Source organism: Silene latifolia, chromosome 9, assembly GCF_048544455.1.
Source record: "Silene latifolia isolate original U9 population chromosome 9, ASM4854445v1, whole genome shotgun sequence".
In the NCBI taxonomy this organism is placed as follows: Eukaryota; Viridiplantae; Streptophyta; class Magnoliopsida; order Caryophyllales; family Caryophyllaceae; genus Silene; species Silene latifolia.
The window spans coordinates 143,142,696-143,214,784 of record NC_133534.1 but is presented as its reverse complement, the minus strand read 5'-3'; the positions used below and the strand labels follow the sequence as shown (position 1 = coordinate 143,214,784).

Genomic DNA, 72,089 nt, shown 5'->3' with positions numbered 1-72,089 from the left:
TTTTCGAATTAATTTTGAGAAAATATAGTTGCATTTTATCGTTTTTATCTCATAAAATACATAAAGTATCCAAAAATTAATCCAATAATTTTTACAACTTTAGATCTGATTAGTGGGACATTAATGCAACTTAAAATAATTTTCTCAAGCCATGCAATACATTTTAGCTAATTTTGCCAAAATAGTCACTATTTATGCCATTTTTACTCTAAAAATCCATAAATCATGCAAAGTAAGATCATTAAATCTAGAAATTTACATACTCTTTGTAAATGATGCATGTGACATCATATTAAAAGATCATGGCTTAATTCGAGATTTAACTAATTTTAACCATTTTACCTCTTTTAATCCATTTTTATCTCATAAAAATCATAAATCATGCAAAATTAATCAAATTAACACGACCTTTTACACACAACTTTTAAAATATGCATGTGAGGTCATATAAAATTTCCAAGGTCATAAACGTAGTTTAACTAGTTTTAGCATTTTAATTCCCATTTTAGTCATAAAAATGTAATAAAATCACTGAAAATCATTAAAATAAGCAATAAATTTCCATAAATCATAAAAATGACCTAAAAACATTTTAGGACTAGAATATATAACATGCATGGTGATTTTGTGGCTTATACTTATAAATCACAAATTTTTAGTTTTATATGCTAACCGTTTAACTCGGAAAAACAATAACCGATTATTTATGCAACATCCTTATTCTCTGATATCACTTGTTAGGTTCATATGCCTATTATTAGACTCCTCTAATAGTGAACTAATTAACTTATTAATTATTTGTTCTTTAGATCTAGTGCATGCATAACAAAATGAAAGATTTATAAGGAAAAACAATGTTCCTTACATTGTTGAATGGTTCGAAATATGTGGGCACAAGTAAGGTCACCTTCCTTCACTTGTTCTTGAGCTAAATATGATGGATGATCCTCCTAAGACTCCAAGTATAGAAGCCACTCCAATAAATTGCACCCAAGATTAATCCCAAAAGTTCCTACTAATATTAACTAGATATATAGTACTAGAAACATAACCTTAATTATACTAATGTTCTTATATTACTACCTCTAGTAATAGATGATGAGTATTAGTATTTTTAGAGAGGTTTTTATGAAATTGCATGTGAGGAAAGTTAGAGAGTAAAAACAAGCAAGGAACCAACAACAAAATTGAGCAACTAATGCTCTCTTTTGTAAGCCAAAAACCGGTGGCCTTTAGGTAGGTAGGAATCTTTGCTTTTTGTTTTTTACTCTTTGTAAAGTCTAGGTACAGAGTAGGGAGCAATGGTGTAAGAAGTAGTATGAAAAGCCTTGTGTGATATGTCACAATCACACAATAACCAACACCAACAAAAGACAAAAGAGCATCTCTTGTGCTCTTAATATGACCGAAATAATGGACTTGTTTTGGTCCATTTTTGCCTCTTGTCATTTGTCCCACAAATGCTTATAAGTCATATGTTTGACTATCTTACATAATTAATTATTAATGTAATCATTTAACACTTAAATATTACAATTAATAATATAATGTACACTCCACTTTTTGAGTAGTATACTACCATTATATCAACATATAATGGGTCTCATAATTACTAGTTAGTTAAAATTACAACTTCTTGTAACTATAAATAACTAATTACCTCTACCTCAAAACTTATATTAAAACCTCAACTAATTTAGTAATTTAACACTTAATTACTAAATTAAATCTTATTTAATCACATTATAATAAGACGCAAAATTTGCACTCTCATAATTAAGGAATTAATTAATCTGTATCTCATACAATAAATTAATTATCTATTTGGGCCTCATCCTATAGGTGTGACCTAAAGGGATCAACTGAACACCACCGTCACACGACAGTAATGTCAAACTCTAGTTAGCCAATCATTACCGATTAATGACGGTCAGTCGATTGTATAAAGAATCATCCCTCACGTATTGTTAGTATGAGATTTAATAATGATATTTAAATCATGTGATCGCACTATTGTTGAGGACACATTTCCCAACAGGGTGATCTTCCCGATGATGTCGATTCCCCAAGCAGAAAATGGCCAAGGAGATTGATGCCTGTCGTTGTGTGCACCAAAAATAATATTTATAATACCTATTAAAACTAACAGAAGTTAGTGGTAACAGGGTCGAACCACAGAGAGGCTGGGGAGTTTCTATTGTTTTAACTTTAGTCTTTGGATAACAATGAGAGGGTTTTGATTGGATTAAATCTAAGATCTAAATGCGCAAATAAATGAGTAAATAATAAAATTAAATGTAAACTAATGATAGGAAAAAGCGCTAGGATGATCGGGTCACTACAGCTTCGATGGCAAATAAGTCTAGGTAGGCCTCGGAATACAGTCGTGGGTGATGGGTATGATAAGTCCTCTCGGTCCAAGTCAACTAACAGCCCCTCTCGGTCTATGCTATTAGTCCCTAGGTATCAGTATTACTAACTTTCGTCAGTAATCCTAATGCCTAAATCACTTACCTTTCAGTCTAGTCATTTAGCCGTCTTAAATCGTTAATTTAAGTCCTTCCCTATCTTTCGATCTACGGGTTGGTCAAAACTAAGCATCTAACAAGTCTCCGCTAGGTCTCATTGATAGACATTGCACTTAACGAATTTAACGAAGCAAATCAGTCACGAAGTTAGTCGATCGACCGGCTACTCCAGTTGATCGACCAACCGACTCAGTCGATCGACCAGCTACCCCAGTCGATCGACCAAGCCCTAATCCGAGGGTCACCTATTCGTATGCCATCTATGCTAAGTTCGCCTACATCCTAGCAAGGGTGATTTAGCTAGACATACTTGAAATAATAACAGCAATAAACTTAACAATTAAAACATTCGAATTCATACTTAAAAAAATTAAACGATCAATTAACATAAAACGATGATTCGGCTTTGGGAGATCTAACCTAGCAACCCTATAAACGAAATAATGCGATTAAACTGAAATAAGAGCAGAGAAATACCGTGAAAGGAAATTGCAGAGAAGGATCAAAAACCGAATGCAAAGTAACTTTATTAATCAAAGAACGAACTAAAATTAATGACTATTGAATCGTATCTCAGAAACTTGATGAAAAACTGCCTGAAAAACTGAAACCTAAGCTACGTTATATATGAATACCCCGTAGTTCTTATTCCTAAAACCTAATATACCATGGGCTTCTATTTTCTCGATCTTTTTATTTGCGTCAAAATCACGGTCTGGTCGATCGACCACTGGGACCAGTCGATCGACCAACCTACGCTGTACAGTGGCTTCTGCATGTCGTGCTCTGGTCGATCGACCAGAGGAGGCAGTCGATCGACCACCATAACTGATAGTCCGCTTCTAAATTCTCCATAAAGTTGTCTTTCGGGCCTCGTAATGCGTACCAGGCTCGTTTCTTGAGTAAATACTTCATGTCAAATGCAATGCAAGATACTCGGGGACGGATTTAGCTCGATTTCTACTCATTTCCGCATAAATCTGCAATATTACATAAAAATACGAAAGTAGACGAAATGGGGCAAATAGTAGCATAAAACTACACAATTGAGCTCTGAAATGCGTGTAAAATGAGGTGTAAAACATCATATAAATGACACGCATCAAACTTCCCCAAACCAAACCCTTGCTTGTCCCCAAGCAAGAACTAGACTCGATCCTAAAACCTAATGGAACGAGTTCAGTCTCAGAGCGAAATGCAATTGAATAGCCTAAACCAATTTAATGCAATAACCAACAATCAATTAGCATATGAATCATGCAAACGAGTTATGTAGTCGTTAAAAACTGCTGAACCGTCAACTGTAGAGACTTATCAAATTGGACTCTCACGGGTCGCTCAAATCACTCAATTAAGCACAGGTGAATATATGTAAAGATAGAAAGAATTAATTTTGTAATGACTCTCACCTAACTATGACCTATAAGAACATGCCTGCAATCTAATATGAAAATAATCTCTATAACCGCACATATGCATTCCAACCAAACAGATGACCATGACACATGCCGAGGTAGATATGGAAATGTGAGGTAATGGGTAAGAAGAGGCAAAACATTTATGGGAGTGTGGAGGTATAGATGATCAAGCTAGTACCTGAACAAAACCATGTGGCAACATCCAACTTCTTGCTCATATTCAACAATAAAACCCGGTGCTAATTACCAAGCACAAATCTCGCAACTTCCATAAAAGTCAACTTCCCAAAGAATATAGATGATAACATGGGAGTGAAAATCACCAAATCATAATAATTGAAACATGTGATTTTTCGTACTTTCTTTTTCTCGGGCTGCAGTCGATCTACCATAGGGAGCAGTCGATCGACCGGATTCTACAGCTCTCGTGTTTTTGTTTTGTTTTTCGAATCGTTTTTCTTCTCTCTTTCTTTTCATTCCAACTTTCCAACATTCCACCAACCTTCTCATGAAGAGCAATATAACCAAACCGCAATGAACACATTCCCAAAAACTAAAACTACTAAGCTTGACAAAGGCAGGCTAAATATAGGATGTAGTTAAGGGACAAAAGGCTAAATTTGGCTTTGTGAGGTTTATGGGCAAAATAAGAAAAGGGAAACCTCTACCACATGTGGCAACAAACCACAAACCGAATGCATACGGGTATTTAGCAGATTAAGTTCATATTTATGCATATTTATGTAACATGTCTTATAAGGAGTACTACTCACATCCTAAATAAACTGGTCATGAATGTCACCAGTTATAAGCTCTAAATCTCATATTATAATGTAGTTTGCCAAAAATCTAAGTCAAGTCTCAAGTTCAGCAAGAAATTTAACGAAAACTCGTAGATATGCATATACGATTCTACTAATAACATGTCAATTAAGCACGGCTTAGGCAAAAACGGGTGCAAATGCAATATCATCATTGAAATACTACCGTTCCGACTCGATCTATATGCTAAAATAAACATGATATTTTTTGAAATTTTGAAATTTTTTCAAATTTTTTGGAATTTATATATAGGAAATGAAATAAACAAATGCAAACTGAAATAATAAACGTGAAACAGAAATGCAATAAAACATATGCAAATGCGACGCAAAACCCTTCCCCAAACAAAATCACACAATGTCCCCATTGTGCAAAATCATATAATGAAATAAAAGGGAAATGGGAATTTGTGATAAATAACTAAAATTGACATAAAGAAGGAACTCGAAAACTCACAAGACTTTAAGCGCAGCAAAAGGAAACCTCCCCAAACCAGCGCGAGCTAGGAGGTTTCAGTAGCCAGCAGTGCTACCATAGGTACCTGAAAACACAAACAAAAGATACCGCGCGTAATTCGAGAAAACAATTATGAAACGGTAAAATTATGTGCAAAATAAGAAAAACAGAACAAATCAGAAATCAAGCGGAGAAAAAAGTGAAGGGAATACTCCCTTATCTCCGCAAATCGATCAAACACAGCAGGGGAATGATCGAAAACAGGTACAGCAGCTCTGGGCGGTCGATCGACCACATCACCCAGTCGACCGACTAAGGTGAACAGCAACAGGAGCTTCTGAAATTCGCAACCCAGTCGATCGACCATAGGAGGCAGTCGATCGACTGGAAAACCTGCTGTAACTTCTGATTTCGTCTAATTAGCTCAATAACTTGAGCTATCAAGGTCTATAAACCTGCAAATGCACATAATAACGCGCCCAAAATTGCGCGAAAAACAAAGCAATAGTCTATAGCATATAAAATCCTAAGCAAACTTAAAAGAGCGAAGTCTCGCACACACAAAAGCGGTAAACAGTCTTAAATGCGATAAATTGTCTTAAAACTCAAGCAATAAAGTGTTTATCCGCGAAAAATGCGGAAAATCTCCGACCATGGCTTTTGGTTATACGAAGTGGCCTCCACGGTGGTTATCTTCTCAGCAGTCCAATCCACAACATCGTCTGACGGGTCCACATCTGACGCATCCTCCCACTTGTCATCTGCCTTCTCAAGCTCCAAGTCAGAAGTTGTAACTTTGGCCGGCTCATCCTCTTCAGGTTCCTCGTCAATGCCATAACTCGAGCATCCAACGCCACCTCTCTGCACAATAGGCTCAACTAGAGTAATTGGCAGCTCATCCTTCCCCAAACCAGCTTCTGCAATAGATGAAACAGACAAATCGTCCTCCAATTTGCTCCCAATATGGGGCGGAGGTGTCACGACAGCAGGAATAATGGGTACAGGCAATAAAGCAGTAACATCAGAAATGACCACATAAGACGGTTTAGCAGAAATAACATTACATGAAACAGCCCACATAGGATCCTTCTTTCAATGGTTTGAGCAAAAACAATGGACTGTTTGCCCACTTTGAAGGTCAAGGTCCCTAAGCCAACATCAATAACTGCACCAGCAGTGTGCAGAAATGGTCTCCCTAAGATAATGGGGATATGGGCATCCTCGGGCATGTCTAGGACAACGAAGTCCACCGGGAAAAAGAACTTCCCTATTTGGACAGGAATGTCCTCTAAGACTCCTATTGGCTGGACCGCAGAGCGATCAGCCATCTGAACAGTCATGTTGGTCACGGCAAATTTGGTGAAGCCTAATTTCTTTGCTAGACTTAAGGGCATGACACTAATGCTAGCTCCCAAATCACATAAGGCTTTCTCTATGGGAAAGGTGCCAATAGAACATGGGACAGAGAAACTACCCAGATCAGCTAATTTCCGGGGGGTAGTCTGGGTCAAATAGGAGCTAGACTCCTCAGTAAATGCTACAGACTGGACAGGCTCAAGTGACCGCTTTTTAGTTAAAAGTTGCCTCATGAATTTCATGTAAGCGGGCACTTGTTTGACCAACTCAAGGAAAGGTACCTGAACATTTAAACTACGAATCACATTTTTGAATTTATCGAAAGATACCTCTTATTTGGTCGGAATTAGCCTCACCGGATATGGGACTGGAATGGAACCATCCGCATTTGGAGCTCGCCTCAAGAATCTCGGAGTGCTCTCACTCCGGAACAGAAAATCTCTCAAGTTATCGGGCATAGAGGGACGAAACAACTCGGAATCAGCAGCGTCGGTGGTCGATCGACCACCCTCCTCGGTCGATCGACCAGGGTCAATTTTTTCCGAATTTCCAGAAACATCAGAAACCTCTTCTGGAACAGTGGGGACGGTCGATCGACTGCCTGTGCTGCTATTCTTCTTTTTCTCGTTTTGCTTATTCCTTCCTTTCTCAGCAGCCTTTTTCTTCCCTTTAGCCTTTTCAGCTGTGGGACCCTCAAGAGTAGATCCACTTCGGGTAGTAATAGCATTAAGGGTCTCTTTTTGGTCCGTCTGCGTTGGTAAATGTCCCGGAGCTCGGGTTGTATTCTTACTAGCCAATTGGGCAATTTGGCTCTCTAACATCTTCATCCCGGCCTCTCTAGCTTGAGACTCCTTTAGCAACAAATTCTTCAACTCGGTAAAATCGGAGCCTTGGGATTGCTGCTGCTGTTGAGGGACATACGGAGGCTTTTGGAACTGTTGTTGCTTATGAGGGGGTACATAACTTTGCTGCTGCTGCTGTGGGGGTGGAGTCGGATTCTGGACATTCTGGCTAGTCCACCTCAAGTTTGGATGGATATTCGGCTCAAAATACGTATTTGTCTGCCTATAATGTTGAAAAGCAGCACAAGACTCGTAAGGATGAGGACAATAATCTGAAACATGTCCCTCAGCTCCACATCTTTTGCAGAAGAAAGGACCGTCTGACACAACATTCACTTGGTAGATCCCTCCTTTTGAAGCTCCTCCCAACTCATACTTATCAAATCTCGCCGTTAGAGCCTCTAATGCAGCTACAGAAGGGGATTCAGCACTCCTCCTTTGATTTCCCCTGGAATTCCCATACTCAGCTTTATGGGTGGCCAAATCATCAATAATTTTCCACCCCTTAGTCTCTCCCATATTCTCCTGGAATCTGCCACTAGCCGCTGCATCCAGGATAGCCCTCTGATCGTCATAGAGCCCATTATAAAACTGATTGCATAGGCTCCATTTTTCGAATGGTGCGGAATGGTTCGCACCAGCATCTTGAAACGGACCCACGCCTCATGAAAGTTTTCATCAGGACCCTGTTTAAAGCTCGTGATCTGAGCTCTAATGGCATTAGTCTTCGAGGCAGAGAAGTATTTCTTGTAGAATGCTAAAGCCAAGGATGTGACACCCTTAAAAATCAAGCCTTAATTAATTACTTAAATGCGTAAATTCTACGGAAAAACTGGTAGGATATGTTTGTAAATGGTTCAACTAGATAAAACCTGCAATTTCAAAAAAAATTCTTCCTAAACCATTCACAACCAATCCAACTCAAGAAGAGTGTCAAAAACCCTGCAAAAGCTGATACACTAATTTACATACATAACTTAAGACGCGGAAATATAGTGATACAAACCCAAAATAGAAAAGGGAGACATATGTCCCTTCAAATTATATACAAACCAAAAGTTAAAAGGTTTCTACAAAATAAAGCCAAACTAGGTCCAAGGTTCCTTGCTCACTAGCTCGTCTGTGACCCCAACTAAGCATCAACAACCTGTCAATCGCATTTTATACAAACACGAAAGCCACAATTCAGTGGGGAGTAACTTCATGTCCTCCCAGCCACGAATCGTCATAATTAATGTAACATGTAGTAAAACATGTAAACTATATGATAATTCATCTAATTTCCAAGCATCCTAACATATGAATGCTAAATTGACTAATTTAAACTATCATGTGAAAAATTTAACAAATTGTAATCCAAACTCTATCAACCATAGCCGGCTTGCATCTCACCTTCTATGATTCATAGAATCATCAAACAAGAATGGGCAATATATCAAAGACAGGCATAAGTTCTTAGTCCCGTCAATAGTCACCTTGTAACTCGAGTCTATACCACGAGGTAGGGAAGGTAATCGAACCGGTATCTTGGCTCAGCGGTTAATATTAATAAAACATGGCCAGGAGACAACACAACCCTAGCCTAAAATCTGCGCAGACCTAGACATGCGGATACACACCACCGCACCCAAGACCCACAATTTTTCTAAAACAAAGTGAGTACCCTAAGGAGTCCACCAAAGGGTTGGCTAGTACTTAAGCTGACCACTTACTATCAAAATAAAATCGAGGTCATGCCCCAACTTGGATATAAATCCACTAGTCAGGAACACAAAGGCTATCAAGCAGTGAACATATACTCGTCAAAGACTATAAAGACCTATCTATGATGAAGGCCGAAATACTCACCTAGGACCTAGTTCCAGCTAGTCCCAGCTTGAATACTTTAGCCCACACCACACAAGACTCACCACACAAGTCAAGTAAGACACCCACTTAACCATAAGGGGGCAAAAAGTCCAACTTACCAACCTAAATGCTAACATTCTATCATGTGAAAGGCTATATAAATGTCTATTCAGCAAACAACCCAACAATATCCTCAATACTAATTTCCAATTCTAGCAATTTTAACAATATTAAAGGCTTTAGGGGAAACTAGGGCCATTTCTACAATACAAGACAATATTAAATTCAATAAGCTATACATGTGAACTAAAGCTTGATAAATGGCCTAAAACAAGAAAAAGGCCGATTATCTAATTCATACAACCGAATTTTTACCCGCAACCCCAGCCCTGCGACAGGTACGGGTTAAATTGCGGCTGACCAATCACTCAATTAACTGACATCGCATCAGTCAAAGGGACTAAGGCTCAGTTTTCGGCACAATCAACAAAACATTACAATTATCCCTATACAATTCATTCTGAGCCTATTATTTACAAATTCATTTTGTAAACTATCCTAACATGTGATAACTATTAACATAAGCATAGTTTTACCATTAACATAATTTTTATTACTTATATGATTCAATTCCTAAAGTGTACTCATACTAACTATGTCATTAATAAACCTGAAATGACAAATTTTGCAAGGAAAACCGCGAAACAAGCAACGGACCAACCCGGGCCAACCCAAAGGCCGGCCGTGTCGCTGCCGTGGGCCTCCGGCCATCGCCGTCCCCCTACACCACCATTGTTTTTCCATTTTTGTTTAGTAAAAGACCGTCTGAACATTAATTAATCGTCCCCAATTCAACTTTGATAATTTAAACTAACAAAAGGCACAAATTAAGCATGCATGCAACGAATTTTAACATGTGAAAACTACTACTCAAACAAAAATCACCAAACATACAAAAACAACAAAGATTGTGACGATAATTCGTCGAGTAACTCGAAATATGTTACCTTAAGCTAGAAAAAGAGCAATTAGCACCTCAAAACCCAAACCCTAACAACAACTAGCCGCTATCCTCTACAATATACGAGTCCCCGAACTCGTCTTCCAAATCTTCACCTAATTAAACAATAAAAACACCATAAATAAGCACAAATACCGAAAATACCGAAATTTTGTCTTAAAACAACTTAATGAAAACAGAAATGAGAACATACTAAGTTGTAGATCTCGGCGAGGGGATTCCGGAAATGTAAATTTCGTGAAAATCCGAGTAGAAACGAAGAAATTATGGCCAAATTAGCTTGATTTTATGTAGAAATGGTGTTTGTAAGATTAGAAGTTGAAGATGATGAAGTATAGAAGAAAAACCAGAAAAATGAAGGGGAAGGGGGGTTTGGTTCGCGCGAAAGGGAGAAAGAAAGGAGGGAGTCGGGTTTGAGTCGGGATTTTTCGAGTCGGTTTTGACTCGTTTCGATAATAATTAAAACCGTAGGTCAAATGCAAAATCCGACAAGACCAAAGTTTTTAAACACGAGATTACAAGAAAATTGAATACTCATACGACCCATTTCCAAATTCGTTTACCCAATGTTCAAAAGAATTGTCATTTTCCCCCCGATACGCCCTTATTTCGAAATAAAAAGTTTTACACGGTTCAAACTATTTTTAAACATCTCGAAACTATCAAAATAAATACTTTTCTTGAAAATATAATAAAATTATATTTCTTTGAATTATTTTTACTTTAATTACTTTAAATATCAAATTTATTTGATTAATAAATTATTTTCGAAATATATTAACGGTCCGAAATTACGGGGCGTTACAAAGAAATTCCAGTCGGTGATCCCATTAGCAGCTCGGTCCAGGTCTCTGTACCACTCCCTTGCAGCATCATGTAGTGAGAATATAAACATTGTCTCCTTTACCTGGTCCTGGGTCACACCGGTTGGTGGGGGTATGGAACAGCAATAATCAATGAATGTCTCCATATGCTTGGCTGCATCTTCTTTTGTAGCTCCCCCGAATTGGTTTCTCTCAACCAAGTTAATATAAGAAGGCTTCGGCTCGAATTTTCTGTCCTCCCCTGGTAATGCGAATCCCTTATAAAGATTCGCAGCTGTCGGCTCCGAGTGACTGGCTATACTAGCTTCTACAGACATCTCTAGAGAATCTGGAGAAGTGACGGTCTCTGTGGAAGAAATTGGAGATGGTGGTGGGTTTTCTTCAAACAACTCGTTCTCGTAGAAACTTGTCCGAGAACTAGGCTCTTCCTCGGACTGTGCTTCTTGAAATAGCCTTCTCTTAACTCGCAGGGTCCTCTCTAGATCGAGATCAAGGGGAAATAATTTGCCTTGTTGAGACCTGTGCATAAGAATAAACTACAATAAAAAGATGAGAAAAGTTTAAGGAACAAAAAGTTCCTTAAACTAAGAAAAAGACTAAAATAATAAAACAATAAAAACTGGCACTGCCTCCCTGGCAACGGCGCCAAAATTTGATGCCTGTCTTTGTGTGCACCAAAAATAATATTTATAATACCTATTAAAACTAACAGAAGTTAGTGGTAACAGGGTCGAACCACATAGAGGCGGGGGAGTTTTATTGTTTTAACTTTAGTCTTTGGATAACAATGAGAGGGTTTTGATTGGATTAAATCTAAAATCTAAATGCGCAAATAAATGAGTAAATAATAAAATTAAATGTAAACTAATGATAGGAAAAAGAGCTAGGATGATCGGGTCACTACAGCTTCGATGGCACATAAGTCTAGGTAGGCCTCGGAATACAGTCGTGGGTGATGGGTATGACAAGTCCTCTCGGTCCAAGTCAACTAACAGCCCCTCTCGGTCTATGATATTAGTCCCTAGGTGTCACTATTACTAACTTTCGTCAGTAATCCTAATGCCTAAATCACTTACCTTTCAGTCTAGCAATTTAGCCGTCTTAAATCGTTAATTTAAGTCCTTCCCTATCTTTCGATCTACGGGTTGGTCAAAACTAAGCATCTAACAAGTCTCCGCTAGGTCTCATTGATAGACATTGCACTTAACGAATTTAACGAAGCAAATCAGTCACGAAGTCAGTCGATCGACCGGCTACTCCTCTTGATCGACCAACAGACTCAGTCGATCGACCAGCTACCTCAGTCGATCGACCAAGCCCTAATCCGAGGGTCACCTATTCGTATGCCATCTATGCTAAGGTCGCCTACATCCTAGCAAGGGTGATTTAGCTAGACATACTTGAAATAATAACAGCAATAAACTTAACAATTAAAACATTCGAATTCATACTTAAAATAATTAAACGAACAATTAACATAAAACGATGATTCGGCTTTGGGAGATCTAACCTAGCAACCCTATAAACGAAATAATGCGATTAAACTGAAATAAGAGCAGAGAAATACCGTGAAAGGAAATTGCAGAGAAGGATCAAAAACTGAATGCAAAGTAACTTTATTAATCAAAGAACGAACTAAAATTAATGACTATTGAATCGTATCTCAGAAACTTGATGAAAAACTGCCTGAAAAACTGAAACCTAAGCTACGTTATATATGAATACCCCATAGTTCTTATTCCTAAAACCTAATATACCATGGGCTTCTATTTTCTCGATCTTTTTATTTGCGTCAAAATCACGGTCTGGTCGATCGACCACTGGGACCAGTCGATCGACCAACCTACGCTGTACAGTGGCTTCTGCATGTCGTGCTCTGGTCGATCGACCAGAGGAGGCAGTCGATCGACCACCATAACTGATAGTCCGCTTCTAAATTCTCCATAAAGTTGTCTTTCGGGCCTCGTAATGCGCACCAGGCTCGTTTCTTGAGTAAATACTTCATGTCAAATGCAATGCAAGATACTCCGGGACGGATTTAGCTCGATTTCTACTCATTTTCGCATAAATCTGCAATATTACATAAAAATACGAAAGTAGACGAAATGGGGCAAATAGTAGCATAAAACTACACAATTGAGCTCTGAAATGCGTGTAAAATGAGGTGTAAAACATCATATAGATGGCACGCATCAGAGATGGCATGGTGTAGAGTAGTGAAGGAGGGACGTGTTGCACATTCCCGAAGATTTGGCAGTTGTGACAATGTCTGACATATTTGATGCAATCGGATTCTATTATGGTCCAGTAATATCTCAGGCGCGTGATTTTCTTTCATCATTGGTCCACTCATATGAGGGCCACATTCTCTATCATGGACTTCTTCCATTACTTTCTGTGCCTGTGAATAATAAAGGCAACGTAAGACTACACCAAGAGGTGTTCTTTTATACAATTCTCCTTGCATAAGGATATATTGAGAGGCGAGTAGGCGTATAGCACGTTGTCCTCTCTTATCCATATCCGGCGGATAGGTGCCATTGAGCTTGAAGTTTAGAATGGCTTGAAACCAAGGTTCCCCTGGGTTTTCTTCTTCATCTGTGATTTGGTACACATAGGCTGGTTCTGATCGTCGTTCGATGCATAAAGGCATTTCTACCATATTGTCTGGCATTTTAATCAGAGATGCAAGTTTTGCAAAAGCGTCTGCAAACTGATTTTATTCTCGAGGTAGGTGTAGATAAGTCACTTGATCGAAGAACTGGGCAAATTGGTCTATCCTGGCCTGATAGGGTGCTAGACTTTCACTTCGAATTTTCCAAGATCCCGTAATTTGGTTAATGATCACAGATGAATCTCCGTGAACTCAAAGATTCTTGATGCCTAAACCTATTGCCGCTAGTAGCCCAATGAGGCAAGCTTCGTATTCTGCTGCGTTATTTATGACCTCGAAGTCGAGTTTGACAGAGAGTGGTGTATGCTCGGCTTCAGGAGAAATGAGCAATACTCCTTGGTCGGGTTTAGTTTTCAGTACTTGTCGTCAAGAGCACCTAGACCAAAACACAATTTATAACTTCACCAACAACTCTACAATTAGTAAAGAGGCAAGTAAAGGTTGGATCCCACGGGACGGGAATTGAGATGAGATTTCTATTGAAACTAGTGGTGTCTAAGGGTGTCACAATTGGGGTTTGAAGTAGAAGGTCACTAAACTAAGTAGCAATAAAAGTAAACAAGCAAGATGAATTAAAAGGTATGTAAACAATTGATAAAAAGCACTAGGGTGTCATGGGGTCATAGGGGATTCATGGGAATTGATCATACAAACATATTCTCAAACTATAAGCAAGCAATTATTGTTGTGATGGATCGAGTTGGTTTATGTCTTACAATCCTAGGAAAGTTTGGGTCCCGGAGCCGAATCGATTAGATTGTACAACACCTACAAGTCGACTTAATCTTCCCTACTCAACAATATGCATGGTCTAATGAGACTCGAGTTGGTTTATGTCTTACAAGTGTATAAGTTGAGATCACAACAAGCATGCAAATAAATTATGAAAACATAATAAATTAAGCATGAATCATTCCCCATGTTGGTTTACCCTAATTACCCATTAACCCTAGCTAAGGAAACTACTCACTCATTATCATGTTGAACATGCTAGCAAGGTTGTCAATCATACCAACAAAGTGAAACTTGATGAATAAATGAAAGTAATTAGCAATAATTAAAAAGGGATTAAGAGGATTATACCTACTAATGATTCCAATAATAAAGTAAAGAATTAAAGAAGTACTTGATGCTTGATTGGAAGGTTGTTAATCTCCCAATAATAACCCAAATAATCTTCAATTACCCAAAATAAAGGATGAACAAGAGAGAGATTAAGGAAATAAAACTTGTATTAAAACTTGATTAATTGTTGATTACAAGATTAAAGAGAGATTTGATTGATATTAACTACACTAAAGATTGCTAAGAAGAACATGCTCTTCTAATTAGACTAATGGGGTATTTATAGTGGGGATTAGGTGCATGATTTAGGGTTAACTAAGGGCTTAAATGACGATTAAGTCCCTTGTTGAGGAGACTCCGGTCTCTTTAGGAAGACTCCGGTCTCTAGGGAGACTCCGGTCTCTAGAAAAGGATGTGCATCATACCTTGAAGCTTGAAGAAGACGAAATGGGACCGCCTTGGAATCCGGGCGTCTTTAGCACGGGACGGGCGGATTTAGTAGCTTTTGCCCGGGCGTCTTGTGAAGGAGGACAGACGTCTTCTGGGTGGTTTTGCCCGGGCGTCCAGAGGATGAAGACGCACGGGTTGTGGGTGGTGGACGGGCCTCTTCAGGGGAAGATGCACGGATTGTTAGGCAGTCTTGTTTCCTTCTTCTTTTCTTCCTTTTTCTTCATAAAATCCTTGAGGATTTCCTCGGGGATGCAAGGATCCTTTCTCATCATTGCCCATCTACTATAGTATGTACAAAGGCCTTATAATCTTGTCTCTCCTTGATGCTTGGTCATTGAATTCAATCAATTTAGTCTCATTTTGCCATGAAAATGCAAGGTTTGCACTCCTTTCCTACCAAGGGATCAAAACCTCAAAGAATATGCAAAACAAAGAACTAAAGACAATAAATGACCCAAATATTCACTAAAAAGCATGGGAACAAGGCTAATTCGGGGACTAAATATGCTCTAATTATGGTCACATCAAATATCCCCAAACCGAACCTTTGCTCGTCCCGAGTAAAAAGGTGACAAAGACTAGGACCATTATTTAAACTAACCTAATAACATAGCAGATATGAGATAATTAGCGGGTCTCACTCCGCCCCTTCAACTCACAACAAGACAACCATGAGGTAGGATGCCTTCTTGCAAGGCAAGGTGGGTCTTGCCAAAATGGCGACACATCCAAACATTAAGCACACAAAACCAAGTAATGGATGCATCTACAAAAGAATAGCCACTTTCCTCATCTAAGTGGCGGAAATTATCTACAAGGGAAGCAATTCAAGGGTACACACTCCTTCATAGATGCAATTTCTTCAAACTACTAAGCCTAGAAGGATACCAATAAATCACCTCCAAGTTGTGTCAAGCTAGGGTACCTTTGACCTCAATCGTTAAATGCTTTTGTCAAGAGTAGACTCCCTATGGTGTTAGAAACAATGGAGGATCGCGGAATTCCCCCTCTTGCCTAGACAAGAAGAAGGGTCATCCCTCTCTACCATGCACAAAAATGGATACGATGGATAAAGGGATCGATAGAATTTGAGTTTCACTTTGGGAGTTTGCTTTTGTTTTTGTTTTTCCCCCCAATTTCTTGTGGCATATAACATTTGAGAACTTTTTCTTGCCATTTCTTTGATGTTTGGCATTTCAATACTTGACAACTTTCAACTTTTGCATTTCTTTTTTAACATTTTCAAAGTCACCCCATATGTAGTGAGGGTGGCTTATGTTTGAAGCTTTAGGAGTCTATTTTTGCTCCTATTTTCAATTGATGCATTTTTGCAAACTTTCTTTCACTTTTCATTTCATTGAACTCAAATTTATTTCTTTTTGTGCCCATTCCCTTTGATGACAAAAATGTGGTAGAACATGGATGATGGATGGATGCATGGTTTCAAGGGTCACCTTGGAATAAACGGTAGCCAAGGAGTTATCCCACCACAAGGTCCTCTTGACTAGGCCTTAATCCATGGGTCAAAGGATACTAGCATGACACATCCTAGAGTGTTTTACAAGTATTCTAACAAGCAAAGTCTTAAGAAGAAAAAGCATCTACTAGGGCCTATATACACTTGTCAAGCTTCCCAAGTAGACGGTTTCGCAAAATTTTTCTAACATGCAACTACATGCCATGATGCAACTAGCATTTATACATCCTAATGCATATGATTCTACCAACTAATATGCCATATAAACTAAATGCAAGTCCTAGGTTCACATTGTTATACCGCATCAATCAAAATAAAGCCACATAGTCATTAACATAAAGAGGAAAAAGGAGATTTGAAAGATCATACCATGCGGTCTTCAATATCCTCATGTCTCGGATGTGGCGTAGTCAATCAATGTGAACAAGGATACAACAAACACCATATATACAATAATATATACAATTCTACACTACAAAGGAAATGAACTTGTATTTTGGTTTTTCAATTTTTCAAATTTTTATGGTTTTTCGAAATTTTTTGATTTTTTTTGGATTTTTTGAATAAAAGTTAAGTTAGAATTCCCCATCCCCATACTAATGTGGGCATTATCCTCAATGGCCAAAATGATGGGAAATTATGCAAACATGATGCATGATTTCTACACTAAATGCAAGCTATACTATACTACACTACATGATGCATGGGTTTTTGTTTATGACGGAGAGCGTAATTTAGATTACCTCCCGTTGCGTATGCATGTACTTCCCCAAACCGAGATAAACATTATTTCTAATGTCCTAAAGTTGGGGGTAGTTCATGCACACAATATGCAATGCATGAAACTAATTTTGTCATTTTCGATTTTTAAAAGTGGGAACAATGAAATAAGAACACCTCAATGGGGCCGAGGTGTTAGTCCTCTATGGTGCTAGGACTCTCCAACCATGATCAAGATAAAATAAATAAAACAAAGAAAGAAGTAGACAAACCTCAAGAGGGTAGGAGCCTCCAAAGCTTGCTAGTCTTCCACCATATCATCATTATCATCATCTTCCTCAATAGAAGTGGACTCATCACCACTTCCCTCTTCACTTCCTTGCTCACTTCCTTCATCACTTTCTTCTTCTTCTTCATTAGCCTCTTCATCAATGTCTTTATCAACAACCTCATCACCGACAACCTCATCTTCACCCGGTATCTCACCCCTAGATGCACTTGGAAAGAAGACTTCCCTATCCGCCCAACTAGGCAAAGGAAATGAAGGATCAAGTAGTCCTTGCCTAGCTAAATGAAGGAGGGGTGGATATTGGGCTAAGTATGCATCTTCCCGATCCTTAAAAGCTTGTTTGTGCATCTCTTGCATAAGTAGAGTCATGTAGTCTTTGCTTGCTTCAAAATCTTCGGGTTTGAACTCTTGGTACTTGAATGGATAGGGTGGTGTGACAATGGAGGAGGAGGGCATTTCAATTTCACCCCTTTGTTGACGGATGATGTATTCGGCTTCTTTTGAGAGGGGAAGAAGGTAGTTGGTCCGATGGACACTCAAACGGCATATCTTGGAAGGAAAAGTAAAAGATCTAGCCTCATTGGTGAGCCACCCATATTTGGTGTCAAGAGGGTTATGAGTGACCCACTTGTACTTGTTAATCATAGCATCCATGTCAATGAGATGACCCCCCTTTTTCGCCACATACTTGCTATCCTTGTTGAAGTTCGGATCAAAGTACTTAGCCAAAAGAGTGACTAGACCTCCATTTACAATAACGGGGGTGCCTTGCTTCCCACTATCAACATTTAGCCATCTTTCCACCAAAAGCCTTAGAGAATTGTAAGGCTTGGTGAATTCCCTTCCAATATTTAAGGCCGACTCAAGTAGAACACAATCGAGCTTGGTAAAGTGGTTAATGTCTTTTTTTGCAATGATAGTATTCCCGATGACCTTGTGCCACACTCTAATGCCCGGATGGTGGACTAATAGAGCGCGACTAGCATGATAGTTTTCAAATTTCCTCCCGGAAATCGCCTCCCAAAGAGGAGCGGGGTCATACTTGTCGGGATTCTTGAAATAACTAGGTGAATCACTAAGACCCAATACTTTACCCAATTCATCAAAGGTGATGTGCCTACTCACATTAGCAAGGCGGAACTCGATGTTTTCTCTAGTCTCTACCTTAGTGACTTTCAAAGAACTCAAGAATTCTAAGGTAAGGGAGGGGTATGTCAATTCTCTTGTAGTAAACAATTTTCCCAACCCCATGGCTTCAAAGAAGGCTTTCGTTTGTTCAAGGACACCCAACTTGTTCAAGGCATCTTCACATATGAATTTGGTTGATAGAAAGGATTTTCTAGCATACTTGGCAAATGTATCCCTATGGGAGTTAGAAATGAAAATTACCTCCGGATAGTTTGGTAATTGAGCATTTTTCGGAGTTGTTGATGTTGTTGCTTCCAAGGGAGGTTGTTGTTGTTGGACTTCTAAGTTTGAACTAGCTACCACCATAGCCAATGAGGCTTTCTTTGCTTGAAGACATTTTTGTCTTGTTGAGAGTGCCTTTGCTTTAGGTGCCTTTGTTGATCCTTTTGTTCTTGCCATTGATGAAAATACCAAGAAAAGAGTGAAAATCTTCAATTTCCAAGTATACCCAAATCGATTTTAAGATGAAAGGCTTTGCCTTTATAATTTAAAAAATCGACTCAAAGGTTGAAGATTTTGGTGCTTGGTTTGATTTTTGTTGGAAGAGGAGTGATTAATTGTTGTTAAAAGGAAGTTTGGATTTGATTTTGTTGAATTTGGTTGAGGAAATCTTGTTTTGGTGATGGAGAGGATGAGGGTTTTGAGTTTTGGGGGTTTATGGGTAGTGTTTTGAATGAATGAATGAAGAAATAAATGTGGGAGGGGTATATAAAATACCCGAAAATTTTGAAACAGCAGGGGAAGACGGGCGTCTTTCCGTCGGGACGCTCGGATTCTGCCTTTTATGGGTTCAGGGTTCTCGCCTAAAGAAGGGCGTCTTTCAGCAAAGACGCTCGGATTTTTCGATTGCAGGACGGGCGTCTTCCTCTGAAGACGGGCGGATTCTCAGACAGTGAGCTTTCCTTATTTTTCACAGCCAAAAAGACGGGCATCTTTCCTTCAAGGACGGGCGGATTTCTGAAGACGAGCGTCTTCTTCACCAGGACGCTCGGATTCTTCGAGAGACCCAAAATTTCAGTTTCTCAGCTAAAAATGGACGGGCGGATTCTGGCAAAGACGCTCGGATTTACTGAAGACGAGCGGATTCCCACGAAAACGCTCGGATTCTCCCTATTTTACCCAGATTCAGTTCCATCCGTGCACTTGCATATCCCTTGTCATTTTTCATTCATCAAATCCCGTGTTCTTCATTGTAGGGGCACTACTAAGGCATGCATAGCCTAGGGAATTGCTATCCCCACACTAAGCTAAAGCACTACACATCAATTAAATCATTAGTCCCTCCCTCACTTCTCTCAAAAATGATAATTACCTTGATCAAAGCATAAAAATCAACAAATGACAAAAAATGCAATGTAAGAATTAAAATACAAGTTAGGGAGTTAGAAATATTTACAAATGGTGGTTTAGGGAGGACTCCACCAAACTCTCATCCTTAGTGATATGTCATGGGGGCATGTCCAAGGTGTTGTTGATGTTGCTCAACACCTTGAAGAAGTAGTCAAAAGCTTGTTCATTGTCATGATAAAGATCTTCAATAGATCTTTGCCCTTGTTGTGCTTCATGTCAGTCTTGATCGATAGCATTACCAATATAGGGATTGAAAATCCCTTCAAACTCATCGTCCCAAAGACCACAAACTTCATCTACTTGATCACTAAAGATCTCTTGAGTTGATAGAGACAACTCTCCCACTTTCTTGTCTTGGCCAATGAGGCCATCCTCTTCATTGCTTGACTTTGGTGAGCTTTTCAAGCTCTCTTTGTTACAATTCACTTGCTCTTTGAATGGAGCATCTTCAATTTTCTTCTTCCATTGGAATTCCGACTTCTTTCTATCATCCTTCCGGCTATAATGATCAACCATAAAACATGGTTCATGCAAACGGGGAGCTCTCATGGTCTTGTCAAGATTGAAAGTTATGCTCTCATCTCCCACTTCTAGAGTGAGCTCTCCATGCTTCACATCAATCACCGCCCCCGCGGTGTGTAAGAAAGGTCTTCCTAGAATGATTGGAATGTTGGAGTCTTCTTCCATGTCAACAATGACAAAGTCCACCGGGATGAAAAATTTCCCAACTCTTATGGGAACATCTTCCCATACCCCTAATGGTGTCTTCGTCGATCTATCGGCCATTTGGAGTGTGATATTGGTGCATTTAAGCTCTCCCATCCCTAACCTTTTACTCACCGAGTACGGCATAACACTCACACTAGCCCCTAGATCACATAAGGCTTTGTTGATCGTGGTGTCGCCAATGGTACACGGTATTGACAAGCTTCCCGGATCTTTGAGTTTTGGAGGTGAACTCCCTTGAAGGATTGCACTACTCACCTTAGTGAAGGCGATAGTCTCAAGCTTCCGGATCGACTTCTTCTTTGTGAGGATGTCTTTCGTGTATTTTGCATAGGCCGACACGTGATTGATTAATTCCGTGAAATGAATTGAGACTTCCAAATTCTTCATAATTTCCATAAATTTTCCAAGTTGGTCATCAAATTTGGGCTTAGCTTGACCACTCGGAAAAGGAAGTCTAATCACAATGGGCTCCTTCTCCTTGACCTTGTCTTCATTTTTCTTTGAAATTTCTTCTTTTGATGGTTCTCCATCCTTGGAGTTTTGCACAATTTCTTCTTTGTCACTAGATTCCACAACTTCATTCTTAACTTGCTTCTTCGGTGCTTCATACCTTGTACCACTTCTCAAGTGAATGGTACTAACCGTTTCATGTCTTGGGGGATTACTTTGAGGTGGTAATTGCCCTTTTTGTCTTTGTGAGCTTGCAGATGCTAGTTGAGTCAATTGGGTTTCCAACATTTTGGTGTGAGCTAGGATGTTGTTGATGGTGATTTCCTTTGCTTGACTATCTTTTTGCATTTGAGTAAAAAATTCTTGTTGATTCTTTTGCATTTGGAGGACCGCTTTTTGAACATCAAAACCTTGGTCATTTTGTTGATTGTATGGACTTTTGATTTTGGTAACCTTGGTTTTGGTTGTAAAAGGGTCTTTGATTTTGGTTTCTCATGGGAGGTGGGGTGTATGTTGGTTGAGGGTTTTGAACATTTTGGCTTTTGTATGAGATATTTGGATGGAATTTGGTGTTTTCATTGTAATAGTTGGAGTACGGGGTACCACTCTTGTATGCTTGGAAAGCATTCACTTGTTCATTTGTTCCCCTACATTCACTTTGGTCATGTCCCAAAGTTCCACAATTCTCACATATCCCACTTGGGATTGATGAAGATGCCGTCATGGCATTAACATGATGCTTTGGTGATTTCAAGGCTTCTTCAAGTCTAGCCATAGCTTTTTCAAACTTCAAATTGATAGTATCAATGTGAGCACTAAGTTGAGCACCCAATTGAGTAATGGAGTCTACTTCATGCTTTCCTCCTCTAGTAGCCTTGCGAGGTCTACTATATTGTGAGTTATGGACCGCCATTTCCTCAATTTTGTTCCAAGTTTGATTGTCATCGACTTCGGTGAACATTCCATTTGATCCCATGTTGAGAATGTTCCTTGAATCTTCATAAAGACCGTTCCAAAATTGTTGTACCAAGAACCACTCGCTAAGTCCATGATGAGGACATGAGCGACAAATTCCCTTGAATCGTTCCCAAGCTTCATACAAAGATTGTTCATCTCTTTGCTTAAAGCCCGTAATTTGAGCTCTTAGCATGTTAGTCTTTTCCGGCGGATAGAACTTTTTGTAGAAAGCTAGAGCCAACTTCTTCCAAGAATCAATTCCGAGAGTAGCCTTATCAAGGACTTTCAACCATTGTTTCGCGGTGCCACTTAGAGAAAAAGGAAATAAGACCCATCGAATTTGGTCTTGAGTTACACCGGTTTGAGAAATTGTATCACAATAGTCACAAAAAGTCTCCATATGAGAGTGAGGGTCTTCACTAGGCATCCCCCCAAATTGACTTCTTTCAACTAATTGGATAAATGCGGATTTGTCAATAAAGTTTCCGGTTAGATGTTGTGGTGTGGGAGTACCATTGGGTAGGTTCTTTTCGGTGGGTACGGAATGTGATGAAAACTTAGGCATTGTGGGTTGATTTTGTGTTGGATTTTGTGTTGGGTTCTCCTCACCTTCTCTTGCAAAATGGTTGATGAACTCAATAGCGTTTGGTTGAATATCTACAACCTCACTAATACCTCTCAAAGTTCTCCTAGCAAGTCTTCTATTGTTTGTCAAAGTCCTTTCAATTTCATGATCAAAGGGTAACAAGTCACCTTGTGACCTTCTAGACAAGCAAAATATCAAACAACTCGAAAATAATTAGAACCAACCTTGAGGAGTTTTTCTTCCCCAAGGCAAAGAAAGACACAACTAATAACAATACAAGAAAATCAAAATCAAGTTAACACCGTCCCCGGCAACGACGCCATTTTTGGTCGGGATTAGTTTTCAGTACTTGTCGTCAAGAGCACCTAGACCAAAACACAATTTATAACTTCACCAACAACTCTACAATTAGTAAAGAGGCAAGTAAAGGTCGGATCCCAAGGGACGGGAATTGAGATGAGAATTCTATTGAAACTAGTGGTGTCTAAGGGTGTCACAATTGGGGTTTGTATTAGAAGGTCACTAAACTAAGTAGCAATGAAAGTAAACAAGCAAGATGAATTAAAAGGGATGTAAACAATTGATAAAAAGCACTAGGGTGTCATGGGGTCGTAGGGGATTCATGGGAATTGATCATACAAACATACTCTCAAACTATAAGCAAGCAATTATTGTTGTGATAGATCGAGTTGGTTTATGTCTTACAATCCTAGGAAAGTTTGGGTCCCGGAGCCGAATCGATTAGATTGTACAACACCTACAAGTCGACTTAATCTTCCCTACTCAACAATATACATGGTCTAATGAGACTCGAGTTGGTTTATGTCTTACAAGTCTCATTGAAAAGATAGGTGATGGGTAAAAAATGCAAGGATTCATAGGCTCACATTTCATCAAACATAACATGTGCATAAGTTGAGATCACAACAAGCAAGCAAATAAATTATGAAAACATATTAAATTAAGCATGAATCATTCCCCATGTTGGTTTCCCCTAATTACCCATTAACCCTAGCTAAGGAAACTACTCACTCATTATCATGTTGAACATGCTAGCAAGGTTGTCAATCATACCAACAAAGTGAAACATGATGAATAAATGAAAGTAATTAGCAATAATTAAAAAGGGATTAAGAGGATTATACCTACTAATGATTCCAATAATAAAGCAAAGAATAAAAGAAGTACTTGATGCTTGATTGGAAGGTTGTCAATCTCCCAATAATAACCCAAATAATCTTCAATTACCCAAAATAAAGGATGAACAAGAGAGAGATTAAGGAAATAAAACTTGTATTAAAACTTGATTAATTGTTGATTACAAGATTAAAGAGAGATTTGATTGATATTAACTACACTAAAGATTGCTAAGAAGAACATGCTCTTCTAATTAGACTAATGGGGTATTTATAGTGGGGATTAGGTGCATGAATTAGGGTTAACTAAGGGCTTAAATGACGATTAAGTCCCTTGTTGAGGAGACTCCGATCTCTTTAGGAAGACTCCGGTCTCTAGGGAGACTCCGGTCTCTCGAAAAAGATGTGCATCCTTCCTTGAAGCTTGAAGAAGACGAAATGGGACTGCCTGCTGATCGGAGCCATTTCGTGTTCACAATTAAGCATATGTGGTCGTTGGTCAATGGTCGATACAAAACACAATTTATACTTCACAAACAACTCTACAATTAGTAAAGAGGCAAGTAAAGGTCGGATCCCAAGGGACGGGTATTGAAATGAGAATTCTATTGTAACTAGTAGTGTCTAAGGGGTGTCACAAATTGGGTTGATGTAGAAGGTTACTAAACTAGAATATCAATGAAAATAAACAAGCAAGATGAATAAAATAAGGGGTGTAAACAATTGATTAAAGGCACTAGGGTGTCATGGGTTCATAGGGGAATCATGGGATATGATCATACAAACATGTTCTCAAATTATAAGCAAGCAATTATTGTTGTGATGGATTGAGTTGGGTTATATCTTACAATCCTAGGAAAGTTTGGGTCCCGGAGCCGAATCGATTAGATTGTACAACACCTACAAGTCGACTTAATCTTTCCTACTCAACACATGCATGGTCTAACAAGACTCGAGTTGGGTTATGTCTTACAAGTCTCATTGAAAAGATAGAAGATGATAGTAAATGCAAGGATTCATAGGCTTGGCATTTCATCAAATATAACATGTGCATGTATTAAGATCAAAACAAGCAAGCAAATAAGATATGAAAGCATATTGATTTAAGCATGAATCATTCCCCATGTTGGTTTCCCCTAATCACCCATTAAACCCTAGCTAAGAGACTACTCACTCATTATCATATTGATCATGCTAGAAAGGTTGTCAATCATACTAACATAATGAAACATGATGAATAAATGAAAGTGATTAACAATAATTAAAAAGGGATTAAGAGATTATACCTACTAATGATTCCAATAATAAAGCAAGAATAATAGAAGTACTTGAATCCTAGATTGAGAGGTTGTCAATCTCCCAATAATAACTCAAATAATCTTCAATTACCCAAAATAAAGGATGAACAAGAGAGAGATTAAAAAACTAAAACTTGGATTAAAACTTGATTAATACTTGATTACAATATTAAAGAGAGATTTGATTGATATTAACTACACTAATTATTGATAAGAAGAACATGCTCCTCTAATTAGACTAATGGGGTATTTATAGTGAAAATTAGGGAGGATGCATTAGGGTTAACTAAGGGCTAAACTAGTAATTATACTTTTTAAGTTGAGCAAGGAGAATCCGGTATTTTCTGAGAGAAGGGCTTCTCTTTTCATAGCTTGAAGAATGAAAAACGTCTTTGCATCTTGAAATCCGTGCGGATTGGAGTCGGGACGGCCGGATCTGGTGAGGAATCCGAGCGGATTCAAGAGAGGGACGCTCGGATTGTCTTTGGGGAATCCGAGCGGATTCCAAGGTGGGACGCTCGGATTGGGCTGGACGGACGGGCGGATTTGGTACAATCCGTTCGGATTGTTGGTCAGCTTCAATTCTTCTTCTTTTCTTCCCTTTTCTTCATAAATTCCTTGGGGATTTCCTCGGGGACGCAAGGATCCTTTTCTCAACATGGCTCTTCTACTATAATATGTACAAAGGCCTTCTAGTCTTGTCTCTCCTTGATGCTTGGTCATTGAATACAATCAATTTAGCCTCGTTTTGCCATGAAAATGCAATATTCTTACTCCTTTCCTACCAAGGGATCAAAATCTCAAAGAATATGCAAAACAAAGAACTAAAGATAAGAAATGACCCAAATAGGCACTAAAAAGCATGGAAACAATGGTAATTCGGGGGCTAAATATGCGCCAATTATGGTCACATCACCCTGCGAATCCGGGCGTCTTTAGCACGGGACGGGCGGATTTAGTAGCTTCTGCCCGGGCGTCTTGTGAAGGAGGACGGACGTCTTCTGGGTGGTTTTGCCCGGGCGTCCAGAGGATGAAGACACACGGGTTGTGGGTGGTGGACGGGCGTCTTCAGGGGAAGACGCACGCATTGTTAGGCAGTCTTGTTTCCTTCTTCTTTTCTTCCTTTTTCTTCATAAAATCCTTGAGGATTTCCTCGGGGATGCAAGGATCATTTCTCATCATTGCCCATCTACTATAGTATGTACAAAGGCCTTCTAATCTTATCTCTCCTTGATGCTTGGTCATTGAATTCAATCAATTTAGTCTCATTTTGCCATGAAAATGCAAGGTTTGCACTCCTTTCCTACCAAGGGATCAAAACCTCAATGAATATGCAAAACAAAGAACTAAAGACAATAAATGACCCAAATATGCACTAAAAAGCATGGGAACAAGGCTAATTCGGGGACTAAATATGCTCTAATTTTGGTCACATCACTCCTATTCCAAATCCCCTTAGATTCGATGCTCCATCGAAATAAAGGTCCCAAGAGTCTACATTGGTTTGGAGTATATCCTCATCTGGAAATGACCATGTGTCTACTGCTTGGGTGTCGTTGATGTGATTATCTGCAAAGAACTCGGCGACGGCGCGCCCTTTTATAACCTTCAGAGGTACATATTTGAGGTCGAACTCTAAGAGCATTAAAGTCCATCTTGCCAAGCGTCCGTTGAGAACGAGTTTTTCGGAGAGGTATTTGATAGGATCCATTTTGGAGTACACCTTGACGGAGTAGCTAAGCATGTAATGGCGTAGCTTCTCTGTTGCCCACACAAGAGCGAGGCATGTCTTTTCGAGTGGTGTGTATTTGCATTCATATTCCAAGAACTTCTTACTAAGGTAGTAGATAGCTCTCTCTTCTTTTCCGACGGTTTGTGCTAGCATAGCCCCCATGATTGTTTCGGTCACTGTGAGATATAAACCAAGAGGTTGATCTCGTCGAGGAGGCATGAGCACTGGTGGTTTGGCCAGTATCTCCTTGATTTTGTCAAACGCCTTTTGACAATCGTCATCCCATAAGGTGTGATCTGTTTTCTTTAACTTTTTGAAGATGGGTTCACATATCACCGTAAGTTTCGAGATGAATCGACTTATGTATTGCACCTTGCCTAAAAATCCTCTAACTTCCTTTTCTATCTGAGGTTGTGGCATTTCGATTAGAGCTTTGATTTTGGAAGGGCCGATTTCTATTCCTCGTTGACTGACGACATATCCCAGAAGCTTGCCTGATGTTACCCCAAATGCGCATTTCTGAGGATTGAGCCTCATGTTGTACTTTCGTAGTCTTAGGAAAAATTTGCGAAGGTTATTAATGTGCCCCTATCTATCCTTGGACTTAACAATCATATTGTCTACGTACACCTCTACTTTTTTATGCATCATGTCATGTAGGAGCGTGGTTGCAGTGCGTTGATACGTAGCTCCGGCATTGATTAATCCAAATGGCATAACAGTATAACAATAGGTGCCCCATTGAGTAACAAAAGCGGTCTTATGCATGTCTTATATGGCCATCTTTATCTGATTGTATCCCGCGTACCCATCCATGATGGACAACAACGCGTGATCTGCCGTATTGTCCACCAATATGTCGATATGTGGTAGAGGAAAGTTGTCATTGGGACTCGCTTTGTTCAAGTCTCTGAAATCAACACAAACACGGATTCTCCCATCCTTTTTAGGTACGGGTACTATGTTGGCTACCCAATCTGAATACTCGAAAACTTTGATGAACCCAGCTTTGAATTGTTTATCGACTTCTTCTTTGATCTTAAGAGCCCATTCTGTCCTCATTCGACAAAGCTCCTGTTTTACAGGTTTGAAACCTAGTTTGATTGGAATTCTGTGTTCTGCAACATCCCTGTCGATCCCTACCATGTCTTTGTACGACCAAGAAAAAACGTCTTTGAACTCGTGCGGGAGGTCTATGAAACTAGCCCTTTCGGTTGGGCTCAAGGTTGTCCCTATCCTAAGTTCTTGGGGTTCTAGTTCAGTTCCTACGTTGATGGGTTTAGTGTTCTCTATAACGGGAGCCCCTTCCCCCTCTTGTAATATTTGTTTAGCTATAGGGGAGGTAGTTCGATGGAGTTTGGGTCCTGGGTCATCCTCATTATCATTGTAAATAGAATTGAATTCAGAATAACACAAAGAGTAAGCAGAATTTGATTTATTTATATTAAATTTTGAAAAGAGTTGAAACAAAGAAGCCATCTATTCAGTAGTGAGTGGCGTTAAAGGGATATTTGTTGGGACATTTCCCAAACTACATTACTACTCGATACTATGCTAGGAGAATTAAGGAGATTGGGAGTGATGACAGGAGGAGACTCTCTAGGGACTTCTCTAGACTCCAACTCTGATTCCGACTTTGACTCCGACTCTGACTCGAATTCGTGGTCTTCTGGTTCTCCTTTGAACATCTCTCCTTTTCCAGTGGTGAGCTTGATGAGTCTTCCTTGGTTGTTTGTCCAGTTGATCAATTTTCTCCATCCTTTTTGCCGATTTGAACTTGTTTTGGTGATTAACGCGGCATGGTTAAAATGGTCGTCTTAAAGTATCATGGTAATAATCTCGTCCTGTGCAGCTCTAACAAATTGATCTTCTCCAAACAGAAGGCTAACGGCCTGTTCGTCTAAGCAAGGTGCTTGACGAGTCTTGACGGTAGGAACCGTTTCTGAAGGAATGAAGTAGCAATCGTGAAAGATCTCGATTCAAGCTAGTTGCCTTCCTTTGTAGTGCCAAGGTTCGGGGAACCATGAAAGTATTCTTGACTCCCTTCTCTAACGAAGTATCCATTTAGGGTAGGGAGGTAGGGTCACATTTGGATTCCCACGTTCTTACGGTTTTGGAACTGTGCGAGCATCTCTAGAGCTTCTTCTTTCGTGGGTTTGTATCCGAATCCTAACAGTATCCTTTGAGAGTTTCCTTCTTTATAAGGTGCAAAGGTATTTCTTTGGACAAGATTCAATGGCATTCCCGGGAAGTATCCCTGAGACTTGAGTATGTGGTTGACCACTAGATTGGAATATGGATTGAAGTACAAGGGTGACAGTTCACTTTCTACAAGGGTTATGCTATGGAAGCCCCCAAGCTCATATACTGGATTTGTAACCACTTGGTTGCTTGTCATCTTTTCTATCACTACCTTAATAGGTGACGAAGTGATCGTCACTACTTTGCCATCTAGTGGAATCTTGATTTTCTGGTGGAGGGTGGATGTTACCGCTTTGGAAGCGTGAATCCAAGGCCTTCCCAGAAGTATGTTGAATGATGCTTCGATATCCACTATTTGAAAGTTAACCTTTCGCTCAATCGGCCATGTGGCTATGGTGAGGTTGACTAGTCCTACCACTTTTTATCGTGTACCATCGTATGCGCGAACACCTTGGTTAGAAGGGGTCCAATCCAACTCTTTCATGCCCAACTTATATGCTGTTTTTAATGGTATGACGTTGACCGCAGAGCCATCATCTACCAAAGTCATTGGCACATTCTTCTTTAAAAAAATGACAGTAATGTATAGAGCCAGGTTGTGACTAGAGCCGAAAGGTGGCAAATCCTCATCCGAGAAAGTAACTGGGTTACTTAGCTTAGTTGAATCTTGGAAGACCAAGTTGACTACGTCATCAGGTGTAGCGTTGTGGGCCACGTTTAATTTAGCCAAGACTTGTAGCAAAGCTTGGCGATGAGGGAATGAGCTTGCAACTAGTTGCCAGACTGAAAGATCAGCCTTTGTCTTCTGTAATTTTTTAGCAAGTGATCAGCAGACGTATCTTCGCCATTATTTGGTGTGACGACGTTGGTGTTAGTAACTGGACCATTAGCTATGAGACCATTTTGAGAAACATTTTGATATGGACGGCCTGAACGAGTAAGGTGGTCTATATCCTGGTCTTCACTATTTTGGACTATGTCTTCACTAATCTTGACTAGGTAGTGCTCAGTGAGGTATTCATCCTCATCGTCATTGGCCTATATTCCGTTGACAGTAGCATGCTCTCTTAACCTGATGATTTCGGCTTCTAAGTGGATTATTTGATCGATTAGGTTATCAACCACAGTTATCACTTCTTGCATCGTAGAGCTTCGGGAAAGATTTAGTGGCGTACTTTCCTTAGGTGTAGTGCTTGGATTGCGAAGGGATGCCACTACATTTTCTAGTTCTGAGACTTGTCTATTCACGCTTCTTGCCCATGCAATGAAGTCGGTGATAGTAGGAGATATGGTGGAGTAACTCCCTTCACCTTCTAATGCATGGATCTCATCTTCAACTAGAGAAATGAGGTGTGAACAATCTAAGGTAGATTCTTCACTTTTAATCGTCAGAACTCCAAGAGGATTCTGAGTATTGTTAGGCTTACCTCCAGGAGGTATGGATAGGCGACCGTCTTCGATCATATCTTGAAGGACATGATTTAGCTTGTAACATTTCTCTGTATCGTGTCCCTTACCTCTATGATATTCGCAGTAGGAATTTTCGTCCCAGAACTTGGACTTCTTTTCTGGATCAGGTGTAGGCTCTATGGGTTGGAGCTTACCTTGTTTCATCAGTCTTTTCAAAGCATTGGAGTACGTGTCACCAATTTTTGTGAACTTCTTTTGGGGGTTATTCTTCTTCGATGATTCAAGATGGTTAACCTCATCAGTCTTGCTAGTAGAGCCACAAGAACGACTCATTCAGCCTTGATATCAATGACCCACTGTTTTGGACAAGAGTCCTTTACGGATGTCATCTTCAATTCTTGTCCCAAGCACAGTCAAATCCTTGAAGGTCTTAATGTTTTGGTACCTCAAGTGATTTGCATAAATGGGCCTTAAGTTATCCATGAATTTTTCCACAAGGGTAGCTTCATCCGAACGCTCGACAAGTTGTGTACTAGTCTTCCTCCACCTACTTAGGAAGTCGGTGAAGCCTTCTTTCTCATTTTGGGTAAGAACCTCTAGAGTGCGCATATTGACTTGGATTTCAGCATTATCCGCGTATTGCTTAATGAATTCGATTTCGGCGTCATCCCAGGTGGCAATCTTCTTGTGCTCTAGAGAATAGAACCATTGCTTAGGAATGGTGTCAAGAGATGAAGGAAAGATCCTTAAGAACATCTCGGGTTTGATGCCTTTGATAGACATGTAGTCTTTGAAAGCACGAATGTGGTTCAAAGGGTTTTCATGTCCCTTGAATTTTGGGATGCCAGTCATGTTGAAGTTGGTTGGTAATTTGGCACTCACGGCCTCATACTTGCGATTGTTTTCCCAATAGATATCGTCTCCTTTGAGGTACATTAGTTGCTCATCCAAGTATTGGAGTCGCTTTTCAGCTTCATAAGACCTCTTTGGATGGTTGACTTCGCTTGTCCAACATAGGGTGGAAGGTTGTCGTTCACCACTTTATTAGGAATTTCATCTTCTGCAGGAGGTAGCCTAGTTTCTACTACAACAATCCGGTTTTCAATAGCATTAAGGCGTTCATAAGCTTGTTCTTGACTTGTTTGGAGACGAGCGAGCGCAGCTAGGATTTGATCATTACCATTCAGGGGTTGTCCATTGACACTTGCGTGACTAGTTCCGGGCATCGTGGAAACTGGATAAGAGATTGACGACGAATCAAAACATGATCGACCATTCTAGCACACTTACTCAAAGAAAAGACTCGAACTGTGAAGTGGGAGTGTGCCACTTGTGTCAAGTGAGGTTTGAAAATGACAAAGTTTTGAAATGTTTGTCCTAATCAACTACAGTGTAGTTGTAGGAGTGTTGACTCGAAGTGAGGTTTTGAAATGGGCTTTTGAGGCCCGACTTTTGACTCGATATTTGGACAGAGTTTCGACTCGTTTTGCGCTAATTTGGACCATTTCTCGAAAATATTTACATTTTGAAAGAGGTTTTTGATTATAAAGAATTCGTCATGGTTTTGTTAAGAAAATGGTGATCACATATGATACAAGCATTCAAACAGGCATTATAACGGTATGCTGAGTGCATTTAAAGGGTTCTGGCTTAAAAGGGTGGGTTACCATACTGAATAATCAAACCCGGGTCTGTGGAGAGGTCCGCGCCAAACAAGAGTAAGGCCGGTTCCTAGTCCATTTCCTCGAGTAGTGAAAGACCTTGATACAAACATAAGTAAGCATCATGGTATGGTTGACGTCAATCGCTAACCATCCTTAGGCCCAGATAAGAATTTGGACCGCCCAGACGGGACGATTGGTCGAATGGGTTGGGTTGGGCCTAGGAAGGCCGAATAAAATGATCTAAGAAGATCGAGTAATGAAAACCGACAACTGTCTCATATAAACTATTCCCTAACCTTGTTCAAGTTTCACCCTTGGCAACACGTAAGTGTATTACTCCCCAGCGGAGCCGCCAAACTGTCGACACGGGGGGCCCACGGGGGCGCTTGGGAACAAGCGTTTGCATTTATGGAGTCGCCACCAATTTATTGTGGAAAATTGGAAACCGTTCGAATACTTCGCGTCATGTCAAACTACAAAGTAATGACATAGACACTAAGAACTCGTTACCCTTAGCATTCTATGTCTAGAATGACTCTCGTGGATGCCAATGAACACGGATGTTCACAGAGATCTGGAGTAAGGGGTGGGGGTACGTATTAGGAAGTCCTTTTAATGAACACCTAATCCCGCCCGCCTCGATAGCGGCCTCTACTAATAATTCATACTTGATATGTTGTCGATTATATGCATGCAATGCAACAAACAATAGATTAATCCTAGCAAGGGATCAAAACCTCAAAGAATATGCAAAACAAAGAACTAAAGACAATAAATGACCCAAATATTCACTAAAAAGCATGGGAACAAGGCTAATTCGGGGACTAAATATGCTCTAATTATGGTCACATCAAATATCCCCAAACCGAACCTTTGCTCGTCCCGAGTAAAAAGATGACAAAGACTAGGACCATTATTTAAACTAACCTAATAACATAGCAGATATGAGATAATTAGCGGGTCTCACTCCGCCCCTTCAACTCACAACAAGACAACCATGAGGTAGGATGCCTTCTTGCAAGGCAAGGTGGGTCTTGCCAAAATGGCGACACATCCAAACATTAAGCACACAAAACCAAGTAATGGATGCATCTACAAAAGAATAGCCACTTTCCTCATCTAAGTGGCGGAAATTATCTACAAGGGAAGCAATTCAAGGGTACACACTCCTTCATAGATGCAATTTCTTCAAACTACTAAGCCTAGAAGGATACCAATAAATCACCTCCAAGTTGTGTCAAGCTAGGGTACCTTTGACCTCAATCGTTAAATGCTTTTGTCAAGAGTAGACTCCCTATGGTGTTAGAAACAATGGAGGATCGCGGAATTCCCCCTCTTGCCTAGACAAGAAGAAGGGTCATCCCCTCTCTACCATGCACAAAAATGGATACGATGGATAAAGGGATCGATAGAATTTGAGTTTCACTTTGGGAGTTTGCTTTTGTTTTTGTTTTTCCCCCCAATTTCTTGTGGCATATAACATTTGAGAACTTTTTCTTGCCATTTCTTTGATGTTTGGCATTTCAATACTTGACAACTTTCAACTTTTGCATTTCTTTTTTAACATTTTCAAAGTCACCCCATATGTAGTGAGGGTGGCTTATGTTTGAAGCTTTAGGAGTCTATTTTTGCTCCTATTTTCAATTGATGCATTTTTGCAAACTTTCTTTCACTTTTCATTTCATTGAACTCAAATTTATTTCTTTTTGTGCCCATTCCCTTTGATGACAAAAATGTGGTAGAACATGGATGATGGATGGATGCATGGTTTCAAGGGTCACCTTGGAATAAACGGTAGCCAAGGAGTTATCCCACCACAAGGTCCTCTTGACTAGGCCTTAATCCATGGGTCAAAGGATACTAGCATGACACATCCTAGAGTGTTTTACAAGTATTCTAACAAGCAAAGTCTTAAGAAGAAAAAGCATCTACTAGGGCCTATATACACTTGTCAAGCTTCCCAAGTAGACGGTTTCGCAAAATTTTTCTAACATGCAACTACATGCCATGATGCAACTAGCATTTATACATCCTAATGCATATGATTCTACCAACTAATATGCCATATAAACTAAATGCAAGTCCTAGGTTCACATTGTTATACCGCATCAATCAAAATAAAGCCACATAGTCATTAACATAAAGAGGAAAAAGGAGATTTGAAAGATCATACCATGCGGTCTTCAATATCCTCATGTCTCGGATGTGGCGTAGTCAATCAATGTGAACAAGGATACAACAAACACCATATATACAATAATATATACAATTCTACACTACAAAGGAAATGAACTTGTATTTTGGTTTTTCAATTTTTCAAATTTTTATGGTTTTTCGAAATTTTTTGATTTTTTTTGGATTTTTTGAATAAAAGTTAAGTTAGAATTCCCCATCCCCATACTAATGTGGGCATTATCCTCAATGGCCAAAATGATGGGAAATTATGCAAACATGATGCATGATTTCTACACTAAATGCAAGCTATACTATACTACACTACATGATGCATGGGTTTTTGTTTATGACGGAGAGCGTAATTTAGATTACCTCCCGTTGCGTATGCATGTACTTCCCCAAACCGAGATAAACATTATTTCTAATGTCCTAAAGTTGGGGGTAGTTCATGCACACAATATGCAATGCATGAAACTAATTTTGTCATTTTCGATTTTTAAAAGTGGGAACAATGAAATAAGAACACCTCAATGGGGCCGAGGTGTTAGTCCTCTATGGTGCTAGGACTCTCCAACCATGATCAAGATAAAATAAATAAAACAAAGAAAGAAGTAGACAAACCTCAAGAGGGTAGGAGCCTCCAAAGCTTGCTAGTCTTCCACCATATCATCATTATCATCATCTTCCTCAATAGAAGTGGACTCATCACCACTTCCCTCTTCACTTCCTTGCTCACTTCCTTCATCACTTTCTTCTTCTTCTTCATTAGCCTCTTCATCAATGTCTTTATCAACAACCTCATCACCGACAACCTCATCTTCACCCGGTATCTCACCCCTAGATGCACTTGGAAAGAAGACTTCCCTATCCGCCCAACTAGGCAAAGGAAATGAAGGATCAAGTAGTCCTTGCCTAGCTAAATGAAGGAGGGGTGGATATTGGGCTAAGTATGCATCTTCCCGATCCTTAAAAGCTTGTTTGTGCATCTCTTGCATAAGTAGAGTCATGTAGTCTTTGCTTGCTTCAAAATCTTCGGGTTTGAACTCTTGGTACTTGAATGGATAGGGTGGTGTGACAATGGAGGAGGAGGGCATTTCAATTTCACCCCTTTGTTGACGGATGATGTATTCGGCTTCTTTTGAGAGGGGAAGAAGGTAGTTGGTCCGATGGACACTCAAACGGCATATCTTGGAAGGAAAAGTAAAAGATCTAGCCTCATTGGTGAGCCACCCATATTTGGTGTCAAGAGGGTTATGAGTGACCCACTTGTACTTGTTAATCATAGCATCCATGTCAATGAGATGACCCCCCTTTTTCGCCACATACTTGCTATCCTTGTTGAAGTTCGGATCAAAGTACTTAGCCAAAAGAGTGACTAGACCTCCATTTACAATAACGGGGGTGCCTTGCTTCCCACTATCAACATTTAGCCATCTTTCCACCAAAAGCCTTAGAGAATTGTAAGGCTTGGTGAATTCCCTTCCAATATTTAAGGCCGACTCAAGTAGAACACAATCGAGCTTGGTAAAGTGGTTAATGTCTTTTTTTTGCAATGATAGTATTCCCGATGACCTTGTGCCACACTCTAATGCCCGGATGGTGGACTAATAGAGCGCGACTAGCATGATAGTTTTCAAATTTCCTCCCGGAAATCGCCTCCCAAAGAGGAGCGGGGTCATACTTGTCGGGATTCTTGAAATAACTAGGTGAATCACTAAGACCCAATACTTTACCCAATTCATCAAAGGTGATGTGCCTACTCACATTAGCAAGGCGGAACTCGATGTTTTCTCTAGTCTCTACCTTAGTGACTTTCAAAGAACTCAAGAATTCTAAGGTAAGGGAGGGGTATGTCAATTCTCTTGTAGTAAACAATTTTCCCAACCCCATGGCTTCAAAGAAGGCTTTCGTTTGTTCAAGGACACCCAACTTGTTCAAGGCATCTTCACATATGAATTTGGTTGATAGAAAGGATTTTCTAGCATACTTGGCAAATGTATCCCTATGGGAGTTAGAAATGAAAATTACCTCCGGATAGTTTGGTAATTGAGCATTTTTCGGAGTTGTTGATGTTGTTGCTTCCAAGGGAGGTTGTTGTTGTTGGACTTCCAAGTTTGAACTAGCTACCACCATAGCCTATGAGGCTTTCTTTGCTTGAAGACATTTTTGTCTTGTTGAGAGTGCCTTTGCTTTAGGTGCCTTTGTTGATCCTTTTGTTCTTGCCATTGATGAAAATACCAAGAAAAGAGTGAAAATCTTCAATTTCCAAGTATACCCAAATCGATTTTAAGATGAAAGGCTTTGCATTTATAATTTCAAAAATCGACTCAAAGGTTGAAGATTTTGGTGCTTGGTTTGATTTTTGTTGGAAGAGGAGTGATTAATTGTTGTTAAAAGGAAGTTTGGATTTGATTTTGTTGAATTTGGTTGAGGAAATCTTGTTTTGGTGATGGAGAGGATGAGGGTTTTGAGTTTTGGGGGTTTATGGGTAGTGTTTTGAATGAATGAATGAAGAAATAAATGTGGGAGGGGTATATAAAATACCCGAAAATTTTGAAACAGCAGGGGAAGACGGGCGTCTTTCCGTCGGGACGCTCGGATTCTGCCTTTTATGGGTTCAGGGTTCTCGCCTAAAGAAGGGCGTCTTTCAGCAAAGACGCTCGGATTTTTCGATTGCAGGACGGGCGTCTTCCTCTGAAGACGGGCGGATTCTCAGACAGTGAGCTTTCCTTAATTTTCACAGCCAAAAAGACGGGCATCTTTCCTTCAAGGACGGGCGGATTTCTGAAGACGAGCGTCTTCTTCACCAGGACGCTCGGATTCTTCGAGAGACCCAAAATTTCAGTTTCTCAGCTAAAAATGGACGGGCGGATTCTGGCAAAGACGCTCGGATTTACTGAAGACGAGCGGATTCCCACGAAAACGCTCGGATTCTCCCTATTTTACCCAGATTCAGTTCCATCCGTGCACTTGCATATCCCTTGTCATTTTTCATTCATCAAATCCCGTGTTCTTCATTGTAGGGGCACTACTAAGGCATGCATAGCCTAGGGAATTGCTATCCCCACACTAAGCTAAAGCACTACACATCAATTAAATCATTAGTCCCTCCCTCACTTCTCTCAAAAATGATAATTACCTTGATCAAAGCATAAAAATCAACAAATGACAAAAAATGCAATGTAAGAATTAAAATACAAGTTAGGGAGTTAGAAATATTTACAAATGGTGGTTTAGGGAGGACTCCACCAAACTCTCATCCTTAGTGATATGTCATGGGGGCATGTCCAAGGTGTTGTTGATGTTGCTCAACACCTTGAAGAAGTAGTCAAAAGCTTGTTCATTGTCATGATAAAGATCTTCAATAGATCTTTGCCCTTGTTGTGCTTCATGTCAGTCTTGATCGATAGCATTACCAATATAGGGATTGAAAATCCCTTCAAACTCATCGTCCCAAAGACCACAAACTTCATCTACTTGATCACTAAAGATCTCTTGAGTTGATAGAGACAACTCTCCCACTTTCTTGTCTTGGCCAATGAGGCCATCCTCTTCATTGCTTGACTTTGGTGAGCTTTTCAAGCTCTCTTTGTTACAATTCACTTGCTCTTTGAATGGAGCATCTTCAATTTTCTTCTTCCATTGGAATTCCGACTTCTTTCTATCATCCTTCCGGCTATAATGATCAACCATAAAACATGGTTCATGCAAACGGGGAGCTCTCATGGTCTTGTCAAGATTGAAAGTTATGCTCTCATCTCCCACTTCTAGAGTGAGCTCTCCATGCTTCACATCAATCACCGCCCCCGCGGTGTGTAAGAAAGGTCTTCCTAGAATGATTGGAATGTTGGAGTCTTCTTCCATGTCAACAATGACAAAGTCCACCGGGATGAAAAATTTCCCAACTCTTATGGGAACATCTTCCCATACCCCTAATGGTGTCTTCGTCGATCTATCGGCCATTTGGAGTGTGATATTGGTGCATTTAAGCTCTCCCATCCCTAACCTTTTACTCACCGAGTACGGCATAACACTCACACTAGCCCCTAGATCACATAAGGCTTTGTTGATCGTGGTGTCGCCAATGGTACACGGTATTGACAAGCTTCCCGGATCTTTGAGTTTTGGAGGTGAACTCCCTTGAAGGATTGCACTACTCACCTTAGTGAAGGCGATAGTCTCAAGCTTCCGGATCGACTTCTTCTTTGTGAGGATGTCTTTCGCGTATTTTGCATAGGCCGACACGTGATTGATTAATTCCGTGAAATGAATTGAGACTTCCAAATTCTTCATAATTTCCATAAATTTTCCAAGTTGGTCATCAAATTTGGGCTTAGCTTGACCACTCGGAAAAGGAAGTCTAATCACAATGGGCTCCTTCTCCTTGACCTTGTCTTCATTTTTCTTTGAAATTTCTTCTTTTGATGGTTCTCCATCCTTGGAGTTTTGCACAATTTCTTCTTTGTCACTAGATTCCACAACTTCATTCTTAACTTGCTTCTTCGGTGCTTCATACCTTGTACCACTTCTCAAGTGAATGGTACTAACCGTTTCATGTCTTGGGGGATTACTTTGAGGTGGTAATTGCCCTTTTTGTCTTTGTGAGCTTGCAGATGCTAGTTGAGTCAATTGGGTTTCCAACATTTTGGTGTGAGCTAGGATGTTGTTGATGGTGATTTCCTTTGCTTGACTATCTTTTTGCATTTGAGTAAAAAATTCTTGTTGATTCTTTTGCATTTGGAGGACCGCTTTTTGAACATCAAAACCTTGGTCATTTTGTTGATTGTATGGACTTTTGATTTTGGTAACCTTGGTTTTGGTTGTAAAAGGGTCTTTGATTTTGGTTTCTCATGGGAGGTGGGGTGTATGTTGGTTGAGGGTTTTGAACATTTTGGCTTTTGTATGAGATATTTGGATGGAATTTGGTGTTTTCATTGTAATAGTTGGAGTACGGGGTACCACTCTTGTATGCTTGGAAAGCATTCACTTGTTCATTTGTTCCCCTACATTCACTTTGGTCATGTCCCAAAGTTCCACAATTCTCACATATCCCACTTGGGATTGATGAAGATGCCGTCATGGCATTAACATGATGCTTTGGTGATTTCAAGGCTTCTTCAAGTCTAGCCATAGCTTTTTCAAACTTCAAATTGATAGTATCAATGTGAGCACTAAGTTGAGCACCCAATTGAGTAATGGAGTCTACTTCATGCTTTCCTCCTCTAGTAGCCTTGCGAGGTCTACTATATTGTGAGTTATGGACCGCCATTTCCTCAATTTTGTTCCAAGTTTGATTGTCATCGACTTCGGTGAACATTCCATTTGATCCCATGTTGAGAATGTTCCTTGAATCTTCATAAAGACCGTTCCAAAATTGTTGTACCAAGAACCACTCGCTAAGTCCATGATGAGGACATGAGCGACAAATTCCCTTGAATCGTTCCCAAGCTTCATACAAAGATTGTTCATCTCTTTGCTTAAAGCCCGTAATTTGAGCTCTTAGCATGTTAGTCTTTTCCGGCGGATAGAACTTTTTGTAGAAAGCTAGAGCCAACTTCTTCCAAGAATCAATTCCGAGAGTAGCCTTATCAAGGACTTTCAACCATTGTTTCGCGGTGCCACTTAGAGAAAAAGGAAATAAGACCCATCGAATTTGGTCTTGAGTTACACCGGTTTGAGAAATTGTATCACAATAGTCACAAAAAGTCTCCATATGAGAGTGAGGGTCTTCACTAGGCATCCCCCCAAATTGACTTCTTTCAACTAATTGGATAAATGCGGATTTGTCAATAAAGTTTCCGGTTAGATGTTGTGGTGTGGGAGTACCATTGGGTAGGTTCTTTTCGGTGGGTACGGAATGTGATGAAAACTTAGGCATTGTGGGTTGATTTTGTGTTGGATTTTGTGTTGGGTTCTCCTCACCTTCTCTTGCAAAATGGTTGATGAACTCAATAGCGTTTGGTTGAATATCTACAACCTCACTAATACCTCTCAAAGTTCTCCTAGCAAGTCTTCTATTGTTTGTCAAAGTCCTTTCAATTTCATGATCAAAGGGTAACAAGTCACCTTGTGACCTTCTAGACAAGCAAAATATCAAACAACTCGAAAATAATTAGAACCAACCTTGAGGAGTTTTTCTTCCCCAAGGCAAAGAAAGACACAACTAATAACAATACAAGAAAATCAAAATCAAGTTAACACCGTCCCCAAACAACGACGCCATTTTTGGTCGGGATTAGTTTTCAAGTACTTGTCGTCAAGAGCACCTAGACCAAAACACAATTTATAACTTCACCAACAACTCTACAATTAGTAAAGAGGCAAGTAAAGGTCGGATCCCAAGGGACGGGAATTGAGATGAGAATTCTATTGAAACTAGTGGTGTCTAAGGGTGTCACAATTGGGGTTTGTAGTAGAAGGTCACTAAACTAAGTAGCAATGAAAGTAAACAAGCAAGATGAATTAAAAGGGATGTAAACAATTGATAAAAAGCACTAGGGTGTCATGGGGTCGTAGGGGATTCATGGGAATTGATCATACAAACATACTCTCAAACTATAAGCAAGCAATTATTGTTGTGATAGATCGAGTTGGTTTATGTCTTACAATCCTAGGAAAGTTTGGGTCCGGAGCCGAATCGATTAGATTGTACAACACCTACAAGTCGACTTAATCTTCCCTACTCAACAATATACATGGTCTAATGAGACTCGAGTTGGTTTATGTCTTACAAGTCTCATTGAAAAGATAGGTGATGGGTAAAAAATGCAAGGATTCATAGGCTCACATTTCATCAAACATAACATGTGCATAAGTTGAGATCACAACAAGCAAGCAAATAAATTATGAAAACATATTAAATTAAGCATGAATCATTCCCCATGTTGGTTTCCCCTAATTACCCATTAACCCTAGCTAAGGAAACTACTCACTCATTATCATGTTGAACATGCTAGCAAGGTTGTCAATCATACCAACAAAGTGAAACATGATGAATAAATGAAAGTAATTAGCAATAATTAAAAAGGGATTAAGAGGATTATACCTACTAATGATTCCAATAATAAAGCAAAGAATAAAAGAAGTACTTGATGCTTGATTGGAAGGTTGTCAATCTCCCAATAATAACCCAAATAATCTTCAATTACCCAAAATAAAGGATGAACAAGAGAGAGATTAAGGAAATAAAACTTGTATTAAAACTTGATTAATTGTTGATTACAAGATTAAAGAGAGATTTGATTGATATTAACTACACTAAAGATTGCTAAGAAGAACATGCTCTTCTAATTAGACTAATGGGGTATTTATAGTGGGGATTAGGTGCATGAATTAGGGTTAACTAAGGGCTTAAATGACGATTAAGTCCCTTGTTGAGGAGACTCCGATCTCTTTAGGAAGACTCCGGTCTCTAGGGAGACTCCGGTCTCTCGAAAAAGATGTGCATCCTTCCTTGAAGCTTGAAGAAGACGAAATGGGACCGCTCACTTGATCGGAGCCATTTCGTGTTCACAATTAAGCATATGTGGTCGTTGGTCAATGGTCGATACAAAACACAATTTATACTTCACAAACAACTCTACAATTAGTAAAGAGGCAAGTAAAGGTCGGATCCCAAGGGACGGGTATTGAAATGAGAATTCTATTGTAACTAGTAGTGTCTAAGGGGTGTCACAAATTGGGTTGATGTAGAAGGTTACTAAACTAGAATATCAATGAAAATAAACAAGCAAGATGAATAAAATAAGGGGTGTAAACAATTGATTAAAGGCACTAGGGTGTCATGGGTTCATAGGGGAATCATGGGATATGATCATACAAACATGTTCTCAAATTATAAGCAAGCAATTATTGTTGTGATGGATTGAGTTGGGTTATATCTTACAATCCTAGGAAAGTTTGGGTCCCGGAGCCGAATCGATTAGATTGTACAACACCTACAAGTCGACTTAATCTTTCCTACTCAACACATGCATGGTCTAACAAGACTCGAGTTGGGTTATGTCTTACAAGTCTCATTGAAAAGATAGAAGATGATAGTAAATGCAAGGATTCATAGGCTTGGCATTTCATCAAATATAACATGTGCATGTATTAAGATCAAAACAAGCAAGCAAATAAGATATGAAAGCATATTGATTTAAGCATGAATCATTCCCCATGTTGGTTTCCCTAATCACCCATTAAACCCTAGCTAAGAGACTACTCACTCATTATCATATTGATCATGCTAGAAAGGTTGTCAATCATACTAACATAATGAAACATGATGAATAAATGAAAGTGATTAACAATAATTAAAAAGGGATTAAGAGATTATACCTACTAGTGATTCCAATAATAAAGCAAGAATAATAGAAGTACTTGAATCCTAGATTGAGAGGTTGTCAATCTCCCAATAATAACTCAAATAATCTTCAATTACCCAAAATAAAGGATGAACAAGAGAGAGATTAAAGAACTAAAACTTGGATTAAAACTTGATTAATACTTGATTACAATATTAAAGAGAGATTTGATTGATATTAACTACACTAATTATTGATAAGAAGAACATGCTCCTCTAATTAGACTAATGGGGTATTTATAGTGAAAATTAGGGAGGATGCATTAGGGTTAACTAAGGGCTAAACTAGTAATTATACTTTTTAAGTTGAGCAAGGAGAATCCGGTATTTTCTGAGAGAAGGGCTTCTCTTTTCGTAGCTTGAAGAATGAAAAACGTGCTGTACTGAAATCCGTGCGGATTGGAGTCGGGACGGCCGGATCTGGGCTGAGGAATCCGAGCGGATTCAAGAGAGGGACGCTCGGATTGTGCTGGGGGAATCCGAGCGGATTCCAAGGTGGGACGCTCGGATTGGGCTGGACGGACGGGCGGATTTGGTACAATCCGTTCGGATTGTTGGTCAGCTTCAATTCTTCTTCTTTTCTTCCCTTTTCTTCATAAATTCCTTGGGGATTTCCTCGGGGACGCAAGGATCCTTTTCTCAACATGGCTCTTCTACTATAATATGTACAAAGGCCTTCTAGTCTTGTCTCTCCTTGATGCTTGGTCATTGAATACAATCAATTTAGCCTCGTTTTGCCGTGAAAATGCAATATTCTTACTCCTTTCCTACCAAGGGATCAAAATCTCAAAGAATATGCAAAACAAAGAACTAAAGATAAGAAATGACCCAAATAGGCACTAAAAAGCATGGAAACAATGGTAATTCGGGGGCTAAATATGCGCCAATTATGGTCACATCACCTGCGAATCCGGGCGTCTTTAGCACGGGACGGGCGGATTTAGTAGCTTCTGCCCGGGCGTCTTGTGAAGGAGGACGGACGTCTTCTGGGTGGTTTTGCCCGGGCGTCCAGAGGATGAAGACACACGGGTTGTGGGTGGTGGACGGGCGTCTTCAGGGGAAGACGCACGCATTGTTAGGCAGTCTTGTTTCCTTCTTCTTTTCTTCCTTTTTCTTCATAAAATCCTTGAGGATTTCCTCGGGGATGCAAGGATCATTTCTCATCATTGCCCATCTACTATAGTATGTACAAAGGCCTTCTAATCTTATCTCTCCTTGATGCTTGGTCATTGAATTCAATCAATTTAGTCTCATTTTGCCATGAAAATGCAAGGTTTGCACTCCTTTCCTACCAAGGGATCAAAACCTCAATGAATATGCAAAACAAAGAACTAAAGACAATAAATGACCCAAATATGCACTAAAAAGCATGGGAACAAGGCTAATTCGGGGACTAAATATGCTCTAATTTTGGTCACATCACTCCTATTCCAAATCCCCTTAGATTCGATGCTCCATCGAAATAAAGGTCCCAAGAGTCTACATTGGTTTGGAGTATATCCTCATCTGGAAATGACCATGTGTCTCCGCTTGGGTGTCGTTGATGTGATTATCTACGCAAAGAACTCGGCGACGGCGCGCCCTTTTATAACCTTCAGAGGTACATATTTGAGGTCGAACTCTAAGAGCATTAAAGTCCATCTTGCCAAGCGTCCGTTGAGAACGAGTTTTTCGGAGAGGTATTTGATAGGATCCATTTTGGAGTACACCTTGACGGAGTAGCTAAGCATGTAATGGCGTAGCTTCTCTGTTGCCCACACAAGAGCGAGGCATGTCTTTTCGAGTGGTGTGTATTTGCATTCATATTCCAATAACTTCTTACTAAGGTAGTAGATAGCTCTCTCTTCTTTTCCGACGGTTTGTGCTAGCATAGCCCCCATGATTGTTTCGGTCATTTGTGAGATATAAACCAAGAGGTTGATCTCGTCGAGGAGGCATGAGCACTGGTGGTTTGGCCAGTATCTCCTTGATTTTGTCAAACGCCTTTTGACAATCGTCATCCCATAAGGTGTGATCTGTTTTCTTTAACTTTTTGAAGATGGGTTCACATATCACCGTAAGTTTCGAGATGAATCGACTTATGTATTGCACCTTGCCTAAAAATCCTCTAACTTCCTTTTCTATCTGAGGTTGTGGCATTTCGATTAGAGCTTTGATTTTGGAAGGGCCGATTTCTATTCCTCGTTGACTGACGACATATCCCAGAAGCTTGCCTGATGTTACCCCAAATGCGCATTTCTGAGGATTGAGCCTCATGTTGTACTTTCGTAGTCTTAGGAAAAATTTGCGAAGGTTATTAATGTGCCCCTATCTATCCTTGGACTTAACAATCATATTGTCTACGTACACCTCTACTTTTTTATGCATCATGTCATGTAGGAGCGTGGTTGCAGTGCGTTGATACGTAGCTCCGGCATTGATTAATCCAAATGGCATAACAGTATAACAATAGGTGCCCCATTGAGTAACAAAAGCGGTCTTATGCATGTCTTATATGGCCATCTTTATCTGATTGTATCCCGCGTACCCATCCATGATGGACAACAACGCGTGATCTGCCGTATTGTCCACCAATATGTCGATATGTGGTAGAGGAAAGTTGTCATTGGGACTCGCTTTGTTCAAGTCTCTGAAATCAACACAAACACGGATTCTCCCATCCTTTTTAGGTACGGGTACTATGTTGGCTACCCAATCTGAATACTCGAAAACTTTGATGAACCCAGCTTTGAATTGTTTATCGACTTCTTCTTTGATCTTAAGAGCCCATTCTGTCCTCATTCGACAAAGCTCCTGTTTTACAGGTTTGAAACCTAGTTTGATTGGAATTCTGTGTTCTGCAACATCCCTGTCGATCCCTACCATGTCTTTGTACGACCAAGAAAAAACGTCTTTGAACTCGTGCGGGAGGTCTATGAAACTAGCCCTTTCGGTTGGGCTCAAGGTTGTCCCTATCCTAAGTTCTTGGGGTTCTAGTTCAGTTCCTACGTTGATGGGTTTAGTGTTCTCTATAACGGGAGCCCCTTCCCCCTCTTGTAATATTTGTTTAGCTATGTAGGGAGGTAGTTCGATGGAGTTTGGGTCTGGGTCATCCTCATTATCATTGTAAATAGAATTGAATTCAGAATAACACAAAGAGTAAGCAGAATTTGATTTATTTATATTAAATTTTGAAAAGAGTTGAAACAAAGAAGCCATCTATTCAGTAGTGAGTGGCGTTAAAGGGATAGCTGTTGGGACATTTCCCAAACTACTGTTACTACTCGATACTATGCTAGGAGAATTAAGGAGATTGGGAGTGATGACAGGAGGAGACTCTCTAGGGACTTCTCTAGACTCCAACTCTGATTCCGACTTTGACTCCGACTCTGACTCGAATTCGTGGTCTTCTGGTTCTCCTTTGAACATCTCTCCTTTTCCAGTGGTGAGCTTGATGAGTCTTCCTTGGTTGTTTGTCCAGTTGATCAATTTTCTCCATCCTTTTTGCCGATTTGAACTTGTTTTGGTGATTAACGCGGCATGGTTAAAATGGTCGTCTTAAAGTATCATGGTAATAATCTCGTCCTGTGCAGCTCTAACAAATTGATCTTCTCCAAACAGAAGGCTAACGGCCTGTTCGTCTAAGCAAGGTGCTTGACGAGTCTTGACGGTAGGAACCGTTTCTGAAGGAATGAAGTAGCAATCGTGAAAGATCTCGATTCAAGCTAGTTGCCTTCCTTTGTAGTGCCAAGGTTCGGGGAACCATGAAAGTATTCTTGACTCCCTTCTCTAACGAAGTATCCATTTAGGGTAGGGAGGTAGGGTCACATTTGGATTCCCACGTTCTTACGGTTTTGGAACTGTGCGAGCATCTCTAGAGCTTCTTCTTTCGTGGGTTTGTATCCGAATCCTAACAGTATCCTTTGAGAGTTTCCTTCTTTATAAGGTGCAAAGGTATTTCTTTGGACAAGATTCAATGGCATTCCCGGGAAGTATCCCTGAGACTTGAGTATTTCAAGGGTACACACTCCTTCATAGATGCAATTTCTTCAAACTACTAAGCCTAGAAGGATACCAATAAATCACCTCCAAGTTGTGTCAAGCTAGGGTACCTTTGACCTCAATCGTTAAATGCTTTTGTCAAGAGTAGACTCCCTATGGTGTTAGAAACAATGGAGGATCGCGGAATTCCCCCTCTTGCCTAGACAAGAAGAAGGGTCATCCCCTCTCTACCATGCACAAAAATGGATACGATGGATAAAGGGATCGATAGAATTTGAGTTTCACTTTGGGAGTTTGCTTTTGTTTTTGTTTTTCCCCCCAATTTCTTGTGGCATATAACATTTGAGAACTTTTTCTTGCCATTTCTTTGATGTTTGGCATTTCAATACTTGACAACTTTCAACTTTTGCATTTCTTTTTTAACATTTTCAAAGTCACCCCATATGTAGTGAGGGTGGCTTATGTTTGAAGCTTTAGGAGTCTATTTTTGCTCCTATTTTCAATTGATGCATTTTTGCAAACTTTCTTTCACTTTTCATTTCATTGAACTCAAATTTATTTCTTTTTGTGCCCATTCCCTTTGATGACAAAAATGTGGTAGAACATGGATGATGGATGGATGCATGGTTTCAAGGGTCACCTTGGAATAAACGGTAGCCAAGGAGTTATCCCACCACAAGGTCCTCTTGACTAGGCCTTAATCCATGGGTCAAAGGATACTAGCATGACACATCCTAGAGTGTTTTACAAGTATTCTAACAAGCAAAGTCTTAAGAAGAAAAAGCATCTACTAGGGCCTATATACACTTGTCAAGCTTCCCAAGTAGACGGTTTCGCAAAATTTTTCTAACATGCAACTACATGCCATGATGCAACTAGCATTTATACATCCTAATGCATATGATTCTACCAACTAATATGCCATATAAACTAAATGCAAGTCCTAGGTTCACATTGTTATACCGCATCAATCAAAATAAAGCCACATAGTCATTAACATAAAGAGGAAAAAGGAGATTTGAAAGATCATACCATGCGGTCTTCAATATCCTCATGTCTCGGATGTGGCGTAGTCAATCAATGTGAACAAGGATACAACAAACACCATATATACAATAATATATACAATTCTACACTACAAAGGAAATGAACTTGTATTTTGGTTTTTCAATTTTTCAAATTTTTATGGTTTTTCGAAATTTTTTGATTTTTTTTGGATTTTTTGAATAAAAGTTAAGTTAGAATTCCCCATCCCCATACTAATGTGGGCATTATCCTCAATGGCCAAAATGATGGGAAATTATGCAAACATGATGCATGATTTCTACACTAAATGCAAGCTATACTATACTACACTACATGATGCATGGGTTTTTGTTTATGACGGAGAGCGTAATTTAGATTACCTCCGGTTGCGTATGCATGTACTTCCCCAAACCGAGATAAACATTATTTCTAATGTCCTAAAGTTGGGGGTAGTTCATGCACACAATATGCAATGCATGAAACTAATTTTGTCATTTTCGATTTTTAAAAGTGGGAACAATGAAATAAGAACACCTCAATGGGGCCGAGGTGTTAGTCCTCTATGGTGCTAGGACTCTCCAACCATGATCAAGATAAAATAAATAAAACAAAGAAAGAAGTAGACAAACCTCAAGAGGGTAGGAGCCTCCAAAGCTTGCTAGTCTTCCACCATATCATCATTATCATCATCTTCCTCAATAGAAGTGGACTCATCACCACTTCCCTCTTCACTTCCTTGCTCACTTCCTTCATCACTTTCTTCTTCTTCTTCATTAGCCTCTTCATCAATGTCTTTATCAACAACCTCATCACCGACAACCTCATCTTCACCCGGTATCTCACCCCTAGATGCACTTGGAAAGAAGACTTCCCTATCCGCCCAACTAGGCAAAGGAAATGAAGGATCAAGTAGTCCTTGCCTAGCTAAATGAAGGAGGGGTGGATATTGGGCTAAGTATGCATCTTCCCGATCCTTAAAAGCTTGTTTGTGCATCTCTTGCATAAGTAGAGTCATGTAGTCTTTGCTTGCTTCAAAATCTTCGGGTTTGAACTCTTGGTACTTGAATGGATAGGGTGGTGTGACAATGGAGGAGGAGGGCATTTCAATTTCACCCCTTTGTTGACGGATGATGTATTCGGCTTCTTTTGAGAGGGGAAGAAGGTAGTTGGTCCGATGGACACTCAAACGGCATATCTTGGAAGGAAAAGTAAAAGATCTAGCCTCATTGGTGAGCCACCCATATTTGGTGTCAAGAGGGTTATGAGTGACCCACTTGTACTTGTTAATCATAGCATCCATGTCAATGAGATGACCCCCCTTTTTCGCCACATACTTGCTATCCTTGTTGAAGTTCGGATCAAAGTACTTAGCCAAAAGAGTGACTAGACCTCCATTTACAATAACGGGGGTGCCTTGCTTCCCACTATCAACATTTAGCCATCTTTCCACCAAAAGCCTTAGAGAATTGTAAGGCTTGGTGAATTCCCTTCCAATATTTAAGGCCGACTCAAGTAGAACACAATCGAGCTTGGTAAAGTGGTTAATGTCTTTTTTTGCAATGATAGTATTCCCGATGACCTTGTGCCACACTCTAATGCCCGGATGGTGGACTAATAGAGCGCGACTAGCATGATAGTTTTCAAATTTCCTCCCGGAAATCGCCTCCCAAAGAGGAGCGGGGTCATACTTGTCGGGATTCTTGAAATAACTAGGTGAATCACTAAGACCCAATACTTTACCCAATTCATCAAAGGTGATGTGCCTACTCACATTAGCAAGGCGGAACTCGATGTTTTCTCTAGTCTCTACCTTAGTGACTTTCAAAGAACTCAAGAATTCTAAGGTAAGGGAGGGGTATGTCAATTCTCTTGTAGTAAACAATTTTCCCAACCCCATGGCTTCAAAGAAGGCTTTCGTTTGTTCAAGGACACCCAACTTGTTCAAGGCATCTTCACATATGAATTTGGTTGATAGAAAGGATTTTCTAGCATACTTGGCAAATGTATCCCTATGGGAGTTAGAAATGAAAATTACCTCCAGATAGTTTGGTAATTGAGCAATTTTCGGAGTTGTTGATGTTGTTGCTTCCAAGGGAGGTTGTTGTTGTTGGACTTCCAAGTTTGAACTAGCTACCACCATAGCCAATGAGGCTTTCTTTGCTTGAAGACATTTTTGTCTTGTTGAGAGTGCCTTTGCTTTAGGTGCCTTTGTTGATCCTTTTGTTCTTGCCATTGATGAAAATACCAAGAAAAGAGTGAAAATCTTCAATTTCCAAGTATACCCAAATCGATTTTAAGATGAAAGGCTTTGCATTTATAATTTCAAAAATCGACTCAAAGGTTGAAGATTTTGGTGCTTGGTTTGATTTTTGTTGGAAGAGGAGTGATTAATTGTTGTTAAAAGGAAGTTTGGATTTGATTTTGTTGAATTTGGTTGAGGAAATCTTGTTTTGGTGATGGAGAGGATGAGGGTTTTGAGTTTTGGGGGTTTATGGGTAGTGTTTTGAATGAATGAATGAAGAAATAAATGTGGGAGGGGTATATAAAATACCCGAAAATTTTGAAACAGCAGGGGAAGACGGGCGTCTTTCCGTCGGGACGCTCGGATTCTGCCTTTTATGGGTTCAGGGTTCTCGCCTAAAGAAGGGCGTCTTTCAGCAAAGACGCTCGGATTTTTCGATTGCAGGACGGGCGTCTTCCTCTGAAGACGGGCGGATTCTCAGACAGTGAGCTTTCCTTAATTTTCACAGCCAAAAAGACGGGCATCTTTCCTTCAAGGACGGGCGGATTTACGAAGACGAGCGTCTTCTTCACCAGGGGACGCTCGGATTCTTCGAGAGACCCAAAATTTCAGTTTCTCAGCTAAAAATGGACGGGCGGATTCTGGCAAAGACGCTCGGATTTATCGAAGACGAGCGGATTCCCACGAAAACGCTCGGATTCTCCCTATTTTACCCAGATTGATTCCATCCGTGCACTTGCATATCCCTTGTCATTTTTCATTCATCAAATCCCGTGTTCTTCATTGTAGGGGCACTACTAAGGCATGCATAGCCTAGGGAATTGCTATCCCCACACTAAGCTAAAGCACTACACATCAATTAAATCATTAGTCCCTCCCTCACTTCTCTCAAAAATGATAATTACCTTGATCAAAGCATAAAAATCAACAAATGACAAAAAATGCAATGTAAGAATTAAAATACAAGTTAGGGAGTTAGAAATATTTACAAATGGTGGTTTAGGGAGGACTCCACCAAACTCTCATCCTTAGTGATATGTCATGGGGGCATGTCCAAGGTGTTGTTGATGTTGCTCAACACCTTGAAGAAGTAGTCAAAAGCTTGTTCATTGTCATGATAAAGATCTTCAATAGATCTTTGCCCTTGTTGTGCTTCATGTCGGTCTTGATCGATAGCATTACCAATATAGGGATTGAAAATCCCTTCAAACTCATCGTCCCAAAGACCACAAACTTCATCTACTTGATCACTAAAGATCTCTTGAGTTGATAGAGACAACTCTCCCACTTTCTTGTCTTGGCCAATGAGGCCATCCTCTTCATTGCTTGACTTTGGTGAGCTTTTCAAGCTCTCTTTGTTACAATTCACTTGCTCTTTGAATGGAGCATCTTCAATTTTCTTCTTCCATTGGAATTCCGACTTCTTTCTATCATCCTTCCGGCTATAATGATCAACCATAAAACATGGTTCATGCAAACGGGAGCTCTCATGGTCTTGTCAAGATTGAAAGTTATGCTCTCATCTCCCACTTCTAGAGTGAGCTCTCCATGCTTCACATCAATCACCGCCCCCGCGGTGTGTAAGAAAGGTCTTCCTAGAATGATTGGAATGTTGGAGTCTTCTTCCATGTCAACAATGACAAAGTCCACAGGGATGAAAAATTTCCCAACTCTTATGGGAACATCTTCCCATACCCCTAATGGTGTCTTCGTCGATCTATCGGCCATTTGGAGTGTGATATTGGTGCATTTAAGCTCTCCCATCCCTAACCTTTTACTCACCGAGTACGGCATAACACTCACACTAGCCCCTAGATCACATAAGGCTTTGTTGATCGTGGTGTCGCCAATGGTACACGGTATTGACAAGCTTCCCGGATCTTTGAGTTTTGGAGGTGAACTCCCTTGAAGGATTGCACTACTCACCTTAGTGAAGGCGATAGTCTCAAGCTTCCGGATCGACTTCTTCTTTGTGAGGATGTCTTTCGCGTATTTTGCATAGGCCGACACGTGATTGATTAATTCCGTGAAATGAATTGAGACTTCCAAATTCTTCATAATTTCCATAAATTTTCCAAGTTGGTCATCAAATTTGGGCTTAGCTTGACCACTCGGAAAAGGAAGTCTAATCACAATGGGCTCCTTCTCCTTGACCTTGTCTTCATTTTTCTTTGAAATTTCTTCTTTTGATGGTTCTCCATCCTTGGAGTTTTGCACAATTTCTTCTTTGTCACTAGATTCCACAACTTCATTCTTAACTTGCTTCTTGATTGCTTCATACCTTGTACCACTTCTCAAGTGAATGGTACTAACCGTTTCATGTCTTGGGGGATTACTTTGAGGTGGTAATTGCCCTTTTTGTCTTTGTGAGCTTGCAGATGCTAGTTGAGTCAATTGGGTTTCCAACATTTTGGTGTGAGCTAGGATGTTGTTGATGGTGATTTCCTTTGCTTGACTATCTTTTTGCATTTGAGTAAAAAATTCTTGTTGATTCTTTTGCATTTGGAGGACCGCTTTTTGAACATCAAAACCTTGGTCATTTTGTTGATTGTATGGACTTTTGATTTTGGTAACCTTGGTTTTGGTTGTAAAAGGGTCTTTGATTTTGGTTTCTCATGGGAGGTGGGGTGTATGTTGGTTGAGGGTTTTGAACATTTTGGCTTTTGTATGAGATATTTGGATGGAATTTGGTGTTTTCATTGTAATAGTTGGAGTACGGGGTACCACTCTTGTATGCTTGGAAAGCATTCACTTGTTCATTTGTTCCCCTACATTCACTTTGGTCATGTCCCAAAGTTCCACAATTCTCACATATCCCACTTGGGATTGATGAAGATGCCGTCATGGCATTAACATGATGCTTTGGTGATTTCAAGGCTTCTTCAAGTCTAGCCATAGCTTTTTCAAACTTCAAATTGATAGTATCAATGTGAGCACTAAGTTGAGCACCCAATTGAGTAATGGAGTCTACTTCATGCTTTCCTCCTCTAGTAGCCTTGCGAGGTCTACTATATTGTGAGTTATGGACCGCCATTTCCTCAATTTTGTTCCAAGTTTGATTGTCATCGACTTCGGTGAACATTCCATTTGATCCCATGTTGAGAATGTTCCTTGAATCTTCATAAAGACCGTTCCAAAATTGTTGTACCAAGAACCACTCGCTAAGTCCATGATGAGGACATGAGCGACAAATTCCCTTGAATCGTTCCCAAGCTTCATACAAAGATTGTTCATCTCTTTGCTTAAAGCCCGTAATTTGAGCTCTTAGCATGTTAGTCTTTTCCGGCGGATAGAACTTTTTGTAGAAAGCTAGAGCCAACTTCTTCGAAGAATCAATTCCGAGAGTAGCCTTATCAAGGACTTTCAACCATTGTTTCGCGGTGCCACTTAGAGAAAAAGGAAATAAGACCCATCGAATTTGGTCTTGAGTTACACCGGTTTGAGAAATTGTATCACAATAGTCACAAAAAGTCTCCATATGAGAGTGAGGGTCTTCACTAGGCATCCCCCCAAATTGACTTCTTTCAACTAATTGGATAAATGCGGATTTGTCAATAAAGTTTCCGGTTAGATGTTGTGGTGTGGGAGTACCATTGGGTAGGTTCTTTTCGGTGGGTACGGAATGTGATGAAAACTTAGGCATTGTGGGTTGATTTTGTGTTGGATTTTGTGTTGGGTTCTCCTCACCTTCTCTTGCAAAATGGTTGATGAACTCAATAGCGTTTGGTTGAATATCTACAACCTCACTAATACCTCTCAAAGTTCTCCTAGCAAGTCTTCTATTGTTTGTCAAAGTCCTTTCAATTTCATGATCAAAGGGTAACAAGTCACCTTGTGACCTTCTAGACAAGCAAAATATCAAACAACTCGAAAATAATTAGAACCAACCTTGAGGAGTTTTTCTTCCCCAAGGCAAAGAAAGACACAACTAATAACAATACAAGAAAATCAAAATCAAGTTAACACCGTCAAGAAACAACGACGCCATTTTTGGTCGGGATTAGTTTTCAAGACTTGTCGTCAAGAGCACCTAGACCAAAACACAATTTATAACTTCACCAACAACTCTACAATTAGTAAAGAGGCAAGTAAAGGTCGGATCCCAAGGGACGGGAATTGAGATGAGAATTCTATTGAAACTAGTGGTGTCTAAGGGTGTCACAATTGGGGTTTGTAGTAGAAGGTCACTAAACTAAGTAGCAATGAAAGTAAACAAGCAAGATGAATTAAAAGGGATGTAAACAATTGATAAAAAGCACTAGGGTGTCATGGGGTCGTAGGGGATTCATGGGAATTGATCATACAAACATACTCTCAAACTATAAGCAAGCAATTATTGTTGTGATAGATCGAGTTGGTTTATGTCTTACAATCCTAGGAAAGTTTGGGTCCGGAGCCGAATCGATTAGATTGTACAACACCTACAAGTCGACTTAATCTTCCCTACTCAACAATATACATGGTCTAATGAGACTCGAGTTGGTTTATGTCTTACAAGTCTCATTGAAAAGATAGGTGATGGGTAAAAAATGCAAGGATTCATAGGCTCACATTTCATCAAACATAACATGTGCATAAGTTGAGATCACAACAAGCAAGCAAATAAATTATGAAAACATATTAAATTAAGCATGAATCATTCCCCATGTTGGTTTCCCCTAATTACCCATTAACCCTAGCTAAGGAAACTACTCACTCATTATCATGTTGAACATGCTAGCAAGGTTGTCAATCATACCAACAAAGTGAAACATGATGAATAAATGAAAGTAATTAGCAATAATTAAAAAGGGATTAAGAGGATTATACCTACTAATGATTCCAATAATAAAGCAAAGAATAAAAGAAGTACTTGATGCTTGATTGGAAGGTTGTCAATCTCCCAATAATAACCCAAATAATCTTCAATTACCCAAAATAAAGGATGAACAAGAGAGAGATTAAGGAAATAAAACTTGTATTAAAACTTGATTAATTGTTGATTACAAGATTAAAGAGAGATTTGATTGATATTAACTACACTAAAGATTGCTAAGAAGAACATGCTCTTCTAATTAGACTAATGGGGTATTTATAGTGGGGATTAGGTGCATGAATTAGGGTTAACTAAGGGCTTAAATGACGATTAAGTCCCTTGTTGAGGAGACTCCGATCTCTTTAGGAAGACTCCGGTCTCTAGGGAGACTCCGGTCTCTCGAAAAAGATGTGCATCCTTCCTTGAAGCTTGAAGAAGACGAAATGGGATCCGCTCTTGATCGGAGCCATTTCGTGTTCACAATTAAGCATATGTGGTCGTTGGTCAATGGTCGATACAAAACACAATTTATACTTCACAAACAACTCTACAATTAGTAAAGAGGCAAGTAAAGGTCGGATCCCAAGGGACGGGTATTGAAATGAGAATTCTATTGTAACTAGTAGTGTCTAAGGGGTGTCACAAATTGGGTTGATGTAGAAGGTTACTAAACTAGAATATCAATGAAAATAAACAAGCAAGATGAATAAAATAAGGGGTGTAAACAATTGATTAAAGGCACTAGGGTGTCATGGGTTCATAGGGGAATCATGGGATATGATCATACAAACATGTTCTCAAATTATAAGCAAGCAATTATTGTTGTGATGGATTGAGTTGGGTTATATCTTACAATCCTAGGAAAGTTTGGGTCCCGGAGCCGAATCGATTAGATTGTACAACACCTACAAGTCGACTTAATCTTTCCTACTCAACACATGCATGGTCTAACAAGACTCGAGTTGGGTTATGTCTTACAAGTCTCATTGAAAAGATAGAAGATGATAGTAAATGCAAGGATTCATAGGCTTGGCATTTCATCAAATATAACATGTGCATGTATTAAGATCAAAACAAGCAAGCAAATAAGATATGAAAGCATATTGATTTAAGCATGAATCATTCCCCATGTTGGTTTCCCTAATCACCCATTAAACCCTAGCTAAGAGACTACTCACTCATTATCATATTGATCATGCTAGAAAGGTTGTCAATCATACTAACATAATGAAACATGATGAATAAATGAAAGTGATTAACAATAATTAAAAAGGGATTAAGAGATTATACCTACTAATGATTCCAATAATAAAGCAAGAATAATAGAAGTACTTGAATCCTAGATTGAGAGGTTGTCAATCTCCCAATAATAACTCAAATAATCTTCAATTACCCAAAATAAAGGATGAACAAGAGAGAGATTAAAGAACTAAAACTTGGATTAAAACTTGATTAATACTTGATTACAATATTAAAGAGAGATTTGATTGATATTAACTACACTAATTATTGATAAGAAGAACATGCTCCTCTAATTAGACTAATGGGGTATTTATAGTGAAAATTAGGGAGGATGCATTAGGGTTAACTAAGGGCTAAACTAGTAATTATACTTTTTAAGTTGAGCAAGGAGAATCCGGTATTTTCTGAGAGAAGGGCTTCTCTTTTCGTAGCTTGAAGAATGAAAAACGTGCTGTACTGAAATCCGTGCGGATTGGAGTCGGGACGGCCGGATCTGGTGAGGAATCCGAGCGGATTCAAGAGAGGGACGCTCGGATTGTCTTTGGGGAATCCGAGCGGATTCCAAGGTGGGACGCTCGGATTGGGCTGGACGGACGGGCGGATTTGGTACAATCCGTTCGGATTGTTGGTCAGCTTCAATTCTTCTTCTTTTCTTCCCTTTTCTTCATAAATTCCTTGGGGATTTCCTCGGGGACGCAAGGATCCTTTTCTCAACATGGCTCTTCTACTATAATATGTACAAAGGCCTTCTAGTCTTGTCTCTCCTTGATGCTTGGTCATTGAATACAATCAATTTAGCCTCGTTTTGCCGTGAAAATGCAATATTCTTACTCCTTTCCTACCAAGGGATCAAAATCTCAAAGAATATGCAAAACAAAGAACTAAAGATAAGAAATGACCCAAATAGGCACTAAAAAGCATGGAAACAATGGTAATTCGGGGCTAAATATGCGCCAATTATGGTCACATCACTGCGAATCCGGGCGTCTTTAGCACGGGACGGGCGGATTTAGTAGCACGCCGGGCGTCTTGTGAAGGAGGACGGACGTCTTAAGGTGGTTTTGCCCGGGCGTCCAGAGGATGAAGACACACGGGTTGTGGGTGGTGGACGGGCGTCTTCAGGGGAAGACGCACGCATTGTTAGGCAGTCTTGTTTCCTTCTTCTTTTCTTCCTTTTTCTTCATAAAATCCTTGAGGATTTCCTCGGGGATGCAAGGATCATTTCTCATCATTGCCCATCTACTATAGTATGTACAAAGGCCTTCTAATCTTATCTCTCCTTGATGCTTGGTCATTGAATTCAATCAATTTAGTCTCATTTTGCCATGAAAATGCAAGGTTTGCACTCCTTTCCTACCAAGGGATCAAAACCTCAATGAATATGCAAAACAAAGAACTAAAGACAATAAATGACCCAAATATGCACTAAAAAGCATGGGAACAAGGCTAATTCGGGGACTAAATATGCTCTAATTTTGGTCACATCACTCCTATTCCAAATCCCCTTAGATTCGATGCTCCATCGAAATAAAGGTCCCAAGAGTCTACATTGGTTTGGAGTATATCCTCATCTGGAAATGACCATGTGTCTACTGCTTGGGTGTCGTTGATGTGATTATCTGCAAAGAACTCGGCGACGGCGCGCCCTTTTATAACCTTCAGAGGTACATATTTGAGGTCGAACTCTAAGAGCATTAAAGTCCATCTTGCCAAGCGTCCGTTGAGAACGAGTTTTTCGGAGAGGTATTTGATAGGATCCATTTTGGAGTACACCTTGACGGAGTAGCTAAGCATGTAATGGCGTAGCTTCTCTGTTGCCCACACAAGAGCGAGGCATGTCTTTTCGAGTGGTGTGTATTTGCATTCATATTCCAATAACTTCTTACTAAGGTAGTAGATAGCTCTCTCTTCTTTTCCGACGGTTTGTGCTAGCATAGCCCCCATGATTGTTTCGGTCACTGTGAGATATAAACCAAGAGGTTGATCTCGTCGAGGAGGCATGAGCACTGGTGGTTTGGCCAGTATCTCCTTGATTTTGTCAAACGCCTTTTGACAATCGTCATCCCATAAGGTGTGATCTGTTTTCTTTAACTTTTTGAAGATGGGTTCACATATCACCGTAAGTTTCGAGATGAATCGACTTATGTATTGCACCTTGCCTAAAAATCCTCTAACTTCCTTTTCTATCTGAGGTTGTGGCATTTCGATTAGAGCTTTGATTTTGGAAGGGCCGATTTCTATTCCTCGTTGACTGACGACATATCCCAGAAGCTTGCCTGATGTTACCCCAAATGCGCATTTCTGAGGATTGAGCCTCATGTTGTACTTTCGTAGTCTTAGGAAAAATTTGCGAAGGTTATTAATGTGCCCCTATCTATCCTTGGACTTAACAATCATATTGTCTACGTACACCTCTACTTTTTTATGCATCATGTCATGTAGGAGCGTGGTTGCAGTGCGTTGATACGTAGCTCCGGCATTGATTAATCCAAATGGCATAACAGTATAACAATAGGTGCCCCATTGAGTAACAAAAGCGGTCTTATGCATGTCTTATATGGCCATCTTTATCTGATTGTATCCCGCGTACCCATCCATGATGGACAACAACGCGTGATCTGCCGTATTGTCCACCAATATGTCGATATGTGGTAGAGGAAAGTTGTCATTGGGACTCGCTTTGTTCAAGTCTCTGAAATCAACACAAACACGGATTCTCCCATCCTTTTTAGGTACGGGTACTATGTTGGCTACCCAATCTGAATACTCGAAAACTTTGATGAACCCAGCTTTGAATTGTTTATCGACTTCTTCTTTGATCTTAAGAGCCCATTCTGTCCTCATTCGACAAAGCTCCTGTTTTACAGGTTTGAAACCTAGTTTGATTGGAATTCTGTGTTCTGCAACATCCCTGTCGATCCCTACCATGTCTTTGTACGACCAAGAAAAAACGTCTTTGAACTCGTGCGGGAGGTCTATGAAACTAGCCCTTTCGGTTGGGCTCAAGGTTGTCCCTATCCTAAGTTCTTGGGGTTCTAGTTCAGTTCCTACGTTGATGGGTTTAGTGTTCTCTATAACGGGGAGCCCCTTCCCCCTCTTGTAATATTTGTTTAGCTATGTAGGGAGGTAGTTCGATGGAGTTTGGGTCTGGGTCATCCTCATTATCATTGTAAATAGAATTGAATTCAGAATAACACAAAGAGTAAGCAGAATTTGATTTATTTATATTAAATTTTGAAAAGAGTTGAAACAAAGAAGCCATCTATTCAGTAGTGAGTGGCGTTAAAGGGATAGCTGTTGGGACATTTCCCAAACTACTGTTACTACTCGATACTATGCTAGGAGAATTAAGGAGATTGGGAGTGATGACAGGAGGAGACTCTCTAGGGACTTCTCTAGACTCCAACTCTGATTCCGACTTTGACTCCGACTCGACTCGACTCGGTCGTGGTCTTCGGTTCTCCTTTGAACATCTCTCCTTTTCCAGTGGTGAGCTTGATGAGTCTTCCTTGGTTGTTTGTCCAGTTGATCAATTTTCTCCATCCTTTTTGCCGATTTGAACTTGTTTTGGTGATTAACGCGGCATGGTTAAAATGGTCGTCTTAAAGTATCATGGTAATAATCTCGTCCTGTGCAGCTCTAACAAATTGATCTTCTCCAAACAGAAGGCTAACGGCCTGTTCGTCTAAGCAAGGTGCTTGACGAGTCTTGACGGTAGGAACCGTTTCTGAAGGAATGAAGTAGCAATCGTGAAAGATCTCGATTCAAGCTAGTTGCCTTCCTTTGTAGTGCCAAGGTTCGGGGAACCATGAAAGTATTCTTGACTCCCTTCTCTAACGAAGTATCCATTTAGGGTAGGGAGGTAGGGTCACATTTGGATTCCCACGTTCTTACGGTTTTGGAACTGTGCGAGCATCTCTAGAGCTTCTTCTTTCGTGGGTTTGTATCCGAATCCTAACAGTATCCTTTGAGAGTTTCCTTCTTTATAAGGTGCAAAGGTATTTCTTTGGACAAGATTCAATGGCATTCCCGGGAAGTATCCCTGAGACTTGAGTATGTGGTTGACCACTAGATTGGAATATGGATTGAAGTACAAGGGTGACAGTTCACTTTCTACAAGGGTTATGCTATGGAAGCCCCCAAGCTCATATACTGGATTTGTAACCACTTGGTTGCTTGTCATCTTTTCTATCACTACCTTAATAGGTGACGAAGTGATCGTCACTACTTTGCCACCTAGTGGAATCTTGATTTTCTGGTGGAGGGTGGATGTTACCGCTTTGGAAGCGTGAATCCAAGGCCTTCCCAGAAGTATGTTGAATGATGCTTCGATATCCACTATTTGAAAGTTAACCTTTCGCTCAATCGGCCATGTGGCTATGGTGAGGTTGACTAGTCCTACCACTTTTTATCGTGTACCATCGTATGCGCGAACACCTTGGTTAGAAGGGGTCCAATCCAACTCTTTCATGCCCAACTTATATCTTTGTTTTTAATGGTATGACGTTGACCGCAGAGCCATCATCTACCAAAGTCATTGGCACATTCTTCTTTAAAAAAATGACAGTAATGTATAGAGCCAGGTTGTGACTAGAGCCGAAAGGTGGCAAATCCTCATCCGAGAAAGTAACTGGGTTACTTAGCTTAGTTGAATCTTGGAAGACCAAGTTGACTACGTCATCAGGTGTAGCGTTGTGGGCCACGTTTAATTTAGCCAAGACTTGTAGCAAAGCTTGGCGATGAGGGAATGAGCTTGCAACTAGTTGCGGTGAAAGATCGCCTTTGTCTTCTGTAATTTTTTAGCAAGTGATCAGCAGACGTATCTTCGCCATTATTTGGTGTGACGACGTTGGTGTTAGTAACTGGACCATTAGCTATGAGACCATTTTGAGAAACATTTTGATATGGACGGCCTGAACGAGTAAGGTGGTCTATATCCTGGTCTTCACTATTTTGGACTATGTCTTCACTAATCTTGACTAGGTAGTGCTCAGTGAGGTATTCATCCTCATCGTCATTAGCCTATATTCCGTTGTGATAGCATGCTCTCTTAACCCGATGATTTCGGCTTCTAAGTGGATTATTTGATCGATTAGGTTATCAACCACAGTTATCACTTCTTGCATCGTAGAGCTTCGGGAAAGATTTAGTGGCGTACTTTCCTTAGGTGTAGTGCTTGGATTGCGAAGGGATGCCACTACATTTTCTAGTTCTGAGACTTGTCTATTCACGCTTCTTGCCCATGCAATGAAGTCGGTGATAGTAGGAGATATGGTGGAGTAACTCCCTTCACCTTCTAATGCATGGATCTCATCTTCAACTAGAGAAATGAGGTGTGAACAATCTAAGGTAGATTCTTCACTTTTAATCGTCAGAACTCCAAGAGGATTCTGAGTATTGTTAGGCTTACCTCCAGGAGGTATGGATAGGCGACCGTCTTCGATCATATCTTGAAGGACATGATTTAGCTTGTAACATTTCTCTGTATCGTGTCCCTTACCTCTATGATATTCGCAGTAGGAATTTTCGTCCCAGAACTTGGACTTCTTTTTCTGGATCAGGTGTAGGCTCTATGGGTTGGAGCTTACCTTGTTTCATCAGTCTTTTCAAAGCATTGGAGTACGTGTCACCAATTTTTGTGAACTTCTTTTGGGGGTTATTCTTCTTCGATGATTCAAGATGGTTAACCTCATCAGTCTTGCTAGTAGAGCCACAAGAACGACTCATTCAGCCTTGATATCAATGACCCACTGTTTTGGACAAGAGTCCTTTACGGATGTCATCTTCAATTCTTGTCCCAAGCACAGTCAAATCCTTGAAGGTCTTAATGTTTTGGTACCTCAAGTGATTTGCATAAATGGGCCTTAAGTTATCCATGAATTTTTCCACAAGGGTAGCTTCATCCGAACGCTCGACAAGTTGTGTACTAGTCTTCCTCCACCTACTTAGGAAGTCGGTGAAGCCTTCTTTCTCATTTTGGGTAAGAACCTCTAGAGTGCGCATATTGACTTGGATTTCAGCATTATCCGCGTATTGCTTAATGAATTCGATTTCGGCGTCATCCCAGGTGGCAATCTTCTTGTGCTCTAGAGAATAGAACCATTGCTTAGGAATGGTGTCAAGAGATGAAGGAAAGATCCTTAAGAACATCTCGGGTTTGATGCCTTTGATAGACATGTAGTCTTTGAAAGCACGAATGTGGTTCAAAGGGTTTTCATGTCCCTTGAATTTTGGGATGCCAGTCATGTTGAAGTTGGTTGGTAATTTGGCACTCACGGCCTCATACTTGCGATTGTTTTCCCAATAGATATCGTCTCCTTTGAGGTACATTAGTTGCTCATCCAAGTATTGGAGTCGCTTTTCAGCTTCAGTAAGACCTACTGGATGGTTGACTTCTGCTTGTCCAACATAGGGTGGAAGGTTGTCGTTCACCACTTTATTAGGAATTTCATCTTCTGCAGGAGGTAGCCTAGTTTCTACTACAACAATCCGGTTTTCAATAGCATTAAGGCGTTCATAAGCTTGTTCTTGACTTGTTTGGAGACGAGCGAGCGCAGCTAGGATTTGATCATTACCATTCAGGGGTTGTCCATTGACACTTGCGTGACTAGTTCCGGGCATCGTGGAAACTGGATAAGAGATTGACGACGAATCAAAACATGATCGACCATTCTAGCACACTTACTCAAAGAAAAGACTCGAACTGTGAAGTGGGAGTGTGCCACTTGTGTCAAGTGAGGTTTGAAAATGACAAAGTTTTGAAATGTTTGTCCTAATCAACTACAGTGTAGTTGTAGGAGTGTTGACTCGAAGTGAGGTTTTGAAATGGGCTTTTGAGGCCCGACTTTTGACTCGATATTTGGACAGAGTTTCGACTCGTTTTGCGCTAATTTGGACCATTTCTCGAAAATATTTACATTTTGAAAGAGGTTTTTGATTATAAAGAATTCGTCATGGTTTTGTTAAGAAAATGGTGATCACATATGATACAAGCATTCAAACAGGCATTATAACGGTATGCTGAGTGCATTTAAAGGGTTCTGGCTTAAAAGGGTGGGTTACCATACTGAATAATCAAACCCGGGTCTGTGGAGAGGTCCGCGCCAAACAAGAGTAAGGCGGTTCCTAGTCCATTTCCTCGAGTAGTGAAAGACCTTGATACAAACATAAGTAAGCATCATGGTATGGTTGACGTCAATCGCTAACCATCCTTAGGCCCAGATAAGAATTTGGACCGCCCAGACGGGACGATTGGTCGAATGGGTTGGGTTGGGCCTAGGAAGGCCGAATAAAATGATCTAAGAAGATCGAGTAATGAAAACCGACAACTGTCTCATATAAACTATTCCCTAACCTTGTTCAAGTTTCACCCTTGGCAACACGTAAGTGTATTACTCCCCAGCGGAGCCGCCAAACTGTCGACACGGGGGGCCCACGGGGGCGCTTGGGAACAAGCGTTTGCATTTATGGAGTCGCCACCAATTTATTGTGGAAAATTGGAAACCGTTCGAATACTTCGCGTCATGTCAAACTACAAAGTAATGACATAGACACTAAGAACTCGTTACCCTTAGCATTCTATGTCTAGAATGACTCTCGTGGATGCCAATGAACACGGATGTTCACAGAGATCTGGAGTAAGGGGTGGGGGTACGTATTAGGAAGTCCTTTTAATGAACACCTAATCCCGCCCGCCTCGATAGCGGCCTCTACTAATAATTAGGGAAGTTATTCATACTTGATATGTTGTCGATTATATGCATGCAATGCAACAAACAATAGATTAATCCTAGCATGTGAGAATTAAACTATGTCGGTGAACACATGATTAGCACTCATTAATGTCGAAGTAGGGATTAAGGTCGATTACATGTGAAAGCAAACAAACGATAATAAAGATACAATAAATGAAATACAGTAATTAAAATTACAATAATTACAATGATTTGATGATTTACGTCGAAAATATATTTAAAACGGATTATTTGAGAAAAGAAAAAGAAAAATAATTAAGGTTAGAAAATGGACAGATTATTGGCGATATTACGATTAATAGTTGATTAATACGTAAAACTAATAAACTAGGTCAAAGCAGAAACGGAAGTTCAGGGACAAAAATCACCCAGGAACAGGCGCAGCAGAGCTGCGTCCCTTGGAAGAGGCGCAGTGGTCACTGCGTCCGTTCCTGAGGTGAGTTCTGGCTGTGAAGCCGGAACTGCATATCGTTAATGTTCATTGGTGAATTAAATGGTCGATTATTGACATCCGACTCAAGTAGAAGTGATTTAACAGGTTATTTACATGTAAATTGGTCATAAAAGCAATAAAGAACAAACTTAAATGAATTAGAACGAATTATAGACTAATTATGAGTGACTTAAAGGTTAATAAGAGATTAATTACAACTAATTTAGGTCAAATTACTAAGACGAAAACGAATGTAAGACACGATAAACTGATGAAAATATACAAAAGTCAATCCCAGAGATTTGATATGAATGAATCGAATCTCAAAAATCCGGGTTTGATTTTAATGACGAAAACTCGCAAATATTGATTATAAGGGATTTAAGTCGGTATGTAATGGTGATAATTTATACATGTTATCATTATAATTATTATATACGAATGAAAAATAAGAAAATAAGAAAGAAAAACGAAAGAAGAAGAAAAGCAAGAACTGCGGCAGCCTCGGGAAGAGGCGTAACCGATGCTGCGACTCTTCGAAGAGGCGCAGTAGTTGCTGCGTTTCTTCTCGACGTCTATCTTCTGTTAATCCGTAAAAATAGGTTTGATAAAAGGGTTTTATAAATCGGTTTTAAACATGCTTTCGACGTAAACCTTACAATAATTTATACAAGAATAAAATACAATAATAAAACATGTGATTTACACCCTCAGACTTATATGTTTGACGAAACGAGATTGACTAAGTTAACGATTAGTGATTGCTCGACTCGAATGTATGACGAAAGTGCCCTCGTATGAGGAATTAAATTAAATTGATTAAGTTGATTGAGTGGTTGGTCAAATTGGTCAGTCATGCAAAACGAGGTTGGTACTCAGAAGGATCCGAGCTTACGTGGTCGAAAGTTCAAGCACGTAGACGCCAATAAGCAAAGAGCACGGTCTTAGAATGCAAAGGGATAAGAGAAGGGCGGACACTCGCGTGAGAAATATGAGGAACGAAGGTCCCTATTTATACTAATCACACGGAGGAATTAGGGTTTCGGTAAAACTTTGGAAACAAATCTCGAAAAGATCTTAAAATACGCAGAAAAGAGCTGGGGAAGAGGCGCGGCAGCCACTGCGGCTCTTGGAAGAGGCGCAGCAGGTGGTGCGTCCTTTCCCCAGGAGTTTCCTTCTGCGGAAGAAAGATTTTCCGCGTTTCTGTTATGGAATTGCGGTAGATCTCAACTTTCTTATTGTTTAAAATATAATTTCGGGATATATTTTGACAAAAGATTAAAATAATTAAAATATGGAATAGAAATATCCGGAATATTCCAGAACATTCCGACTCGGCATTTTAAACGGTTTATTAGAAAATGAAGACGGTTTTTTACCCGGACTCCAAATGTACTCTAATTACTGTCAAAACGACCGTAATGGCGCGTAGATTACGACCAAGGGGTAGACACAAGTATTTGAGCTATCACTTGACGATAAACTTACGATTTATCATAAATTATTCCGTGTACCAAACATGCGGCCCAATCATCACCGGGTGGCTTGCGGGAGGTGCAGAAATGAGGTATCTACACGCATTCGGAGCTGAGGAAGCGTTAAGTTTGAGTTTGGGAGGAGTGGATGTGATTGGAGTATGATATGGATGGATGAATGTTATGGGTGTCGCCATAGTCTGTGATTATATTGATTGAGCTGGATTTATTATTATTGTGCTAACACTGTTGTCATTATTTATGTCTTATTTATTTTTAGTATTTGTTATTGTGTTGTTTAGTTAATCCCTACTCAACCGTTGGGTTGACCGTGTATTCGTTAAACACCTGTGATGAACCAATTATTGGGGAGCAGATTGACTGACAGGTATTTGAGTTAGCTGACTTGGGAGCTCATGGGGATGCGTGAGGATTTCGGCCAGTCTACTTAGAAGTCTTAGATCACATAGTCTTAATAATTTCAGTTTATATAATTTCCGCTGCTAGTTGTAATTAATTTTATATTAAGTTTATTAAGTTTGGATTAAATTGTAATAAAACTCTTATTCGCTAAATTTTATATTTAAAGTACTTTGGTTTGTTGTACTTTGTTATTCACTACCTCGGACAACCGAGATGGTAACAGTTCTATTTATTTGGGAGGCCTAGTTAAAGGCTCCTGGATAAATGGGGTTGTTACAATTATCCATTTCCATAGTCTTATGGTGCTATCCATGTTTATTTGCGCCCTACTCCTAAACATTTGACCAACTTTGAAGGGCCTTGAGTGCCATTGATATTTTTATATGAATTCATTCGATTAACAAACCTTGGTTTGGTGGAGTTCCCCAATAACCACCACTTGTATATATGCATTTAGTGTAATCTTGTATTCATCTTAGTACATTTGTTAACTAATTTTTCACATGAGAACAAGCGAGGGAGGGTTACTAATGTTTAATTGTGTATAGAGGTTAAGAATGAAGTGTGGGTATGTCAAATGCTTAGGCTAGATAAGCCTAAGGAGCCCTAACACAAGGAGGGAATCAAAAGAGCATGAGTAGGACCCTCCTACATTGGAGTCGAGAGAGACAGGAGCAAACGGGAGCAAGGGCAATACCTTGCCCAAGAAATCGGGCAGATTAAAGGTCAAGTCAGGCGGATCCATGCTCAAGTCGGGCGGATCCATGCTCGGGTTGCCTGGATCCCTTTTCTTTATCTCCTATTTAGAATGAGACCTCTTTTCCTTCTTCCTCATTTCTTATCCTCTCCTTAAAACACAAGACCCTACCTCTCTCTCTAACACATTAAAACCAACATCTCCAAAATTTCAAAACATAATCCCAAATCATCCCCGTTAGTGGAAATGGGACGTTGCTTATCATCTTTTCCCCCTGTAATACTACCGTTTTATGAACCTCTGGGTACTCTATCGAGTGGGCCTTACTCTGTCGAGTAAGGGTGTATTGCGTTTAAAATAGTTTCTGACCTGTAGGGTACTCGATCGAGTAACTTTGGTACTCGATCGAGTAGGCGGCACTCGATCGAGTACGTCAGTTACTCGATCGAGTAGCTCGGTTAGCGGGTGATAATTGGACGGGTTTTGTTAAAAACACGGATTAATAGATAAATCTTTCCGTCACTTTCATAATAAACTTTTACATACCTAATAACATTAAAAGGGAGATTCAAGTTACGTTATTCGCATTCATCCGTGTTATTGACAAATCTCGGAGTTCGAGAGGTCGGATTGCATCTGTTAGGCCTGGAAATCCGCAAACCACCCTGATCAGCATTTCATCTAAACCTCACTGCCAGGCTCTCAAGATGCCAGGCTCTCAGGGCATATGAAGTTAGGCGCCAGGCCATGGAGAGGACAACGGTCTAAATATCAGGACAATATTTGACCAAATCCGCGTATATTAATGGAAATAAATATGCAGCATTAAGTGTAAAGATTATGAAGTAATTACGGTAATTAAGAGGGATATATTTGGCAATTATTACCAGCAATTATGGAGAATATTCAGCCTTCAATGCTCGATTATGCAGCCGTTCAAGATGAGAAGCTATACAAAGAACACTTGAGAGATCTGAAGGGGGACATCATTCGTACACAAGAAGAAGAACACATATTACTTAGAAATACAAGCATTATTGTTATCATTGGAATATTCTCTCAAATCATATAGTTAAATCCTCTCCTGGCTTGGTGCCCGTGGTTTTTTCCCATTTAAGGGTTTTCCACGTACAAAATTGTTTGTCTTGTTATTTCTATTGTCTTATTTACAGCTTAAATCGTACCCTGTCAACCTGGCCAGAAATCTAATTAGAGCTAGTTAACCCTGCACAATATCACCCTGACCTGATTTCGCCTTGCGCAAAATCCACACAAAACAACATCATTCTTTACATCTTTGTGATCCTTGCGTCGAGGGTAAGATCTACGTACCAAATTTGTGATATTTAATTAAGTATTGTTAAACCCTAATTTTGGGGTTTGAGGATTTGTGTTAGTTTTGTGATTGTTAGTAATTATGTGATTATATGTTAGGAGGAGGATTCGTAGAAGAGGAATTTTGATACAGCTATTGAGACCGTCTGATTGTGTTGATGTTCCAGGTAGGGTTTCCCTACTCAGTATTAGTCCCATAATGCATTGTTGGTGTTGTGTGATTGATGAATATTATCGTATTCGTATTGTGACGGTTGTTAGTTGATTGTTGTTTGATGGTTGTGATTGTTTGTCTCTGGTTCTCGAGATGCGTTCTCGGCTGAGTGGAGTCACTTGCGGGAGTGGCTTCACGCCCTAGTTTCGCCCTCCGTGGAACCCGCCACGGAAGGGGATGTGCACATTAATGGGACAGGATTATCGCTCGGTATGAAGAGCGGGGATTTGGTGCGTACGGCTGCGGTCCCCCACTGGTAGGGCTGGTCCAGTGGACAGTCGGTGATGGAGATTGATTGGAGTGGGTGATTGTGTGTGACTGTTTGAGCTGTATTGTTTACTGTGTTGTTGGTTTACCTAAATTGTGTGATTAGTACTGACCCCGTTTAATGTTTTAAAAACTGTGGTGATCCATTCGGGGATGGTGAGCAGTTATTGAGCAGGTATGAGTCGAGTTACTCGGATAGCTGGGATGTGCCACCGTCTGATGATAGAAGTCTTCCGCTGTAGCTTTAGTAGTTTAATAAACATTTCATTTAGCTGATTAGACAGTTGGTTTGAGAACATGTATTCGTATTTTGGATTTTGTTTTGGATTGTAACCTTTCACCAAAGTTATACTTTTAAAGTACGTTTCGTTATTGTCTTATGATTCTCATTGCCTCGGGTAACCGAGATGGTAGCACTCCCATGCCTTAGGTGGTCCTGGTAAGGCACTTGGAGTATGGGGGTGTTACACCCCCTTTAAAACACATTGCAAAAATCCCTCTCATAACCTCATGACTACAACCCCTCTATCCACAAGAGTCCCAGTGTAGGGTGTGTACATGCATAAAGGTGAATAATGAAGTGGGTAGCAAGAAACAAATGAGGAGTACGATGGTATCAATATGGCAACAATGATAAGGGTATTGAGGAGGAAAATGACAAGAGAAATGACTACGGTGATGTGGGAAATGGAGTGTGAAGAGCAAAAGACACACAAGGGAAGGAATGATTGTCCGATAGTGGAAGATGGCTAACATAGCATCCAAACCGGAGATGTAATTGTGAGCACTTCCCTTTCCTTTGTCTAGCTCTTATGCTTGATTTAGTGTTCTACTAACTTGCATTTCATTTTAGTCCACTTCATTTGATTTAATTTTGATTTCTCTTGAGTTTTTGAGCCTTGGCTCACCCCTTGGCAACACTAGAGGTGACTACCTTTTTGCTCCTTCTAAGGAAAATCCAAATTGACTAAAGTAGAGCATGCATGGCCTTGTGGCCAAACTTCCCTATTTTTGCACTAACAATAGTGTTTGGTTCGGTTTGGGAAAGTTTGAGCACAACTAATACGAGTTAATTCAAATTATCTCTCCAACCTAATCGAAAGCATGCATCACTTAGTTTAGTTTAGATTGCATCACTTGTAATATATGTCATGTAGAACTTGCATTTACATAAAGCATGCATTCATTCATATCAAGCATTGCATATGCATTTGTATTTCAATTTCCATAAACTTTAAAAACCACAAACAAGTCTTTAATTTTCAATAAAACTTTATTTGAAAATACAAAAACATGTTCTTCCTTTTCAATTCTGACTCCACCATGTACATTGAGGAAAATGTCCAATATAAGTGTGGGGATGGGAATATATATTCAAAAACTTATAAAAATTTGAAAAATCCAAAAGGCAAAAATATGTTCTTTACTTTTGTAGTGTAGAGTTGTATATACTTGTGTGTTTGTTACTCTTTTCATACAGGGACTACACCACATTCGAGACATCCTTAAGGGATTAATGAAGAACCGAATGGTATGATCGTTCCAATCTCTTTTCCCCACTTTTTATGTTAATCACAATGTGGTGGATTTTTGATATTGTAATTTTGTATCTATGTGATGTTAGGAGTTTGCATTAGATTATGTGTCATTTAGTTGGATAGATGCATATGCATTAGACTTGTATATATGTTAGTTGCATCATGGCATGTAGTTGCATTTAGGCAATTTTTTTGAAATGCCTAATTAGGAAGCTTTGTAATACCCCGTAATTTATAAGGGTATATGCTTAGTTTAATGAGTAATTTACATTTCGAGTCTTGCGATATCGTCTAATGAGTAAGAAGTGTCGTCTTTTGAACTAGTCTAGTAAGTTTATACCGACTATCTATAGACTAAGGGAGCGTGTCTATAGACAGTGGGTGTATGTCAATTGACAAGGGTGAAACCCAACGACAAAGTGCGAAGGGTTGGGGAAATTGTGCGCTGGTCGATCGACAGGATGGGGGTTGCTTATTACGTATACCCTATTCTACCTATTCCTATATATACCTACCACTATCTAACCCTAAACACTTTTGCAAAAATAAAACAAAGACTCACCTTGCCATCCATTGAGCCGAGAGGAAAGAAGAGGAAAGGGAGACGAGATTTCGAGATTCGATCTTAGCATTTGTTTCATTGTATTTGTAAGTAATTCATTTTATGATCTAGAAATTAATCATATTTGTTGAAACCATCTTGCCCATTAGAGGCTTGAACGTGACAAAGGGAAGGGGATCGAATCATTGATTAATTCCGTATCGTTATTGTATTGATCGCAAGTAATATATGTTATAGGTTGCGGTTTCATAGAAGAGCGGTTTCAAATTATCTTTCCTTGCTATCGCAGAATTTCTAGAGGTGGGGATATCCTACTCATTCTACTATTATCATTGTATGCAGTACATATTGTAGTTTAGATGAAAGAATAGTGAAATTGTGCGATTGGATGATGAATTGTGAGCTACGGGTAGCCTCTGTTGATCGACATGTTGTATGTGTTGTCGATCGATAGGCTGTGATTGGTCGATAGACCTTGCCTATAAGTGTCGAACGACGCACATAGGTAAGTAAGATGTTGGTTAGTGTATTGTTATCTTTAAGCATTTCATTAAGATTGTTTATTTATTTATATTGTTGTACCATACTGTTATTAAGGCGTGGTAACAGGGAGATACGCCGTTGTGTTTGTGTTGTGAGGCACGGTGACAGGGAGTTGTGTCAGTTAATGAGGCGGTGTGATATGATTGCGTTGGTACGGTGACATGGAGTTGTGCGATACTTGCTGACAGGGTGACGGTTGGCACGTGTAAGATGGGAGACCAGTCACTCAATGGTTATGTAATTATTTATTGGTTGCTGAAGTAATTATTTTGTTGTCAATTTTCATTATAGTTGTTATTGTCGTTATTATGTTATTGTTTATATCTATACTCAACAAGTGGTTGACGTTTTTGTGTCTTGTGTCAATTGTCATCTATTTCCAGGGTGGCCTGTGTTAATCCATTCGATAATTTCTGATCGTATGGGGAGCAGGTTAATTTAGCAGGCTTTAATATGAGCAGATGTGGATGTTGTGCTGGGACTTGGGACGAGATGAAGGAGTCTTCGCGAGTCTAGTCGCACCTTTGGTCTAGTGTTCTGTTAGACAT

At 39.9% G+C, this 72,089-nt stretch overlaps 3 non-coding genes across 3 annotated transcripts; all 3 read left to right on the top strand.

Moving 5' to 3' along the window:
• The first annotated feature begins 22,550 nt into the window (after positions 1–22,550).
• LOC141603247 (small nucleolar RNA R71) lies at positions 22,551–22,657 on the top strand. The gene has a single exon (XR_012525137.1). It is a non-coding gene; the product is annotated as a small nucleolar RNA R71 (small nucleolar RNA).
• A 17,409-nt stretch (positions 22,658–40,066) lies between these two features.
• On the top strand, positions 40,067–40,173 carry LOC141603246 (small nucleolar RNA R71). The gene has a single exon (XR_012525136.1). It is a non-coding gene; the product is annotated as a small nucleolar RNA R71 (small nucleolar RNA).
• Positions 40,174–53,427: 13,254 nt separating this feature from the next.
• Positions 53,428–53,534, top strand: LOC141603245 (small nucleolar RNA R71). The gene has a single exon (XR_012525135.1). It is a non-coding gene; the product is annotated as a small nucleolar RNA R71 (small nucleolar RNA).
• The last annotated feature ends 18,555 nt before the right edge of the window (positions 53,535–72,089 follow it).